Genomic DNA, 67,033 nt, shown 5'->3' with positions numbered 1-67,033 from the left:
TTCATATCCCCGATCTCTCTGTTCCTGCCCTCACCAGCACGAGGTACAGGTAGGAGTCCAGAGACAACCACCTTTGACGTCCTACTTCTCAGTCTTCTTCCTAACTCTCTAAACTCACGTTGCAGTATCTCCTTCCTCTTCCTCCTGACGTCGTTTGTGCCCACATGCACAACTATGTCCGGTTGATCACCTTCCCTCGCTAGGATGTTCTGAAGCCGCTCCGTGATGTCTTGAACCCTGGCACCAGGGAGGTAACAGACCATCCTCGAGTCCCGCCATCCGCCAAAGAATCTACTGCCCGTACTCAGGAAATTGGAAGTAACAGAATTAAATTATAATGAACAACGAATGAGCAGTATTGTCATGGGGATACGAGGGTGTCCTGTGGAGATCTGTGCCATGGGCCCTGCCTAACCTGTGAGTGACTATCGTTGACTCTGGTTGACTCAGGTCTGCCCCCTGTTGGACCCTGGAGCCGCACAGACTTTCTCAAACCCCATACTGATGCATTGTAAGAACGAGACCGGATAGATCTCGGCCCAAGATCTAGTTTCGGTAAACATTTAACTCCTCAACTGCCCCGCCAATCTAGCCCCCATTTTCACCACCATAAACAAAAGCACTCAATATCACGCCCGCACACCCATCCGCCCACCATTTCTCCTATCTCCTCTCTCCCAATTCCATCTGCTTGCCCACGACATATCAGCATGGAGGCAACCAATGGAGGCAACTTCCCGGTGAATCTCCTTTGCACTCTCTCCAGCACAGTCACATCTTTCCCCCTGTATTACCAAAATATAACGACCTCATTTTTAATTACCTCGAGTAGACATTTAACTCCTCAACTGTCCCGCCAATCAAGCCTCCATTTTCACTCAATATCACGCCCGCACACCCATCCGCCCACCATTTCTCCTACCTCCTCTCTCCCAATTGCATCTGCTTGCCCACGACATACCACAACTCTCGCCTCTACCTCGGGAGAAAATACCCGGGAAGGATTTCTGTTGTCCATCTTACGTGGTAGGGGGAGGGGAAAGAAAACTCCGGGCAAGGTTTCAGTTGTCCGCCCGCCTGTCCCCCGGTCCCGGGGCCGCGCTGCCCGAGTCTCCCCCCGACCCCCGGGGACTCTCTGATTCTCTGCTTCTCCCCCCAGTCTCCGTCACCCTGGATGTGGAAACAGCGGATGCGCAGCTCGAGGTGTCTGAGGATCGGAAGAGGGTGATACGGATCCGGACCCGGAGGCGTCCCCCTAACACCAGGAATAAGTTTCTATTCTCCGAAGACTGGAGTCTGCAGGATTAGGCGGTGGGATGACGAGTTTGATGCAGTCACCTCCCCTTCATCCCCTCTCCCCGCCCGTCCCATCCCCGGGAGGGTGGGAGTTTATCTCAGTTACGAGTCCGGGACAGTTTCATTTTACGACGCGGACACCAAGTCCCATCTCCACACCTTCACCGGGAATAAATTCACGGAGAAACTTTATCCTTTCTTCAGGATCTGGGTTGCAGATCAGTGGCTGAGAATCTGCTCGGTTCCGCTCCGTGTCAGTAATTAAGAAATTCTACCAATCCTTCACCAGCACCGGGAATATAGTTAAATCACCTCGGTTCTTTTAGATGTTAAACAAGTCTGTTCCGGGAATCAATGACCATAAAATTCCTAGACTGCCGCCTGTGATGATAATAATAATAATAATAATGATAATCAATAAATTCATTTAATTGTCCCACACCGTGGAAATTTACAGTGTTGCAGCAGCAAAGTGGATAACAGGAGACATTCATTATCAATAAAAATAAAGACGTATAAATTGTGATCAGTTTACTGTGTATTCCTTAACTGTTACTGTTGACTGGTCTGTTGGGAGCAGTGCTGGTTGTGCAGTCTCACAGCAGCGGGAAGGAAGGACCTCCGATATCTCTCCTTCACTTAAATATACCTGGACTATCTCCGACATCTCCCTCCTGTTTCTGGACCTCACCATCTCCATCACAGGAGACAGACTAGTGACTGACATTTACTATATACCCACCGACTCGCACAGCTATCTGGACTACATTTCTTCCCACCCGGTCCCCTGCAAAAAGTCTATCCCCTACTCCCAATTCCTCCGTCTACGCCGCATCTACGCCCGGGATGAGGTGTTTCACACTAGGGCATCAGAGATGTCCTCGTTCTTCAGGAAACGGGGCTTCCCCTCCTCCACTATCGATGAGGCTTTCACTAGGGTCTCTTCTACATCCCGCAGCTCCGCTCTTGCTCCCCCTCCCCCCACTCGCAACAAGGACAGAATCCCCCTCGTTCTCACCTTCCACCCCACCAGCCAGCGGATCCAACATATCATCCACCAACATTTCCGTCACCTACAATGGGACCCCACCACTGGCCATATCTTCCCATCCCCTCCCCTTTCTGCGTTCCGCAGAGACCGTTCCCTCCGTAACTCCCTGGTCCACTCGTCCCTTCCTACCCAAACCACCCCAAACCCAGGCACTTTCCCCTGCAACCGCACGAGATGCAACACCTGTCCCTTTACCTCCCCCCTCAACTCCATCCTAGGACCCAAACAGTCTTTCCAGGTGAGACAAAGGTTCACCTGCACCTCCTCCAACCTCATCTATTGCATCCGCTGCTCTAGATGTCAACTTATTTACATCGGCGAAACCAAGCGCAGGCTCGGCGATCGCTTCGCTGAACACCTGCGCTTGGTCTGCATTAACAAAACTGATCTCCCGGTGGCCGAGCACTTCAACTCCCCCTCCCATTCCCAGTCTGACCTTTCTGTCATGGGCCTCCTCCAGTGCCATAGTGGGGCCCACCGGAAATTGGACGAACAGCACCTCATATTTCGCCTGGGCAGTTTGCAGCCCAGTGGTATGAACGTCGACTTATAACCATATAACCATAATAACAACTACAGCAAGGAAACAGGCCCGTTCGGACTTACCAGTCCACGCCGACCACTCTCTCTGACCTAGTCTCATCTACCTGCTCTCAGACTATAACCCTCTAATCCCCTCTTATCCATATACCTATCCAATTTACTCTTAAATAATAAAATCGAGCCTGCCTCCACCACTTCCACCGGAAGCCCATTCCATACAGCCACCACCCTCTGAGTAAAGAAGTTACCCCTCATGTTACCCCTAAACTTTTGTCCCTCAATTCTGAAGCTATGTCCCCTTGTTGGAATCTTCCCCACTCTCAAAGGGAAAAGCCTACCCACGTCAACTCTGTCCGTCCCTCTTAAAATTTTTAAAACCTCTATCAAGTCCCCCCTCAACCTTCTACGCTCCAAAGAATAAAGACCCAACCTGTTCAACCTCTCTCTGCAGCTTAAGTGCTGAAACCCAGGCAACATTCTAGTAAATCTCCTCTGTACCCTCTCCATTTTGTCGACATCCTTCCTATAATTTGGCGACCAGAACTGCACACCATACCCCATATTCGGCCTCACCAATGCCCTGTACAATTTTAACATTACATCTCCAACTTTAGATAGTCCCTCTGTCCCTCACTTCCCCTCCCCTTTCCCAGATCTCCCTCTATCTTCCTGTCTCCACCTATATCCTTCATTTGTCCCGCCCCCCTGACATCAGTCTGAAGAAGGGTCTCGACCCGAAACGTCACCCATTCCTTCTCTCCCGAGATGCTGCCTGACCTGCTGAGTTACTCCAGCATTTTGTGAAAAAATCGATTTGTACCAGCATCTGCAGTTTTTTTCTTATATTATCTTGCAATACAATACAATATATCTTTGCAGTCATCGTACAGGGGTACAACGAGATTGGGAATGCGCCTCTCATACGATGAAATAATTTAATTAATTTAAACAACAACCGCCCAACGAGACAAATTGTAACAGTTTTAAAACAGAATAAAGTGCAAGTAGATCTGTGCCGGTTCACTGTGCGATGTGACCATCCGGCTCAGCAGGGCCGGTTCATAGCAGCTATGGCCCTGGGGATGAAGCTGTTCCTGAGTCTGGAGGTGCGGGCGTAGAAGGCCTTGTATCGTCTGCCCGATGGTAGAAGTTCGAACAGACTGTTGCAGGGGAGTGAAGAGCCTTTGTGGATGCTGGTGGCTTTTCTGAGGCATCGTATGTTGTAGATGCCCTCCAAGGCTGGTAGCTGTGTTCCGGTGGTCCTCTGAGCACAATGGACTACTCGCTGAAGAGCTTTCCTTTCTGCCTCCGTGCAGCTGAGGTACCACACAGGGATGCCTTGTGTTAGGATGCTCTCTATAGTGCAGCAGTGGAATGTCGTCAGCAGCTGTTGGGGTAGACCAGACGTCCTCAGTGTTCTTGGGTAAAGACTGCACATGATTACAATCGAGCAATTCACTGTGCACACGTAAACGATAAAGAGAATAACGTTTAGTGCAAGATAAAGTCCAGTAAAGTCCGATTAAAGATAGTCCGAGGGTCTCCAAAGAGGCAAATGGTCGTTCAGGGCCGCTTTCCATTTGGTGAGAGGCTGGTTCAGTTGCAGATGAACATGATAAGGGAATAACCATTTAGTCCAAGTTAAAGCCAACAAAGTCCGATCAAGTGTAGGAAATAAAAACTGCAGATGCTGGTTTAAATCGAATGTAAACACAAAATGCTGGAGTAACTCAGCGGGTCAGTCAGCATCTCGGGAGAGAAGGAATGGGTGATGTTTCAGGTCGAGACCCTTCTTCAGACTGGATCAAGTCCGATCAAGGATCGTCCGAGCGTCACCAATGAGATAGGGCAGTAGTTCAGCGCGGCTTTCAATCTGAAAGGATAATTAACGCTAATATCAAAAGCATTTATTATCCCAAGTTAAAGAGGAAATCGGAGCTTGCTGTCTCTGTAGTCACAAGAGACTGCAGATGCTGGAATCTTCAACAAAAGACAAAGTGCTGGAGTAACTCAGTGAGTCGGACAGCGTCTGTGGGGGGAACTGGAGAGAAGAGGTTTCAGATTGGGACCCTTCTTCAGCTTGTCCGCCCCCTTGTTCTCCGCCTTTTCCTCGTCCTCCTAGATTGCGTTCTTGTCACCGGCGCTGCTCTCTGGACGGTGTCCAAATCTGCTCGTTCTCTCGACCTAAGCCCCCGACCACGACCCCTCCCCCTCACCCCGCTATGCCCCGGTAATTGTCCAACAACCAATAAGAAAGGCAATGGGATGTTGCCTTCATTACGAGAGGATTTGAGTTGAGCAAGGAGGTCCTGCTGCAGTTGTACAGGGCCCTGGCGAGACCACACCTGGAGGAGTATTGTGTGCAAGTTTGGTCTCCTAATTTGAGGAAGGACATTATTGCTATTGCCAGAGTGCTGCGTAGGTTCACCAGGTTAATTTCCGGGATGGCGGGACAGACGTATGATGAAAGACTGGGACTTATGATGAAAGACTGGGACTTCCGGTTGAACGAGCCACGAGATGGCAGATTAGGGTAAGAGCTCCCGACATTTTGAGTTAATATTTACCCACTACAACTCGAATATTTCCAAAACTTTTGTGGCAGTTTCGTAAATATTGTGGGTCAGGATTATGTCTAGAGGAAAGAGTAAAAAGTCGACGCAGATGGAGTTTTTCGACGGTGAGGGGGAAGGGTCTAGCCGAGCCTCCTCAGGTAGCAGTGCAAGGGAGGACGATGAGAAGCAAATGCATCCAGATAAGGAACGAGAGAGAGCGGACCTCAGCCTCATATTGAAAGAGTTGAGAGAGTTTAGAAAGGACAATAGTGAGCAGCTGAACGGAATTCGGGAAGAAATTACTAAGACGAACACCAGAATCGGGGAGGCGGAAGAGAGGATTGACGCGGCTGAAAACAGGCTACAGGTGGCAGAGGACGTGGTGACGGAGCTGCTGCAACTCCAAATATACCTAGATGCCAAATTAACGGATATAGAGAGCCGCTCCAGACGTGAAAATATCCGAATTCATGGAGTTAAAGAGGGAGCAGAGGAGAACTCCCCGTCAATGGTGGATTTTGTGGAAAGTTTGTTGAGGGAAGGACTGGGGCTTCCGGCCGCCTTTAAACTACGGGTAGAGAGAGCGCACCGAGCTCTGATGTCAAAGCCGCCCGGGGATGCCCGACCGAGGTCCATGGTGGCCAAGTTGTCAAGTTACAGGATGAAAGAGGAGCTGCTTAGACTGGCCTGGCAGAATAGAGGATTTCAATACCTCGAGAAGAGAGTTAACCTGGATCACGATTATGCGCCAGATGTGTTAAAAAAACGGAGGGAATACACCGAAGCGAAAAGAATCCTGAAGGAGAAGAAAATCAGATTTCAAACTCCATTTCCGGCCAAGTTAAGGGTTTTCTACCAGGAGGGAACAGTGGTATATGGATCGGCGGAGGAGGCGACGGAGGATATGGCGAAGAGGGGACTCCCAGTGTCGGTCATCAAACACCCGGAGTCCCTTTTGGAGCGGATCCAGCATCTCACGTGGCGTAGTGCCGGGAGACCGGGGAACCGGGAGAGAACGGTCAGGAAAGTGGATTTCAAGGAAAAGTTACAGGCTTTTAGACGCCAGGACTCGGGATAATGACTGAACCGAAAGGTTCGAACGGCAGAGGTGACCAAAGGAAGCGGGTGAGTCGAGTTTTGATGTTGGGGAGGTTCAGGCCCCGTCTCCCATCGGAGGACAGACTTTAAGGCCTTGTTTTTACTCGTTACATTAAACGAGCATGGTATAGGCTATGAAAACGGATATTACGTATATGTCGGGTGGACACTTCTAACCGGGTAGCCGGATAGATGGACAGCTTTGGAACGGAAGAGCCACCGTTAGAAGACGGCCCTCTCCCACCTGTCAGGGGGAGAGGCAACACCTCAAAGCCCTCTCACCATCAGGGCTTTAATAGGGTCAAAATCAGGACCCCACAGTTGGAAGTCCGTTTATTTACTTTAGTGTTATTATTGTGTTTTTGAAACAGAGCATGCTAATCTAAAACGACTGGGCTTTAAACATCAGTACTCCTCATCATATAGTGCTGGTCATAGGAGGGGGGTGGCAATATTAATCTCTAGCAATATAAGTTTTGATCCCACCTTTGAAAAGAGAGATCCAGAGGGGAGATATATCTTCATGAGAGGTAATTTAGGCAGCTCATTGGTTACTCTGTTAAATATTTACGCCCCTCCCAACTCGGATTGGAAATTTTTTAAACAAGTGTTTGATTTGATAATATCTGAAACCCAGGGAGTATTAATCTGTGGGGGGGATCTTAATGTGAGATTAAATCCTAAACTGGACTCTTCGAATGTTCATATAGCTCAGCCGAAATTGATAAATAAAAAAATTAATTTGGCAATGAAGGATATTGGATTAATTGATGTATGGAGAGAACTAAATTTGTCAAAACGAGACTACACATATTTTTCTAATCCACATTTGGCATATTCTCGGATTGATTATTTTCTTACCTTTGGAAAAGACCTTCATAGGGTTGTAAGCTGCGAGGTGGGGAGCATGGACCTTTCAGATCATAGTCCTGTGTATTTAAAACTACTTCTTGATCGGTATCAAAGAGACACTTTATGGAGATTAAATACATATGTACTGACTCATATGAAAGAACAGATTAAGAACGATATTACAGAGTATCTGGAACTAAATGACAATGACGAAGTTTCACCTCTGATACTGTGGGATGCATGTAAAGCGGTGCTTCGGGGCAAGATAATAGGATACAGTGCTCACATAAAGAAAGCTAGACATGAAAAGTTAGATCGGCTGCAAGTGGAACTGAAACAACTGGAACAAAACCATAGGGATACAAATGATCAAAAAATCCGAGAACTACTTATGAAGAAGAAGAATGAAATAAATGATATTTATACAAAAGATATAGAAAAAAAGTTGATTTTTGTAAAACAGAAATATTATGATGGGAGAGGAAAAGCCAGTAAATTATTAGCCAATAAACTAAAAAAACAACAGGCAGAGAACGCAATTCATAAAATAAAACACCCTGTAACTAATTTTACACACTATAAATTGAAGGAAATACAAAATTGTTTTGATATATATTTCAAAAGATTATATTTACAACCTCAAATCAGTGGGGAGAAAATGGAGGATTTCTTTAATGAGATTCATTTGCCAAAATTGACCAGTGAACAGAGTAAGTCCCTTGTAGCTGAAATAACAGAGAAAGAAGTTAGGTCTGCTGTAGTACATCTTGAACCAAATAAGGCTCCGGGCCCAGACGGGTTCCCTTCAGAATGGTACCGGGTAATGGTGGACTCATTGGTCCCTACGTTACAACGCACTTTCAATTGGGTTCTCAAAGAGAACGTAATACCCCCCTCCTGGAAGGAGGCAGTAATCTCATTGATTCCGAAAGAGGGAAAAGATAAATCTGTATGCAGTAATTTTAGGCCAGTGAGCGTACTCAATCAGGATTACAAAATTTTTACTCACATACTAGCCAAACGATTAGAGTGTTTGCTACCACAAATTATTAGCCTGGATCAGACAGGGTTTGTTCGAGGGAGACAAACCCAAGACAACATTAGAAGGACATTGCACATAATTGACCACATAACAAAATTTAACTTAGAAGCAGTCCTAGTGGGGTTAGATGCTGAAAAAGCTTTTGATTGTGTAAATTGGTCTTTTTTGCTTAGAGTTTTAGATAGATTTGGATTTCACAATACTTTTATTAAAACAATACAGGCTCTTTATGATAGCCTAAGTGCAAGAATTAAAATTAACGGAGTAGTTTCAAAACCATTTTTGCTAGAAAGAGGAACAAGACAGGGATGTCCAATCAGCCCCCTTTTATTTGCGGTTTTTATCGAACCTTTGAGTCAGTGGATTATCCAGAATAATAATATCAAAGGAATAGTAATGAAAGGAGGGGAACGAAAGATGTTCTGGACCGCCCGGCCTCCGGTCTGGTTTCAGCAGGCGGAGGCTTAATTTCAGCTGCGGGGCATCACGGTGGACGACACCCGCTATTTCTACCGCCGGCACCTGCATTCTGTGCCAGACGGCAAAAATCCGGCGCCGCGTTCAGGAGTTCGGTCTACCCCGCCGGCGGTTCCACCTCCTGCACGTGGACATTGTAGGGCCTCTCCCGCCGTCCCGGGGCATCACCCACCTCCTCACGGTGGTGGACAGCTCCACACGGTGGCCGGAGGCCATACCGCTGGCCGACACATCCACAGCTACATGCGCTCGTGTGTTATCCGCGCACTGGATTGCTCGTTTTGAGGTGCCGGTGGTCATCTCGTCAGACCGGGGGAGGGGGGGGCACAGTTCACCGCTGAGCTGTGGGCGGCCATGGCTCACCTGTTGGGCCTATCACCTGCAGGCAAACGGCCTTGTGGAGAGGTTCCTCCGGCAGCTGAAGGCAGCGCTGAAGGCGCGACTCTCCGGCCCGGACTGGATGGACGCACTGCCGTGGGTCTGGCTGGGCATCCAGAGGACCTGGCCTCATCTTCGGCGGAGCTCGTGTACGGGTCGCCGCTCACGGTGCCCGGGGAGTTCGTGCCCTCAGCGCCGGGGCAGCAGGGACCGCCCTCGTCCGCCCTACAGCGCCTTCGCGAGTTGGCAAGCTCGTACCCGTGCCGACATCCCGCCACGGGGCATTCCGCCCGCACGGGCTATCGGCCCTCCAGGTTTGCCCCTATGCTTTCCAGCGCCGTGACGCCCACAGGGCGCCACTCCAGAGGCCGTATCGGGGCCCGTACCATCTCCCTAAGATGGCGGCGCGCTCAGATGCAGCTGCTTTAAGCTCTCCAGCTCGGTGCTATTTGTTTTGTTTGTTTTGTCTACTTGTTAATGTTGAGTTCTGTTGGGCGAATAACAGTTACAGCTGTAATTACAGCTACAGCTATAGTCGACCAGATATTTTAAATATTTTAAATAAAGGACAACGAAGCAACCAAGGAATTACAAGCGAATTTCTGCAATCACGCAACATACCGGAGGAGATTGCCAGAACACCGGGCTCTCCGTGGATTGTTTTCGACCTTGGCGAACGTCGAAGGAGGAGGAGGAGGAGGAGGAGATACAGGAAACAAAAGCGGGGATGCCGGTCGGGTCTACTTGCTAAACTAAAGAAACAACCGCATATACCATCTCTTCCCAGCGTATTTCTTACTAACGCCAGATCCATCATCAACAAAATGGACGAATTACATCTACAGATTTCCACGAACAACCTCATAAAAGACTGCTGTATCCTACTAATAACAGAGACGTGGTTAAACGAGCTCACACCCGATGCCGCCATGGAGCTAGCAGACCGTACAGCGTTCCGTTGGGACAGAAGCAAAGACTCCGGTAAGACCAAGGGCGGTGGGGTTTGCATCTACGTACACAACGACTGGTGTACTAATACCAACATCGTAGACAGCCATTGTTCTCCTGATCTGGAATACCTAACGGTCAAATGCAGGCCCTTTTACCTTCCTCGGGACTTTACCGCTATAACTGTTACAGCTGTTTACATTCCACCGGACGCTAATGCTAGCACAGCTCAAGGCTACCTACTAAACGCCATAAACTCTCAACAGACTTATCCCGAGGCTGTCCATATTATAGCCGGTGATTTCAACCACGCAGACTTAAAAGCAGTTCTCCCGAAATTTCATCAACACATTAAATGTGCAACCAGGGGGAAAAATACTTTGGACAAAGCCTATTCAAACATCAAGAGTGGCTACAGGACAACATCGCTACCTCACTTGGGACAATCAGACAACCTATCCATACTTCTAACCCCAGCATACACCCCCTTAAGAAGGAAAGCCCCCCTGCCATCAAAATGGTTAAAATGTGGCCTGAAGGAGCATCCTCGCAGCTTCAGGATTGCTTTGAAAGGACTAATTGGGACATTTTTGAGGACCAGGATTTGGAGAAGTACACATCAACAGTACTCTGTTACATTAAGAACTGTGTTGACATTGTCACTGTCGACAAATGCATCCGGGTGCACTCAAACCAGAAACCCTGGATGACAAAGGAGGTCAGAACTATCTTAAAGGATCGTAATGCTGCCTTTAGGTCCAAGGACAAAGCCCTCTACAGCGTGGCTAGAGCCAACCTTAAGAGAGCCATCAAAAGAGCAAAAGGAAATCACAAAAAGGAGATTGAGGACCACTTCACCCACAAGGACCCACGACGACTTTGGCAGGGAATCCAGCACCTCACAAATTACAAAACCAGCAACTACAAGATCGCTGATGCAAACGCCTCGATGGCAGAGGAACTTAATGGCTTCTTTGCCCGGTTTGAGGTGAGAGCGGCAAAGTTAGTTACACCATCTACACCTGCCTTCAACAGCCACACGCTCACGGTACAGGAGCATGAGGTGAGGCGTGTGCTCAGGGCTGTCAACACAAGGAAGGCTGCAGGCCCGGATGGAGTGACGGGAAGGGTGTTGAAAGAATGTGCAGACCAGCTCTCAGTGGTCTTCACGAAGATCTTCAACCTGTCCCTGTCCAAAGCCATCATCCCATCCTGCCTGAAATCCGCAACAATAATCCCACTGCCAAAGAAACCAGTCATCCGTGATCTCAACGACTACCGTCCTGTTGCACTAACCCCAGTCATTATGAAGTGCTTTGAGAAGCTGGTCCAGCAGCACATCAAAGCCAGCCTCTCAGCCACTATCGACCCACACCAATTCGCTTACAGATCAAACAGGTCTACAGAGGACGCCATTACTACTGCCCTACACACCGCACTGACCCATCTTGAGCGGCAGGGCAGTTACGTGAGGATGCTCTTCATAGATTATAGTTCAGCATTTAACACGGTCATCGCGGACAGACTGGTTTCTAAACTAACTGATTTAGGACTCTCCCAATCTATCTGTAACTGGATTAAGGACTTCCTGACCAATCGGCCCCAGATGGTCAGATTAGGCCCTCACACATCCTCCACTCTCACAATCAGCACCGGCTGCCCACAAGGATGCGTGTTGAGCCCTCTTCTCTACGCCCTTTACACCCATGACTGCACCCCCACTCATCCTACCAACGCCATCATCAAGTTTGCGGATGACACGACTGTGGTTGGACTCGTCTCAGGAGATGACGAGACAGCCTACAGAGATGAAGTCCAAAAACTGATAGGATGGTGTGCGGAAAACAATCTGGCTCTGAATCCTTCCAAGACAAAAGAACTCATAATAGACTTTCGAAGACACAATACGGGCTACACACCACTGCATATCAGCGGGGTTTGTGTGGAAAGGGTCCCTGCCTTCAAGTTCCTGGGCACGCATATTGCTGAGGATCTCTCCTGGACCACAAACACCATTGCGGCAGTCAAAAAGGCACAGCAGCGGCTCTACTTTCTGAGGATCCTCAGGAAGAACAACCTGCAAGAGCAGCTGCTAGTGACTTTCTACCGTTGCACCATCGAGAGTGTGCTGACGTACTGTATTTCTATGTGGTACACCAGCAGCTCAGAGGCAAACAAGAAAGCCCTTCAGAGGGTCATCAACTCTGCAAAGAAAATCATTGGTTGCCCACTGCCCTCTCTAGAGGAACTTTACTCCCTCCGCTGCCTCAGCAGAGCAGCCAACATCCTGAGGGATCCTTCCCACCCTGGTCATCAGCTGCTCCAACTGCTGCCCTCTGGTAGACGGTTCAGGTCCATTACATCACGGACTAATAGACTCAAGAACAGTTTCTACCCCAGTGTCATACGTGAGCTGAACACTGCCAGACACTCACATAAAACTGAAGGGAAGGAACGGAACTGATCGGAACACTGTCAGTTACTTGTCAGAAAACATAGGCCTCAATTTAATACAAGTTTGCATTCTACTGCACTTATGTTGTTAGCATTTGCTGAACTTATTGCATGTTACAGCCGACCGCACCTTATATTTGATTACATTATTTCTTTTATTATTTTAAAACGGCACTTGCAATATGTTAGCTCTCATTGCTGTGCAATAACTTGCTGTCTTGATTGCACTGTACACTGCCTCGACCGTGTTGTAGTTGTTTTGTCTATATTGTATTGGAGGTCAGTTTGTTTGATTCAGTGGATTAGGTTTGGCTTGTTATGGATAGAGGTTTGTCCTTTGTACTGTCTGCTGTGTGTGATTGCATCATCTGGACTGCTTTAATTTCGCTGTACTTTGTGTAGTGACAATAAAGGTTTTTTACAATTTTTTTACAATTTAGCTGGAGCACGGGCAGACAACCTTTGTGCTGGACATGGGGGGGGTGTCGTGTCGACTGACCGCGTAAAACGGGCACATTTGGACATTGACCAGCCTGGGCTGGTTGCCCAGTGTCGGCTGCGAGGTCGCCCCCCTTTGCGCCTCCCTCAACCTGTGCCTCCGCCGGCCGACATCCGTACGCGGTCCGGTCGGGTTGTGCGCCCACCGGTGCGTTTCGTGCCTCCTGTTCTGGGGGGGGGCTCCCAAGGGTCGGGCCATATCACTATTGAACACCTCGGTACGGGAATGGACCAGTCCGGGGGCGGCCCTTAGCGACAGGGATAAAGGCCAGGGGGTTTAGGGCGCGATCGTTCCCTTGCAGACCCGACTGGACAAAAGAACAACAGCTAATAAAGTCCCTCCCGAAACACCTGGCTCCTCGCCTTCATTTCGGGCTTATCGACGTGCCACAACGTCCAATATTTTCTGTACCTTCCCATTGCCAACGTTCATCTTTATTCTTCTCACTCCATGTAATTTCTAGCTCCGTTCGTCCTTCCTATCTACACCTCGAAGGTATCACAAAATGCTGGAGTAACTCAGCAGGTCAGGCAGCATCTCAGGAGAGAAGGAATGGGTGACGTTTCGGGTCGAGACCCCACTACAGACTGAAGAAGGGTCTCAACCTGAAAGGTCACCCATTCCTTCTCTCCTGAGATGCTGCCTGACCTGCTGAGTTACTCCAGCATTTTGTGATACCTTCGATTTGTACCAGCATCTGCAGTTATTTTCCTATTTACACCTGGTCAGTCGGACCTATACCGACCTCACCCGGATAAAATCAGCGCCACTTCATTATACCACAGACGGGCACTAGAATCAGGGGGAGCCCGGAGCTCAGGTCCCGCCGCCCGCGGCCGCTGCCGAACCCGCGGGAAGGGCGATTGTTTCAATCTTTATATTTTCACAAAAGTAATTTCTGTTCCGTTGCCGGACGCGGTGAACGCGTTAAAATGAACGGATCGACAGCTCTGATTTCAGGAGCACTTTATTTCTCTCTTCCCACATTTACATTCCCCCTGGTTTTATTTCCGCGCTCACGGGGGGTTTTTACGACGCGGAATTTGGGGTTTAAATGAGAGCCGTTCAGCGCCGACCTGTTGTCCACCGGGTTTCTGCCCCACAGCCCCTGAGCCCCGCTCCTGACGCCGGTCACGGGACCCGACCCCCTTCACACACCCGGAGCGGAACCGGAGCAGATTCTCAGGCACTGGTTTCCAACCCACGTCCAGAAGAAAGGATAAAGTTTCTCCGTGAATTTATTCCCAGTGAAGGTGTGGAGATGGGACTTGGTGTCCGCGTCGTAAAATGAAACTCTCCCGGACTCGTAACTGAGATAAACTCCCACCCTCCCAGGGATGGGACCGGCGGGGAGACGGGATGGAGGAGAGGTGCCTACGTTAACATCGTTACCATCTCGCCTGATGCTCCAGACTCCAGTCTCTGGGGTCAGGACGCCCGCACCCTTCCTGTCTACAGACTCTGCGGCGACTCCTAGACTCCAGCCCTGATTTGACCCGATCCCCACCTCCCAGTAATATCTCCCCGATGTGAATCCTTCCGATCCCAGGACGCACGTATTTTGAATAAACCTCTTCCCGGTGTCAGGGAGATTTCGCCAGCCACCGACAAAGTGCATGCTCTTGCGATCATCAGACACGTGGAGCTGCCCATGCGCAGTTTCCACATCCAGGGCGACGGAGACTGGTGGGAGAAGCAGAGAATCAGAGAGTCCCCGGGGGTCGGGGGGAGACTCGGCCTCGGGCACAAACGGTCGGGCAACTGAAAGATTGCGCGGTGTTCTAACGTCGAGTGGAGAAGAAAGCCCTTTTCCGACGTGGTGGAGTTGTATTTGTGCAGAGGTGAGAGAAGACGATGGAGACAGCGAGATGTGGTGACGCCCTCAGAGCAACAGAGCCCGGTTCTTGGTTCTTTGTTCCTCCAAAATATTCCAAAGGGAATTTAAACTGGAGGTGGCGGGGTATGGACTTAAGCAAGAAGGGCTTCTTGGAGAAGAAGAGCTGCCTTAAATTTAGTTGCGTCTGGTTGAGTAACTACAGTAGGGTGAAGACTATTCCATGCTTTAATTGTGCGAGGGAAGAATGAATTGGTATACTCATCTGTCTTGGTAGCTGGTATCTCAAATTGAAGAAAGCCAATGGAATGTTGGCCTTCATAACAAGGGGAGTTAAGTATAGGAGCAAAGAGGTCCTCCTGCAGTTGTACAGGGCCATCATGAGACTGCACCTGGAATACTGTGTGCAGTTTTGGTCTCCAAATTTGAGGAAGGATATTCTTGCTATTGAGGGCGTGCAGCGTAGGTTTACTAGGTTAATTCCCGGAATGGCGAGACTGTCCAATGTTGAAAGACTGGAGCGGCTAGGCTTGTATACACTGGACTTTAAAGGATGAGAGGGGATCGTATCGAAACATAAAAGATTATTAAGGGGTTGGACACGTTAGAGGCAGGAAACATGTTCCCAATGTTGGGGGGGGGGGGGTCCAGAAACAGGGGCCACAGTTTCAGAATAAAGGGTAGGCCATTTAGAACGGAGATGAGGAAAAACTTTTTCAGTCATAGAGTTGTAAATCTGTGGAATTCTCTGCCTCAGAAGGCAGTGGAGGCCAATTCTCAGAATGCATTCAAGAGAGAGCTAGATAGAGCTCTTAAGGATAGCGGAGTCAGGGGTTATGGGGAGAAGGCAGGAACGGGGTACTGATTGAGAATGATCAGTCATGATCACATTGAATGATGGTGCTGGCTCAAAGGGCCGAAAGGCCTACTCCTGCACCTATTGTCTATTGAATCGAATGCCCTCGTCTACTCCAGACAGGTTTGGGTTTGGTGTAGATGTGGTAATCTATGTCGAGCCGACCATAAAACATTTTGTAAAAACAGGTCAAACAATGGGCTTTACGTCTGTCTTGGAGAGTGTTCCACCCCAATTAATTTAGAAGTTCGGTAACACTCGCTTCTCTCTCATAGTTATTTGTAACAAAACGAGCTGCCTCTACCTTTGGACACGTTCGATGGAAGAAATGTTTTTATTTGTGTTTGGGTCCCATGCTATTCACGTTGTTCCCTTTATCATGCATCTGTTCACCAGTGCTGCTCGATTGTAATCGTGTATTGTCTTTCTGCCGACTGGTTGGCACGCAACATCGGCTTTTCATTGTACCTCGGTGAGCCCGGTGATGGGGGACAATGAGCCGTGTTCGGATGAAGGGGAGGGAACTGAGTGGGATAGAAAGACGAGGAGGAGCAGTTTCGGGATTGCGGGAAGGAGAATCGGGGATGGGAATGATGGACTGCGTTGACTACAAATTGGCATCAAGAACTCCACCAACATCAAACCAGCATTCAGATAGAGCGGACGTGGAGTGGATGTTTACCTAGCAGGACAGTCTGGGATTAGAGCCGAAAACTTCGGAATAAAAGGACAAACTTTTCTAATGTCTTCAGTCACAGGGTGGCGAATCTGTGGAATTCATGGAAGCAAAAAGCTGTGGAGGCCAAATCGATGGATATTTTTAAGACATCTACCTGTCTAACTTTCTTGAACGTTGGGATAGTCCCTGCCCCAACTACTTCCTCTGGCAACCCATTCCATACACCCACCAATCTTTGTTAGGACTCAATAGACAATAGACAATAGGTGCAGGAGTAGGCCATTCTGTCCTTCAAGCCAGCCATTGAATGTGATCATGGCTGATCATTCTCAATCAGTACCCCGTTCCTGCCTTCTCCCCATACCCCCTGACTCTGCTATCCTTAAGAGCTCTATCTAGCTCTCTATTGAATGCATTCAGAGAATTGGCCTCCACTGCCAATGAGGCAGAGAATTCCACAGATTTACAACTGTACGACTGAAAATGTTTTTCCTCATCTCCGTTCTAAATGGCCCACCCCTTATTCTTAAACTGTGGCCCCTGGTTCTGGACTCCCCCAACATTGGGAACATGTTTCCTGCCGCTAATGTGTCCAACCCCTTAATAATCTTAAACGTTTCGATAAGATTCCCTCTCATCGTTCTAAATTCTAGTGTATACAAGCCTAGCCGCTCCAGTCTTTAAACATAGGACAGTCCCGCCATTCCGGGATTTAACCTAGTAAACCTAAGCTGCACGCCCTCAATAGCAAGAATATCCTTCCTCAAATATGGATACTGCACACAGTACTCCAGGTGCGGTCTCACTAGGGTCCTGTACAACTGCAGAAGGACCTTTTGCTCCTATATTCAACTCCCCTTGTTATGAAGGCCAACATTCCATTGGCTTTCTTCACTGCCTGCTGTACCTGCATGCTTCCTTTCAGTGACTGATGCACTAGGACACCCAGATATCATTGTACATCCCCTTTTCCTAACTCAGATTCCTATTAAGTCCTTACTCCCTCATCTTAACCCGATGTCCTCTGGTCGCCGATTCACTCACTTTGTTTGTTGTTAAACAGGTTTCAAAAATTCTGCTGTCAACGCTGCCGCAATCTCTTCGCTTGCCACGCCCAATATCCTGGAATATGTTGCAACAGACATGGCGAAATACCACTTGGGCATCTTACAACTCAGCGGTATGAATATTAATCTCAATAACTTCAAGTAACCCTTGCGTAGGAAGGAACTGCAGATGCTGGTTAATCCGAAGATAGACAGAAAGTGTTGGATTAACTCAACGGGACAGGCGGCCTCTCTGGATAGAAGAAATGGGTGAGTATTCGGGTCTAGACCCTTCTTCAGACTGAAGTCAGGGGAGAGGGAGATACTGATATAAGGTAGTGTAAGGTGTGAAAACGAGACATAGGGGGTGGAGATCAAGGAATATGTGGAATCAAGCAGAGACAAAATGTAATCGGAGACAGTCAGACTGGTTGGAGAACTGCGAAGGGGGAGGGATGGAGAAAGAGGGAAAGCAAGGGTTACTTGAATTTAGCGAAGTCAATATTCATACCGCTGGGGTGAAAGCTGCCCAAGTGAAATAGGAAGTGCTGTTCCTCCAAACCCTCACTCTGACAGTGGAGGAGGCCCAGGACAGAAAGGTCAGAGTGGGAATTGGAGGGGGAGCTAAAGTGTTTAGCAACCGGGAGGTCAGGTAGGCAGAGGCGGACTGAAGAAGGGTCTCGACCCGAAACGTAAGATATTCCTTCTGTCCCGTGATGCTGCCTGTCCCGCTGAGTTACTCCAGCATTGTGTGTATATCTTCAGTTTAAAGCAGCATCTGTAGTTCCTTCCTCCACATCAGTTCAGGTATTGAACCTTTGTTACCACCGTACTCTATCCGTACTCTATTGCCTCGTCAGTCTAGGATAATCTCTCTCAGTGCAGTTGCGACATTTTCTATCATCAGTGGCACAGTTCTTTAACATCCCTCCCTATCACATCGGAAACACCTGGATCCTGATTCTTTGAGCTATCTGTCCTTCGCCTCTTATCAACCACATCTTTGCAATGCCTTCAACATCAGAGATCCCTTTAGTAATCGTGACCATACATTCACCCGCTTCACTGCATTGAAATCAGTAGCTTTTAGCACATCAACCCCATTGTGTTCATGAAACCGGCCTTGCGTGTCCGTACTTTCAAATGCATTTGATCCACTCTCCACATTGTCCTCAATCTCCCCCTTGCTGACCTACAAGGTTCCTTGGCGAGTAGGGCTGAAGACAATTCGAAAGTGTGTTATACATACGTTGAATCAAGAGGGTATCAATGGAGAGAGGGTAACAGCTGTTGGACAAAGGAAGTAATTCGTGTCTGAAGTGCCTCACCAGTCCGGTATTAAAGGTATCACAAAATGCTGGAGTAACTCAGCGGGTCAGGCAGCATCTCTGGAGAGTAGGAATGGGTGACGTTTCGGGTCGAGACCCTTCTTCAGACTAATGATTCCTCCCCCCTGCAACCGCAAGAGATGCAACACCTGTCTCTTTACCTCCCCCCTCAACTCCATCCAAGGACCCAAACAGTTTTTCCAGGTGAGACAGAGGTTCACCTGCACCTCCTCCAATCTCATCTATTGTATCCGCTGCTCTAGATGTCAACTTCTTTAGATCGGCGAAACCAAACGCAGGCTCGGCAATCGTTTTGCTCAACACCTTCGCTCAGTCCGCCATAACCAACCTGATCTCCCGGTGGCTGAGCACTTCAACACCCCCTCCCACTCCCAGTCTGACCTTTCTGTCATGGGCCTCCTCCAGTGCCATAGTGAGGCCCACCGGAAATTGGAGGAACAGCACCTCATATTTCGCATGGGCAGCTTGCAGCCCAGCGGTATGAACATTGACTTCTCCAACTTTAGACAGTTCCTCTGTCCCTCTCTTCCCCTCCCCCTTCCCAGTTCTCCCTCCAACTTCCTGTCTCCACCTTTATCCTTCCTTTGTCCCGCCCCCCCTGACATCAGTCTGAAGAAGGGTCTTGACCCGAAACGTCACCCATTCCTTCTCTCCTGAGATGCTGCCTGATACGCTGAGTTACTCCTGCATTTTGTGAATAAATACCTTCGATTCCGGTAGTAAATAGACCCTTTACATATAACTGATACTTCAATATCTCCAATGGGTTTTTTTTTTAGGTTTTACCTCTTGTAATGCCATCGGGCACTTCCGTGAACACCGTGTTCAACAAAAATGGGTGATCGAACTTTTCAGCGGCCAGGGCACCCTCTGCTACTGACAGCGTCAGGGCTTCATCACTCACACTGCATTAATTAAACAACTAGTTAGAAGACCAACGTCCAATGTTTCCTGAGTTATATTACAAAAACAACACAGCGAGCCTCACCTCCTCTTCCGAAGAGTTTCCTCCTGAAATACATAACAACAGAAAGACCAATTAATTTCCACATCATGACAGCAGGAAGTTCAGCCAAATTGTTACAATTTGCCAACAGATCCCGACTTCCACTGCTGGTGTAGATTCTTGACCCAGAACATCTACCAACCTTTACCCCCACCTCTTTGTATTCACTGGAGTTTAGAAGAATGAGAGGGGATCTTATAGAAACATGTAAAATTATAAAAGGACTGGACAAGCTAGATGCAGGAAAAATGTTCCCAATGTTGGGTGAGTCCAGAACCAGTAAACCACAGTCTCAGAATAAAGGGGAGGCCATTTAATACTGAGGTGAGAAGAACTTTTTCACCCAGAGTTGTGAATTTGTGGAATTCTCTGCTTTTGCAGTTGCAGCTCCTGGACTGTGGAACAGCATCCCTCTCCCCATCAGAACTGTCCCCCTCCATCGACTCCTTTAAGTCCAGGCTCAAAACCTATTTCTACTCCCTAGCGTTTGAGGCCCTCTGGGGGGCGCTGTGAACTGTTTATGTATGTGCTGTTATCTTTGTGTGCCATTGTATGTTCGTTTCTTAGTACCTGAACTGATGTGCGGCACTTTGGTCAATGTGGGTTCTTTTTAAATGTGCTATACAAATAAAATTGAATTGACTTGACTTGACCGAGGGCAGTAGAAGCCAAATCACTGGATGGATTTAAGAGAGAGTTTGATAGAGCTCTGGGGGCTAGTGGAATCAAGGGTTATGGGGAGAAAGTAGGCACGGGTTATTGATTGTGGACAATCAGCCATGATCACAATAAATGGCGGTGCTGGCTCGAAAGGCTGAATGGCCTCCTCCTGCACATATTTTCCATGTTTCTATGGTTGCAAAAGTTATTTCGCCAGCTTGTGAGGAGATATTACGTGAGTCTGCGTGAGAATTAGGCCCAGTTAACATGGAAAAATATTACTAGCTCAGTGTCATAACTGCTGATCCAGAGTAGAGTGCAGCTGTGCCTGTGTAAGGAAAGCAGTAACTATGGCCCTGGAACAAACGCACCATTTATTCAGAGACACAAGACATGGCGGATTCGGGAGCAGGCATGTACCGATGATGCTTCGGTACCGGAGCCTTCTTGTGTCTTGTGGAGTAGAGGGGGTAGAGCTGGAAAAGAGGGGCAAGGGGAAGGACCCAGGGCAAGTATTGGCAATTGACAGGTGGATTCGGCTGAGGAAGGACGTTGGTGAGATGGGCGGAGATATCCACCGCCGATGGAGATGGGGACAAAGATGGCCTCAGGATTGGAATATGTTCAGGATGAAAGATGGTGAATGGAACAAAATGCTTGTCAAAATGTACCGTTGGAATCACTCCCATTCTTGACTGAAATGGCACAGACGCTTAGGGTGGGTAATGACTGTATCAAAGGAACATTGAAAATATGGTCAGAAGTAGGAAAGAAATTAAAACTGTCGAATTCCATTTGTACGGCCCCTAAAATAGCGATAAACCCAGATTTTTTACCATCTACTATGGACTCAGGGTATAACAATTGGTCAAACAAGGGGTTAATATATATCGCACAAGTGTTTAATGGACAGATCATGAAGTCATTCGAACAACTTGCACAGGAATTTAATCTACCAGCTCATGACTTTTTATAAATTCCTACAACTACGATATTACCTTCAGAAACATAAGGAATGGGAGAATATTTGTAAAAAACCATCCAAATTAGAGGAACTGTTAAGTGTAAGAAAATAACTGCAGATGCCGGTACAAATCGAAGGTATTTATTCACAAAATGCTGCAGTAACTCAGCAGGTCAGGCAGCATCTCAGGAGAGAAGGAATGGGTGACGTTTCGGGTCGAGACCCTTCTTCAGACTGATGTCAGGGGGGCGGGACAAAGGAAGGATACAGGTGGAGACAGGAAGATAGAGGGAGAACTGGGAAGGAGGAGGGGAAGGGAGGGACAGAGAAACTATCTAAAGTTGGAGCAGTCGATGTTCATACAACTGGGCTGCAAGCTGCCCAGGTGAAATATGAGGTACTGTTCCTCCAATTTCCGGTGGGCCTTACTATGGCACTGGAGGAGGGACATGACAGAAAGGTCAGACTGGGAATGGGAGGGGGAGTTGAAATGCTCGGCCACCGGGAGATCAGTTTCGTCAATGCGGACCGAGCACAGGTGTTGAGCGAAGCGATCGCCGAGCCTGCGCTTGGTTCCGCCGATGTGAATAAGTTGACATCTAGAACAGCGGAAGCAATAGATAAGGTTGGAGGAGGTGCAGGTGAACCTTTGTCTCACCTGGAAAGACTGTTTGGGGCCTTGGACGGAGTTGAGGGGGGAGGTAAAGGGACAGGTGTTGCATCTCCTGCAGTTGCAGGGGAAAGTGCCCGGGGACGAGGTGGTTTGGTTAGGAAGGGACGAGTGGACCAGGGAGTTATGGAGGGAACGGTCTCTGCGGAACGCAGAGAGGGGAGGGGATGGGAAGATATGGCCAATGGTGGGGTCCCGTTGTAAGTGACGGAAATATTGGCGGATGATTTGTTGGATCCGCTGGCTGGTGGGGTGGAAGGTGAGGACGAGGGGGATTATGTCCTTGTTGCGAGTTGGAGGAGGGGGAGCAAGAGCGGAGCTGCGGGATGTAGAAGAGACCCTAGTGAGAGCCTCATCTATAATGGAAGAGGGGAAGCCCCGTTTCCTGAAGAATGAGGACATCTCTGACGCCCTAGTGTGAAACACCTCATCCCGGGCGCAGATGCGGCGTAGATGGAGGAATTGGGGGTAGGGGATAGACTTTATACAGGGGACCGGGTGTGAAGAGGAACTGTTAATGTCATTTTCAGAGGAAGAGACAAAAAAAGGAGTTATATCAAAAATGTATAAAATAATACAACATGAATCAAATAATAACAATATGGATGACAAAGAAAAATGGGAGCTGGAAACAAATATTATAATAACAGATGAAAAATGGGAGGAATCATTCAAAGGAGGACATAAATTAACCAACAGTCCAACATGGAGGGAATTTGATTGGAAGGTGAAAATGCGGTATTTTAACACTCCATCAATAACATCAAAATATAGTAACACATCTGAGCTATGTTGGAGGGACTGTGGAATGGTGGGGGTCTTCACACATATATTTTGGGATTGCCCAAAGCTCTTGGAGTTCTGGAAGAGTGTTCAAAAGGATATTGAACAGATGTTGGCCATTAATTTCACTTTAGATCCAGCACTGGCTATACTCCCTGACAATATGGCAGATGGAGAGGTAATTTATCCACTGAGAATTCTACTTTTGATAGCAAAAAAAATGATAACAGTTTTCGGGTAGAAGCCACAACCCCCCAGCATAACACAATGGAGAGACAGGGTAAAAAATATCTTTGTCATGGAGAAAATCACAGCAAAAATACAGTTGAAAACAGACAAGTTCGTTAAAAGATGGTCACCATTAATACAGGCGATGCCAGAACTCTAGTCACCTTTCACTTTTATTTTTATTTTTTTTAATTAAAAAAAAACAAACTTATTTGTATTTATTTTTACTTATATTACACCTGTTCATCGTTGGGTTAATACCACAGTCTGAAGAAGGGTCTCGACCCGAAACGTCACCCATTCCTTCTCTCCCGAGATGCTGCCTGACCTGCTAAGTTACTCCAGCATTTTGTGAATAAATTCCTTCGATTTGCACCAGCATCTGCAGTTATTTTCTTATACCGCAGTTACAGTAGTCAATTCATAGGTGGAACGCGAGATAAGGTATATGATGAGTGATACCCTTGTTTAGGTATTTGTGAATTATTATTACCAATGATGAAGTAGTTATTAACCATGTTCATAACAGATATGAACAGAAGAGAATATACGTGAAAACAGGTGTAACCGAATATGCATCTCCTTCATGTTGTATGTATTCTGTACTATGGTGTTGAATAAATGTTAAAATTGAGTTAAAAAAAAGGAAAGATGGTGAATTTAATGGAAGGGGAGGGTTAGATGTCAACAGGATCTCTCCTGTTGCTGGGAGCTAAACAGAAAGGTTTAGGAGATCATCGGATGGAGCAGGGGGTATAAACGTGATGGCGGGGCCTAGGGGTGAAAATAAATATGGAGGGTTGTGGGGAAGAGGGAGACTTGATGGGGATTAGATTGACCTATAATAGGACAATTCAGTGTACACGAGTCTGAAGAAGGATCGCGACCCGAAACGTCATCACTTCCTTCTATCCAGAGATGCTGCCTGTCCCGCTGAGTTACTCCAGCATTTTGTGTCTCTTCAGTGAACAGGCTTTTGGTGTGTTTGCTATTTAGAATATGAGGTATTTTACTTCCCTACAACTATTCTAATTTGTTTCATTGGGTTGTTTAAATTAATACTGACTAGCTAATTAATTTATTCCATCGTAGGGGAGGTGCATTCCCAATCTCGTTGTACCCCTGTACAATGACAATAAAGATATATTGTATTGTATTGTATGTGATTTGTTTAAATCAGTCCCGAATTAATGTACAATGCTGAATTTATTTCAAAAGTCGCCCACTATTTTGTGATGTTGGAAAATAACTGCAGATGCTGGTCCAAATCGAAGGTATCACAAAATGTTGGAGTAACTCAGCAGGTCTGAAGAAGGGTCTCGACCCGAAACTTACTCTAAACCAAACTGAAAATGTAACCCCTTACCTTCAGAAACATCAAACTATCCGTTAGGTTCAGCTGATCCTGTAGCTTCAAGCATTTCTCTGGCATAGAGTTTATCTCCTCTTGAATCGCTCGGAGATTCTTTTCCATTGGATTTAGAACGCTGTTCTCTTCTTCCAGAAGATCCTTGAGAAAGAGGAGCTCTTTCTCATTGAGAATCTGGCGCAGTTCAGCAAATACCGATGTGATGTAGGTCACCAGGTTCTGATACTGTTCCTGTCAAATGAAAGGTGAAGGTCAATATTATCGAGCCTGGAATCTAAGTCAAATAGCACAAGATCAGAGAAGGGAAACTGGAAACCTTACCTGGACTCCAGAAATCTTCTCTTTCTGTTGCTGCTCCATTTCCTCCATCGCTGATTTATTTTTTGTGAGAGTTTCCAAAGATGTTTTAATCTTCTCCTGGGATTGAGGTTCAGATTCAGTGAGTAAAAGAATTAGACCAGACGGAACCAATGGACTGCAGACACGGAACTGTACATGAACGTTTACAAAAAGACACAGACTGCTGGGGAACTTGGCGGGTCAGGAAGCGTATCGGCGGAGAGCTGTAGGCGACATTTTGGGTCAGAATCTTTCTTTGGACTGATTGGAGTAGGTGGGAAAGATGGGCCAGGAATACATCTGCCAGGTGATAGGTGGATACAAGTGAAGGGGGGGAGAGGGGGGGAGGGGTAGGGGTTTGGCAGCAGGTTGGTCAAAGGCCATACATGAAAAGACAAAAATAAGGGAAGTAAGGAGTAAGGAAACAAGAGGTGCGAATTGTAAAGCCAGAGGAAAGAATATAGATGGGGAGGGGTTGGGGATGGGAAGGAGGAAATGGTTGCACTGCCAGGTGTGGCATCTACATACTAAAACCCTCGTTTGTTTGTTTGTTCCTGAACTACAGCCAAAGCGGAACACGATAGCGCGACAAATTTATGGCCACCTTACTCAACATCGTCCCTTTGGTGCTAATGGAAGAAGTTTCATTGAAATCGGTGTTATATTTTTAAAATTATTCACATTTTAAAGTTTAAATCTATCTCCGAGAGAGGGAGGGGAGGGTGGAGGGAGGGAGAAGTATGGAGGATAAGGGGGATGCAGTGGGGGAGGGCAAGGGGAGATGGGGGAAGGGGAAGGGGGAGGGGGGAAGAGAGGAGGGTGTGTGCAGGGGTGGGGGGGATGCGAGGTGGGGGGAGGGAGGGGGAGGGGAGGTGGGATAGGGGAGGATAGGGGAGGGGGGAGAGGAGAGGGGGAAGGGGGCAAGGGATGGAGGAGAGGGTGCTGCGCCAATAGTTGGGAATTAAAGTGTTGTGGGTGGTGTGGGAGTGTTATGTATGTATATAGTTTGGTTACCTACAAACTGTAAATGTTAATGTTTATCTTGAAGGAATTACACGAGAAATTCCAAGCTTCACAATCGGAATTTGAGGAGCATTTCCTTCAATTTGCAATCAAGCAAAACACAAGCCCAGGGCAGAAACGTCAGCGCAGGAATGCAAAGGAGAGTTGAACTGGTTAGCAACCGGTAGATCCATCGGGGCTTGGCAGGGGTACTCGCGGAAACGGTGGCTCAATCTACTCTCTCGCCTCGCCGGTGTAATGGAGGCCTCGCCGGCAACATGGGATGCAGTGGGTGAGGGTCACAGATGGTGCACGAAAACCCCCCTCTCTATCTCTCGCTGTCAGGGGTCCCTTGATGGGTGTAAGACAGACAGAAAGCAAAGAGTGGGGTAAATGGGTCCCTTTCAGAATGGCAGGCAGTGACTAGTGGGGTACCGCAAGGCTCGGTGCTGGGACCACAGCTATTTGCAATATACATTAATGACTTGGATGAAGGGATTAAAAGTACCATTAGCAAATTTGCAGATGATACAAAGCTGGGTGGCAGTGTGAACTGTGAGGAAGATGCAATGAGGTTGCAGGGTGACTTGGACAGGTTGTGTGAGTGGGCGGATGCATGGCAGATGCAGTTTAATGTGAATAAGTGTGAGGTTATCCACTTTGGTGGTAAGAATAGGAAGGCAGAGTATTATCTGAATGGTGTCAAGTTAGGAACAGGGGACGTACAACGGGATCTGGGTGTCCTAGTGCATCAGTCACTGAAAGGAAGCATGCAGGTACAGCAGGCAGTGAAGAAAGTCAATGGAATGTTGGCCTTCATAACAAGAGGAGTTGCGTATAGGAGCAAAGAGGTCCTTCTGCAGTTGTACAGGGCCCCAGTGAGATTGCACCTGGAGTACTGTGTGCAGTTTTGGTCTCCAAATTTGAGGAAGGATATTCTTGCTATTGAGGGCGTGTAGCGTAGGTTTACTAGGTTAATTCCCGGAATGGCGGGACTATCATATGTTGAAAGACTGGAGCGACTAGGCTTGTATACACTGGGATTTAGAAGGATGAGAGGAGACCTTATCGAAACGTATAAGATTATTAAGGGGTTAGACACGTTATAGGCAGGAAACATGTTCCCAATGTTGGGGGAGTCCAGAACAAGGGCCACAGTTTAATAATAAGGGGTAGGCCATTTAGAACTGAAATGAGGAAAAACTTTTTCAGTCAGAGAGTTGTGAATGTGAGGAATTCTCTGCCTCAGAAGGCAGTGGAGGCCAATTCTCTGAATGCATTCAAGAGAGAGCTGGATAGAGCTCTTAAGGATAGCGGAGTCAGGGGGTATGGGGAGTAGGCAGGAACGGGGTACTGATTGAGAATGATCAGCCATGATCACATTGAATGGCAGTGCTGGCTCGAAGGGCCGAATGGCCTCCTCCTGCACCTATTGTCTGTTGTAAGGTAGAAGGTATAGCCACAGGTGTCTCATGTCTTACTGTAGGTGGGGCGGGTACATGGGGAAGGGGTTGTTCGTGTGGGAAACTGAGTGCAAAACAGCAGTCGCCGAGGGTGCGGTCTCTGCGAAAGGCGAAAATGGAAAATCACCAGATGCTCTTTTTTTTTTACCTTGAAGATTTCCACTGCTTCTTTAATCGGCATGAAGAGGTGCTCTCTGTGTTCCCGCGCGTCTCGGCAGATCAGGCAGATTAGTTGTTTGTCTGTTTCGCAAAACAGCTTCAGTTCTTCCTGGTGTTCCTCGCAGTGAAGTTTACTTTTCTTGCTTTCCGTTTTCGGGCTGAGTGTTCGAGCTTTCTCGGTGATACTCACCAGGGCCCGATTCATCCTGAGGCTGCGGTCTGCAAACTCCTCTCTGCACTCCGGGCAGGAGTTTCTCCCCTCCCTGTCCCAACTCTGCGTGATGCAGGAGCGGCAGAAGTTGTGCCCGCACTCCAGTGACACCGGATGGGTGAACAAATCCAGGCAGATGGGACAAACCACGTCCTCGGTCCAACACTCGGACTGAGCCATCGAAGCCATTTTCAATTCCCGGAACTTCCTAATTCACGCCGAGCCCTGGAGTATCGCGAGTGTTCAAATGTGCGCTGGCAGCAAAGGATGAACAATACTAATAAACCACACCAAGCACACCACCGCGTGTGGGCGGGGCCATGGAGCGGTTGGTGCAGCGTGTGGGCGGGGCCCAGGAACGGTTGGAGCAGCGTGTGGGCGGGGCCCAGGAGCGGTTGGTGCAGCGTGTGGGCGGGGCCCAGGAGCGGTTGGTGCAGCGTGTGGGCGGGGCCCAGGAGCGGTGGAGCAGCGTGTGGGCGGGGCCCAGGAGCGGTGGAGCAGCGTGTGGGCGGGGCCCTGGAGCGGTTGGTTCAGCGTTGGTTTAAAAACGTTCCCTCACACTTCAAAAGAAGTGGTCTTTAGGAAGCCGCTGATTGGTGGAAGCGGACTAGAGGAAGCAGCTGATTGGGCGTAACCCCAGGGTTGTATTTCTGCTTTTTGTTCGTACTTTTAGTTAAGGGTTCAGTGAGTTCAGGGTTCAGGGTTCAGTGACTTCAGGGTTCAGTGAGTTCAGGGTTCAGTGCTTTTTAGTAAAGGTACAGTTTAAAGCAAGGGTGTCAAACTCATTTTCACCCCGGGCCACATCAGCATTATGGTTGCCCTCAAAGGGCCGTTTGTAACTGTAAGACTGTATAAATGTAACTAATCCTTAACATATTGTTAAATAACTGTCTGCATTTGATTATTATTTATTGAAATGAACAAATATTGTACATGCATTAACATAAATGTAAAAATATATGTAAGCACATTGACAAATTGGGCCCGTTCTTCGTAGGGTTTCCATTTCGACCTGGGGAAATCGCGTTTTTTCTTTAAAATAAATTGTCTCTTAAAAAAAAAAAAAATCTCAAAGGGGGGGGGTGGGGTGGAGAGGGGAGGGGTGGGTGAGATGGGGAAAGGGGAGAGGGATCCTCTGACACCGTCCTCCCAGCGGCCATCTTCTTTCTCCTTCACTGTGGTGCCGTGCTCCTCCAGGGGAGGGGGAGCGCAATTAAAGGCGGTACAGGGAAGGGGAGAGGGTGTGACCGAGGAGCCTTGGACCCAAGGCCTCACCTGTATTGGTGTAGCATCCTCAACCCCCTACTCAATCCCCCTTATCCCTCCTCTCCCTACCCCCCACTCTCCCATTTTCCCTCCTCTCCCTACCCCCCACTCTCCCATTTTCCCTGACCCCCACTGCCCCCCTTCACCCCCATCCCACTCTCTCATCCCCCCATCAACACCCCCTCCTCCCCCCACCCCTGCTGTCCCCTTCCCCCCACCCCTCCTCCCCACCCCCACTCTTCTCTCCTCCCCACCCCACCTTCCTCCCCAGTAGCACTCTCCCTCCAACCCCCACTCGCACTCTCCTCCACCCCCCCATTCCCCACCACTCTCTCCTCCCCCCACCCCCCACTCTCTCCTCCCCCGCCCCACTCTCTCCTTCCCATCCCCCCTTTCCGACACTCTCCCCTCCTCCATCCCCCCTTTCCCCCACTCTCCCCTCCCCCCACATTCTGTCCTCCCCCAGCCCCACTCTCCCCAGCCCCACTATCTCCTCCACCCCTCCTCACCCACCCCCGCCTCCCCCACTCTCTCCTCCCCTCACCCCCCTCCCACCCACCCACTCGCCCCACCTGCATTCTCACCGTCCCCCTCTCCCCCACCCCCACTGTCCCCCTACCCCCCATTCTCTTCCCCCACCACCACCCCCTACCCCCGCACTCCCTCTCTCCTCCCCCCACCCTCCCCCTCCTTTCACTCTCACTGTCCCCACCTTCTCCCTCTTTGCTTCCCCCACTCTTCCCTGACCCCCACTATCACCCTTCCCCCCACCCCCACTCTCTCTTCCCCCCACCACCACCCCCCTCACCAGTCCCACTCTCCCACCCACCCCCACTCTCTGCTCCTCCCACCCTCCCCCTCCCCCCAACTCTCCCCTCTTCCCTGACCCCCACTGTTCCCCTTCCCCCACCCCTGCTCTCTTTTCCCCAACCACCCCCGCTGTCCCCCTCCCCAGTCCCACTCTCCCCCTACTCTCTCCTCACCCACTCTCCCCCCCTTTCCCCACCACCCCTTTCCGCCACTCTCTCCTCCCCCCATTCTTTCCTCCAACCCCCCCCCTCCTACCCCCACCCACCCCCCACGTCCCCTCCCCTCCGTGGAGCCGTTGGCGGCGAAAGGCACTTACCGAACGTGCAGGGAGGAGGAGGGAGCCCCGGACTACTCGAGTCGGGCGGCGGAGGTGGGACTACTCGAGTCGGGCGGCGGAGGTGGGACTACTCGGGGCGGGCGGCCGCGGGTCTGGGAGCGTGGGGAGGGGAGAGAAGTGAGAGGAGAGAGGAGAGAGGCGCGGCGGGGGATGCGCACAAGATGGCGGAGCATGAGGAGGCCGCCATCTTTCTGAGGTCGCGACGGGGCCGTCGGTGGCAGAGACTGCTGAAGGAGGAGGAGAAGAAGCTGCCCGGTCCCGCTGGGTCCGGGCGGGAGGGGGGACTCCAGGACGCCGTGCCCGTGGATTGAAGGGACGGAAGGGAAGGATGAGGACCATCAGTCCGACCATCTCCCTCCTGCTCGGGAGTGTCCCCCGGATGAGGTAGAGTGAGGAGAGGCCGTGCTGTCAGACGCACAGCATTTTGAAAAATGTGTTTAGAAATGAGAGTTTGAAAGTTAAAAATGTCTGTAACTTAAAAGATATTCGACCAATGACAATTAAGCTCTCGCGGGCCACATAAAATGACGTGGCGGGCCGCATTCGGCCCGCGGGCCTTGTGTTTGACACATGTGCTGTAAGCAAACACAATACAGAAATATATTATGTTAATCTTCAACATTCATTTGACAGGAAGAGTCACACAGCCTTCAGTCCCATGTCACAACCCAGTTTGCTAAACTGCACCAGATTATCACTGAGAAAGAAAAGGACTTCCTCAAAGATATCCGAGAAGATGAGGAGCGGATTTCTAAATCTAATGGAGAAAAATCTTCGGGAGATTCAAGAGAATTTAAATTCTAATCAGGAGGAACTCCTGCGTTTACAGGAACGGATGGAACAAAAAGACAGCGTGAAATTTCTAATTTCGAAGGTGCCCTTCGAGCGAGCACTGCCATTCAATGCGATCATGGCTGATCACTCTCAATCAGTACCACGTTCCTGCCTTCTCCCCATACCCCCTCACTCCGCTATACTTAAGAGCACTATCCAGCTCTCTCTTGAAAGCATCCAACGAACTGACCTCCACTGCCTTCTGAGGCAGAGAATTCCACACCTTCACCACTCTCTGACTGAAAAAGTTCTTCCTCATCTCCGTTCTAAATGGCCTACCCCTTATTCTTAAACTGTGGCCCCTTGTTCTGGACTCCCCCAACATTGGGAACATGTTTCCTGCCTCTAATGTGTCCAATCCCCTAATTATCTTATATGTTTCAATAAGATCCCCCCTCATCCTTCTAAATTCCAGTGTATACAAGCCCAATCGCTCCAGCCTTTCAACATACGACAGCCCCGCCATTCCGGGAATTAATCTAGTGAACCTACGCTGCATGCCCTCCATAGCAAGAATATCCTTCCTCAAATTTGGAGACCAAAACTGCACACAGTATTCCAGGTGCGGTCTCACCAGGGCCCGGTACAACTGTAGAAGGACCTCTTTGCTCCTATACTCAACTACTCTTGTTACGAAGGCCAACATTCCATTGGCTTTCTTCACTGCCTGCTGTACCTGCATGCTTCCTTTCATTGACTGATGCACTAGGACACCCAGATCTCGTTGAACTCCCCCTCCTCCTAACTTGACACCATTCAGATAATAATCTGCCTTTCTATTCTTACTTCCAAAGTGAATAACCTCACACTTATCTACATTAAACTGCATCTGCCATGTATCCGCCCACTCACACAACCTGTCCAAGTCACCCTGCAGCCTTATTGCATCTTCCTCACAATTCACACTACCCCCCAGCTTAGTATCATTTGCAAATTTGCTAATGGTACTTTTAGTCCCTTCGTCTAAGTCATTAATGTATATCGTAAATAGCTGGGGTCCCAGCACCGAACCTTGCGGTATCCCACTGGTCACTGCCTGCCATTCCGAAAGGGACCCATTTATCCCCACTCTTTGCTTTCCGTCTGTCAACCAATTTTCCATCCATGTCAGTACCCTACCCCCAATACCATGTGCCCTAATTTTGCCCACTAATCTATGTGGGACCTTGTCGAAGGCTTTCTGAAAGTCAAGGTACACCACATCCACTGACTCTGTTCTGTCAATTTTCCTAGTTACATCCTCAAAAAATTCCAGTAGATTTGTAAAGCATGATTTGCCCTTCGTAAATCCATGCTGACTCGGAATGATCCTGTTACTGCTATTTAAATGCTCAGCAATTTTGTCTTTTATAATTGATTCCAGCATCTTCCCCACCACTGATGTCAGACTAACTGGTCTATAATTACCCGTTTTCTCTCTCCCTCCTTTCTTAAAAAGTGGGATAACATTTGCTATCCTCCAATCCACAGGAACTGATCCTGTATCTATAGAACATTGAAAAATGATCTCCAATGCTTCCACTATTTCTAGAGCCACCTCCGTAAGTACCCTGGGATGTAGACCATCAGGCCCTGGGGATTTATCAGCCTTCAGTCCCATGAGTCTACCCAAAACCATTTCCTGCCTAATGTGGATACAAGCTAGATAGCTAGATAGATAGAGCTAGATAGAACTCTGAAGGATAGCCAGATCTCGTTGTACGTCCCCTTTTCCCCTTTTAAAATTTTAATTTTAACTTCGTGTTTTTCGTGTACCTTGTTGTTTGTCGTGACCAATTGGCAGACCAATTTTCCTCCGGGGATAAATACAGATTTATCGTATGGTATCACTATTGGTAATTGTGCAGTTACCATCTCCTTCTTCAATTGTTCCCAGGCTCACCATTGCCACCTTCTTCCTGCCAACATAAAACCCCATTCGTTTTATTCACATTCCCATGGGTTGCACCCGTCCGGCGATCCGAAACTTACCGATAAGTGAAAAAGGCTTGGATAGAGTGGACGTGGAGAGGATGTTCCCACTCGTGGGAATCTAAGACCAGAGGTCACAGCCCCAGATTTAAAGGATGTTCCTTTAGGCAATTGAGGAGGAATATCTTGAGTCAGAGGGTGGTGAATCTGTGGATTTCTTTGCCACAGAGTGCTGTGGAGGCCAAATCAATGGCTATTTTTAAGGCAGAGATGGACAGATTCTTAATTCGTACGGGTGTCAAGGGTTACGGGGAGAAGGCAGGAGAATGGGGTTAGGAGGGGGAGATAGATCAGCCATGGTTGAATGGCGGAGTAGACTTGAAGGGCTGAATGGCTTAATCCTGCTCCTATCACCTATGATTCTCTCCACATCTAATAAGATTCATCAGCCTTCAGTCCCATCAGTCTACCCAAAACCATTTCCTGCCTAATGTGGATTTCCTTCAGTTCCTCCATCACCCTAGGTTCTCCGGCCCCTAGAACATTTGGGAGATTGTGTGTATCTTCCTCAGTGAAGACAGATCCAAAGTAACGGTTTAACTCGTCTGCCATTTCTTTGTTCCCCATAATAAATTCCCCTGCTTCTGTCTTCAAGGGACCCACATTTGCCTTGACTATTTTTTTCCTCTTAACGTACCTAAAAAAACTTTTGCTATCCTCCTTTATATTATTGGCTAGTTTACCCTCGTACCTCATCTTTTCTTCCCGTATTGCCTTTTTAGTTAACTTTTGTTGCTGTTTAAAAGAGTCCCAATCCTCTGTCTTCCCACTCTTCTTTGCTATGTTATACTTCCTCTCCTTAATTTTTATGCTGTCCCTGACTTCCCTCGTCAGCCACAGGTGTCTCTTACTCCCCTTAGAGTCTTTCCACCTCTTTGGAATAAATTAATCCTGCAACCTCTGCATTATTCCCAGGAATACCTGCCATTGCTGTTCTACCGTCTTCCCTGCTAGGGCCTCCTTCCAGTCAATTTTGGCCAGCTCCTGCCTCATGCCTCTGTAATCCTCTTTGCTATACTGTAATACCGACACTTCCGATTTTCCCATCTGCCTTTCCATTTGCAGAGTAAAACTTATCATGTTGTGATCACTGCCTCCTAATGGCTCTTTTACCTCTAGTCCCCTTATCAGATCAGGATCATTACACAACACTAAATCCAGAATCGCCTTCTCCCTGGTAGGCTCCAGTACAAGCTGTTCTAAGAATCCATCTCGAAGGCACTCTACAAACTCTCTTTCCTGGGGTCCATTTCCAACCTGATTTTCCCAGTCTACCTGCATGTTGAAATCTCCCATAACCACCGTAGCATTACATTTTTGACACGCCAATTTTATCTCCTGATTCAACTTGCACCCTATGTCGAGGCTACTGTTTGGGGGCCTATAGATAACTCCCATTAGGGTCTTTTTACCCTTACAATTTCTCATTTCTATCCATACTGATTCAACATCTCCTGATTCTATGTCACCCCTTGCAAGGGAATGAATATCATTCCTTACCATCAGAGCAACCCCACCCCCTCTGCCCACCTGTCTGTCTTTTCTATACGTTGTGTACCCCTGAATATTCAGTTCCCAGCCCTGGTCCTCTTGTAGCCATGTCTCAGTGATCCCTACAACATCATACTTGCCCATGACTAACTGAGCCTTAAGCTCATCCACTTTATTTTTTATACTACGCGCATTTAAGTACAACACTTTAACTTCTGTATTTACCTCCCCTCTCACATCGGTCACAATTGGCCCTGCCCTTAATTTCTTTTCCCCTCTAGAACTCCTGTTCCCATTCTTCTGAGAGTCTTTTGCAATATCTCCTGTATTCCCTTTTACCTCATCTTCATATTCACAATTTGTTAACCCCTCCCCCCCCACTACTTAGTTTAAAGCCACAGGTGTCACACTAGCAAACCTGCCTGCCAGAATGTTTGTCCCCCTGCTGTTAAGATGTAACCCGTCCCTTTTGTACAAGTCACCCCTAGCCCAGAAGAGATCCCAGTGGTCCAGAAATCCAAATCCCTGCTCTCTGCACCAGCCCCTCAGCCATAAATTCATACCCTCTATCTCTCTGTTCCTGGCCTCACCAGCACGAGGTACCGGTAGCAGTCCAGAGATGACCACCTTCGACGTCCTACTTCTGTGTTTTTCCCAACTCTCTAAACTCCCGCTGTAGCACCTCCTTCCTCTTCCGCCCGACGTCATTCGTGCCCACGTGCACAACGACTTCAGGTTGATCGCCTTCCCTCACTAGGATTTTCTGAAGCCGGTCCGTGATGTGTTGAACCCTGGCACCAGGGAGGCAACAGACCATCCTCAAATCCGAGAAGATGAGGAGCGGATTCTGAATCTAATGGAGAAAAATCTTCGGGAGATTCAAGAGAATTTAAATTCTAGTCAGGAGGAACTCCTACGTTTACAGGAACGGATGGAACAAAAAGACAGCGTGAAATTTCTAATTTCGAAGGTGCCCTTCCAGCGAGCACCGCCATTCAATGTGATCATGGCTGATCATTCTCTATCAGTACCCCGTTCCTGCCTTCTCCACATACCACCTGACTCCGCTATCCTTAAGAGCTCTATCTAGCTCTCTCTTGAATGCATTCAGAGAATTGGCCTCCACTGTCTTCTGAGGCTGAGAATTCCACAGATTCACAACTCTCTGAATGAAAAAGTTTTTCCTCATCTCTGTTCTAAATGGCCTACACCTTATTCTTAAACTGTGGCCCCTTGTTCTGGAATCCCCCAACATTGGGAACATGTTTCCTGCCCCTAACGTTTCCAACCCCTTAATAACCTTATACGTTTCGATAAGATCTCCTTTCATCCTTCTAAATTCCAATGTATACAATCCGAGTCGCTCCAGTCTTTCAACATATGACGGTCCCACCATTCCGGGAATTAACCTAGTAAACCTACGCTGCACGTCCTCAATAGCAAGAATATCATTCCTCAAATTTGGAGACCAAAACTGCACACAGTACTCCAGTTGCGGTCTCACTAGAGCCCTGTACAACTGCAGAAGGGCCTCTTTTCTCCTATACTCAACTCCTCTTGTTATGAAGGCCAACATTCCATTGGCTTTCTTCACTGCCTGCTCTTCCTGCATGCTTCCTTTCAGTGACTGATGCACTAGGACACACAGATCTCGTTGTACGTCCCCTGTTCCTAACTTGACACCATTCAGATAATACTCTGCCTTCCTATTCTTTCCACGAAAGTGGATAACCTCACACTTATCCACATTAAACTGCATCTGCCATGCATCCGCCCACTCACGCAACCTGTCCAAGGCAACCTGCAACCTCATAGCATCTCCCTCACAGTTCACACTGCCACCCATCTCCCGGTGACTCAGCACTTCAACTCCCCCTCCCATTCCCAATCTGTCCTTTCTGTCCTGGGCCTCCTCCATGGTCAGAGTGAAGGAACACAAAATTGGAGGAAGAGCACCTCATATTTCGCGTGGGTAGTTTACACCCCAGCGGTATCAACATTGACTTCTCTAACATCAAATAGCCCTTGCTTTCCCTCCCTATCCCCTCCTCCTCCACAGTTCTCCCACCAGTCTTTCTGTCTCCGACTACATTCCATCTCTGTCCCACCCACTCCCCTGGCATCAGTCTGAAGAAGGGTCTCGACTCGAAACGTCACCCATTCCTTCTCTCCAGAGATGCTGCCTGGCCCGCTGAGTTACTCCAGCAGTTTGTATCGACCAGTGAATTTATTCATTCGACGAGTCCACAGACATACAGCACACACTCTCACCAACACACACCTTACATGTGGGGACACACCATGACTTACACAACCATCCATGAACACACTCACCAACGCAGGATACATGCACCCACTGATATTTCATACGGCCATTACATTAACTCAGTCTGTCGCACACATGTACCCAGCCGTAACTTCGCCATCCTCGTCTCCCATTTCCCTCTCCCCGTCCGCGACAACCAAATCATTTCACTTCCACTTCCCGGAAGAAAAGTAGCGGAAATGCATTTCTCTTTTCCATCTCGCGCAATTGTGGAAAATCCCCCACGGGAAACTTTCAGTTGTCCGCCCGCCTGTGCCCGAGGCCGAACGACCTCTCCCCCGGTCCCGGGTCCGCGCTGCCCGAGTCTCCCCCCGACCCCCCAGGGACTCTGACTCTCTGCTTCTCCCCCCAGTCTCCGTCACCCTGGATGCGGAAACAGCGCAGCATCTTCTCGAGGTGTCTGAGGATCGGAAGAGGGTGGGACAGACCGTGTCCCGGAGGAGTCTCCCGAAATCCCGGAAGAGGTTCACAAACATTCTGTGTGCGCTGGGATCGGAGGGATTCACATCGGGGAGACATTACTGGGAGGTGGAGGTGGCGGCGAGTGCGTACTGGAGTCTGGGAGTTGCCACAGAGTCTGTGGAGAGGAAGAGACAGGCCGAACTGAACCCGGAGACTGGAGTCTGGAGCATCGAGCAGGATGGTAATGAGCTTAATGCAGTCACTTCCCCTCCATCCCGTCTCCCCGCCCGTCCCGAAATAAAACCAGGGGGAATGTCAATGTGGGAAGAGAGAAATAAACAGCAACTGCGTTTAGAAGTGTTGATCCGCCTCTTTTTTAAACGTGTTATCGGATCCCGTCATCTGAACTTTTATAAAAATCTAAGGATTGATACACTCGGCCTCCCCGCTCATACTTGACCCATGGCATCCCGAACTCATCAGGATCATAAATGTTCGGAAATCTTCATCGGGACACGGAAAAGTTGGGCATTGAACAAATTTGACATTGCAGTTGAACTTATTAGAAGTGGACAGAATGATGGGTGATAGGAGCAGGATTAAGCCATTCGGCCCTTCAAGTCTACTCCACCATTCAATCATGGCTTATCTATCTCTCCCACCGAACCCCATTCTCCTGCCTTCTCTCCATAACCCCCGACACCCGTACGAATCAAGAATCTGTCTATCTCTGCCATAAAAGTATCCATTGATTTGGCCTCCACAGCACTCTGTGGTAAAGAAATCCGCAGATTCACGACCCTCTGACTCAAGATATTCCTCCTCAATTGCCGAAAGGAACATCCATTGAATCTGAGGCTGTGACCTTTGGTCCTAGATTCCCACGAGTGGAAACATCCTCTCCACATCCATTCTATCCAAGCCTTTTTCACTTATCGGTAAGGTTCAGATCACCAGACAGGCCACGGGTGCAACCCACGGGAATGTGAATAACATGAATGGGGTTTTTATGTGGGCAGGAAGAAGGTGGCAATGGTGAGCCTCGGAACAATTTAAGAAGGAGATGGTAACTGCACAATTACCAATAGCGATACGATACGATAAATCTGTATTTGCCAATTGGTCACGACAAACAACAACGTACACGCAAAAGGGGAAAAGGGGACGTACAACGAGATCTGGGTGTCCTAGTGCATCAGTCACTGAAAGGAAGCATGCAGGTACAGCAGGCAGTGAAGAAAGCCAATGGAATGTTGGACTTCATAGCAAGAGGAGTTGAGTATAGGAGCAAAGAAGTCCGTCTGCAGTTGTACAGGGCACAAGTGAGACCACACCTGGAGTACTCTGTGCAGTTTTGGTCTCCAAATTTGAGGAAGGATACTCTTGCTATTGAGGACGTGCAGCGTAGGTTTACTAGGTTAATTCCCGGAATGGTCGGACTGTCGTATGTTGAATGACTGGAGCGACTAGGCTTGTATACACTGGAATTTAGAAAGTTGAGAGGGGATCTTATTGAAACACATAAGATTATTTACGGGGTGGACACGTTAGAGGCAGGAAACATGTTCCCAATGTTGGGGGAGTCCAGATCCAGAGGCCACAGTTTACGAATAAAGGGTAGGCCATTTAGAACGGAGATGAGGAAAAACTTTTTCAGTCAGAGAGTTGTACATCTGTGGAATTCTCTGCCTCAGAAGGCAGTGGAGGCAAATTCTCTGAATTCTTTCAAGAGAGAGCTAGATAGAGTTGTTAAGGATATCGGAGTCAGGGGGTATGGGGAGAAGGCAGGAACGGGGTACTGATTGAGAACGATCAGCCAAGATCACATTGATTGGTGGTGCTGGCTCGAAGGACCGAATGGTCTCCTCATGCACCTATTGTCTATTGTCTAAAATTGAGGGGAAAAAGTAGACTATTCCCCTGGGCTGAGGATTCTAAAACTAGAGTCCCGCGGTACCCCGCTCCCCTTCCCAACACCGGGTCTCCCACCGTCCCTCACGCCGCTCCCCCCACGCTGAGTCCACCATAGTCTTCCCCTTCCCGTCTCACGCTCCGACCGCCGATCGCGGGTCGATCGCGATCCCCCTTCCTTCCGCAGCGGAGGCTCAGGTTTCTAACGCGCCTACTCTATAGACAATGGACAATAGACAATAGGTGCAGGAGGAGGCCATTCGTCCTTCGACCCAGCACCACCATTCAGTGTGATCATGGCTGATCATTCTCAATCATTACCCCGTTCCTGCCTTCTCCCCATCCCCTCTGAATCCGCTATTATAACGAGCTCTATCTCGTTCTCTCTTGAATGCATTCAGAGAATTGGCCTCCACTGCCTTCTGAGGCAGAGAATTCCACAGATGTACAACTCTCACACTGAAAAAGTTTTCCCTCATCGCCGTTCTAAATGGCCTACCCCTTATTCTGAAATTGTAGCCCTTAGTTCTAGACTCTCCCAACATTGGGAACAAGTTTCCTGCCTCTAACGTGTCCAACCACTTAATAATCTTATATGTTTCAATAAGATCCCCTACCGTTCTTCTAAATTCCAGTGTATGCAAGCCTAGTCGCTCCAGTCTTTCAACATACGACAGTCCCAACATTCCGAGAATTAACCTAGTAAATCTACGCTGCACCCCCTCAACAACAAGAATATCCTTCCTCAATTTTGGAGACCAAAACTGCACACAATACTCCAGGTGCGGTCTCACTAGGGTTCTGTACAACTGCAGAAGGACCTTTTTGCTCCTATACTCTTGAGGCGGAGTGCTGTTCCTCGAGAACGCATGGAAACGATCATTGTCCGTGGGATTCGGAGAGTTCTCGGAGTTTAACTTCACGAAGTAGAAACAAGGAACCGCAACATGCTGGAGAACTCGGCGGCCAGGTAGCACCCCTGAAGAACATGGATTTTCGAGGTTTCCGGACGGGATGTTTCTTGGGATAAAACATGGGTAGATGACGTTTCGGGTGCGGGTCCATCTCCAGACCGAAGATGGGTCCCAGCCCGAAACATCACCGATACGTTTTCCAGAGATGGTGCCTGACCCGCCGAGTTACTCCAGCACGTTGTGTAATTCTGTGAATCTGTGTGGCTTCTCGTCAAGCTCTCAAACACCCGTTTAAACTAATCCCAGTTTAGCTCGCCCCGTGTTCCGCTAAATCCCTTCAATCGTTACCAAAGAACAGAAACAACTCTATTTTTTAGTGCGACAAAACCGGAGTATCGAGGAGAGGTCCGCGAGGTTAGAGCGATAACGTCCAAACTCCACACAGCGAGCACCAGTTGTATCTGTGCGACGGCAGGTCATTTTAGCTGTACCACAATAGTGCCCGCATGCGATGGAAAACTAAAGGGCAGACAACGGGAATGTCACAATCACCCCGGTGATGCTGCCTGACCTGCTGAGTTACTCCAGAATTTTGTGAATAAATACCCAGCTAACAATGGCCTATTTCCGTTAACACCCTAACTTTTTTTTGCATATTTTTCATTCATGTGTTCTATATCTCTCTGCATCCTCGTCTATATCTATCGTTTCTCTTTCCCCTAACGCTCACTCTGAAGAAGGGTCTCGACCCGAAACGTCGCCCATTCCTTTTCTCCAGAGGTGCTGTCAGACCCGTTGAGTTACTCCAGCTTTTAGTGTCTATCTTCGGTTTAAACCAGTATCTGCAGTTCCTTCCTACACATGTAGATTACACAGAGAGACTGTGGAACGCCACATTTCACCGGTGTTCGCACGTTACCATTTAACAGTCGCTCTAAATTTATATTTCACCATCGTTTCCCATCCACGTATGGCACCATTTTGGCCTTGACGCCTATGTTCTGCTTTACACTGTCCCAGGTCCATATCTCTTGTATATTCACTTTCAAGAACGAACGGCCCCTCCCTCCTGTGAGATTAGTTGCAGGTTTGCACGGACAACTTCACAATGAACCCTTGCAGTTTAATGTGGATAAATGTGAGCTTATCCACTTTGGTGGTAAGAATAGGAAGGCAGAGTATTATCTGAATGGTGTCAAGTTTGGAAAAGGGGACGTACAACGAAATCTGGGTGTCCTAGTGCATCAGTCACTGAAAGGAAGCATGCAGGTACAACAGGCAGTGAAGAAAGCCAATGGAATGTTGGCCTTCATAACAAGAGGAGTTGAGTATAGGAGCAAAGAGGTCTTTCTGCAGTCGTACGGGGCCCTAGTGAGACCGCACCTGGAGTACTATGTGCAATTTTGGTCTCCAAATTTGAGGAAATATATTCTTGCTATTGAGGGCGTGCAGCATAGGTTCACCAGGTTAATTCCCGGAATGGCGAGACTGTCGTATGTTAAAAGACTGGAGCGATTAGGCTTGTATACACTGGAATTTAGAAGGACGAGAGGGGATCTTATTAAGGGATTGGTCACGTTAGAGGCAGGAAACATGTTCCCAATGTAGTGGGAGTCCAGAACCAGGGGCCACAGTTAAGAATAAAGGGGAGGCTATATAGAACGGAGTTGAGGAAAAACTTTTTCACTCAGAGAGTTGTAAATCTGTGGAATTCTCTGGCTCAGAAGGCAGAGGAGGCCAAATCTCTGAATGATTTCAAGAGAGAGCTAGATAGAGATCTTTAGGATATCGGAGTCAGGGGGGTATGGGGAGAAAGCAGGAACGGGGTACTGATTGAGAATGATCAGCCATGATCACATTGAATGGTGGCACTGGCTCGAAGGGCTGAATGGCCTCCTCCTGCGTCTATTGCCTATTGTCTATTACAGTCAATTAAGATTCATTATACGAAGTGGGAGGGTGCGGAGTGGATAACGCGATACTTCAAGAATTAAGCCGCTCCCTAAAGCAAATAGACTTCGAACCCGGAAATGCTCGGAATAAAAATGGCTTTGAAAGACCAGGTCGAGAGTTGGTCCGAGGAGGTAGTTTGTCCCATCTGCCTGGATTTCTTCACCGACCCAGTCATACTGGAGTGCGGGCACAACTTCTGCCGCTCCTGTATCACACAGAATTGGGGCAGGGAGGGGACAAACTCCTGCCCGGAATGTAGAGAGGAGATTGCAGACCGCAGCCTCAGGGGAAATCGGGCCTTGGCGAGACTGTCTGAGAAAGCTCGAGCACTGAGCCTGAATCGGACAGAGAAGGGAAGTAAACTTTTCTGCGAGGAACATCAGGAAGAAAAGAAGCTGTTTTGTGAAAATGACAAGAAACTGATCTGTCTGGTTTGTCGAGATGCGCTGGAACACAGAAACCACAGCTTCCTTCCGATTATAGAAGCTGTAGACATCTACAAGGTTAATGCAAACAGATTTGTATCTTTATTTACCTTGTTGATTATTTGTTGTCTAACGCCTTTATTCTTTGATCCCAGGCTCGGGTAAAATCGGCCATAGAATCTGTCACAAAAAATAAATCTGATATCGAAGAAATAGAACAACAACAATTACGAAAGATTTCCAAAGTTCGGGTGAGGCCTTTCTATCTGGAATTTGTATGCAGCGTTGCTCATTTTAATGTGTAGTGGACATGCTGGATCAATTGACTGCTGAAATTAGGTGCGTTGGAAGGAACTGCAGATGCTGGTTTAAACCGAAGATAGACACAAAAAGCTGGAGTAACTCCGCGGGACTGGCAGCATCTCTGGAGAGAATGAATGGGTGATGTTTCGGGACGAGACCCTTAGAAACATAGAAACATAGAAAATAGGTGCAGGAATAGGCCATTCGGCCCTTTGAGCCTGCACCGCCATTCAATATGATCATGGCTGATCATCCAGCTCAGTAACCTGTACCTGCCTTCTCTCCATAACCCCTGATCCCTTTAGCCATCAAGGCCACATCTAACTCACTCTTAAATATAGCCAATGAAATAGCCTCAACTACCTTCTGTGGCAGAGAATTCCACAGACTCACCACTCTCTGTGTGAAGAAATGTTTTCTCATCTCGGTCCTAAAAGACTTCCCCCTTATCCTTAAGCTGTGACCCCTGGTTCTGGACTTCCCCAACATCGGGAACAATCTTCCCGCATCTAGCCTCTCCAACCCCTTAAGAATTTTGTATGTTTCAATAAGATCCCCCCTCAGTCTTCTAAATTCCAGCGAGTATAAGCCTAGTCTATCCAGTCTTTCTTCATATGAAAGTCCTGCCATCCCAGGGATCAATCTGGTGAACCTTCTCTGTATTCCCTCTAAGGCTAGAATGTCTTTCCTCAGATTAGGAGACCAAAACTGTACACAATACTCCAGGTGCGGTCTCACCAAGGCCCTGTACAACTGCAGCAGAACCTCCCTGCTCCTATACTCAAATCCTCTTGCTATAAATGCTAACATACCATTCGCTTTCTTCACTGCCTGCTGCACCTGCACGCTTGCTTTCAATGACTGGTGCACCATGACACCCAGGACACGTTGCATCTCCCCTTTTCCTAATTGGCCACCATTCAGGTAATACTCTGCTTTCCTGTTCTTGCCACCAAAGTGGATAACCTCACATTTATCCACATTATATTGCATCTGCCATGCATTTGCCCACTCTCCTAATCTATCCAAGTCACTCTGCAGCCTCCTAGCATCCTCCTCGCAGCTAACACTTCCACCCAGCTTCGTGTCATCCGCAAACTTAGAGATGTTGCATTCAATTCCCTCGTCCAAATCATTAATATATATTGTAAATAACTGGGGTCCCAGCACTGAGCCTTGCGGTACCCCACTAGTCACTGCCTGCCATTCCGAAAAGGACCCGTTTATTCCTACTCTTTGCTTCCTGTCCGCCAACCAATTTTCTATCCACCTCAACACTGAACCCCCAATACCGTGTGCTTCAAGTTTGTACCCCAATCTGCTATGTGGGACCTTGTCGAAGTCCTTCTGAAAGTCCAGATATAACACATCGACTGGTTCTCCCTTATCCACTCTACTAGTTACATCCTCGAAAAATTCTATAAGATTCGTCAGGCATGATTTGCCTTTCATAAATCCATGCTGACTTTGTCCGATGATTTCACCACTTTCCAAATGCGATGCGATCACATCTTTAATAACTGACTCTAGCATTTTCCCCACTACCGATGTTAGGCTAACTGGTCTATAATTCCCCGTTTTCTCTCTCCCTCCCTTTTTAAAAAGTGGGGTTACATTAGCTACCCTCCAATCCTCTGGAACTACTACAGAATCTAAAGAGTTTTGAAAAATTATCACTAATGCATCCACTATTTCTGAGGCTAATTCCTTAAGCACTCTGGGATGCAGCCTATCTGGCCATGGGGATTTATCGGCCTTTAATCCATTTAATTTACCTAACACCACTTCTCGACTAACCTGGATTACCCTCAGTTCCTCCATCTCATTAGACCCCCGGTCCCCTGCTATTTCCGGCAGATTGTTTATGTCTTCCCTAGTGAAGACAGAACCAAAGTAGTTGTTCAATTGGTCTACCATTTCCTTGTTCCCTATGATCAATTCAACTGTTTCCGACTGCAAGGGACCTACAATTGTCTTAACTAGTCTTTTTCTCTTCACATATCTATAAAAGCTTTTGCAGTCAGTTTTTATGTTCCCTGCCAGTTTTCTCTCATGATATATTTTCCCTTTCCTAATTAAGTCCTCCTCTGCTGGACTCTGAATTTCTCCCAGTCCTCTGGTATGATACTTTCTCTGGCTAATTTATATGCTTCATCTTTTGTTTTAATACTATCCTTGATTTCCCTTGTTAGCCACGGATGCACTACCTTTCTTGGTTTGTTCTTTTGCCAAACTGGGATGAACAATTGTTGTAGTTCATCCATGCAATCTCTAAATGCCTTCCATTGCATGTCCACCGTCAACCCTTTATGTATAAATTGCCAGTCTATCTTGGACAATTCACGCCTCATCCCCTCAAAGTTACCTTTCTTTAAGTTCAGAACACTTGTTTCTGAATTGACTTTGTCACTCTCCATCCTAATGAAGAACTCCACCATATTATGGTCACTTTTGCCCAAGGTGCCTCGCACAACAAGACTGCTAACTAACCCTTCCTCATTACTCAATACCCAGTCTAGAATGGCCTGCTCTCTCGTTGGTTCCTCGACATGTTGGTTTAGAAAACCATCTCGCAAACATTCCAAGAAATCCTCTTCCTCAGCACCCCAGCCAATTTGGTTCACCCAATCTATATGTAGATTGAAGTCACCCATTCTAACTGCTGCACCTTTAGTGCACGCATTTCTAATTTCCTGTTTGATGCCATCCCCAACCTCACTACTGCTGTTAGGTGGCCTGTACACAACTCCCACTAGCGTTTTCTGCCCCTGAGTGTTTCGCAGCTCTACCCATATCGATTCCACATCCTCCGAGCTAATGTCCTTCCTTTCCACTGCGTTAATCTCCTCTCTAACCAGCAACGCTACCCCACCTCCTTTTCCTTTCTGTCTATCCCGCCTGAATATAGAATATCCCTGGATGTTGAGCTCCCAGCCTTGGTCAACCTGGAGCCATGTGTCCGTAATCCCAACTACATCATAATCATTAACAACTATCTCCACATTTAATTCATCCACCTTATTACGTATACTCCTTGCATTGAGACACAAAGCCTTCAGGCTTGTTTTTATAACACTCTTGCCCCTTATATAATTATGTTGCAGAGTGGTCCTTTTTGATTTTTGCCCTGGATTTGTCTGCCTGCCACTTTTACTTTTCACCTTGTTACCTATTGTTTCTACCCTCATTTTATACCCCTCTGTCTCTCTGCTCTTGTTCCCATTCCCCTGCCACATTAGTTTAAATCCTCCCAGACAGCGCTAGCAAACACTCCCCCAAGGACATTGGTTCCATTCCAGCTCAGGTGCAGACCGTCCTATTTGTACAGGTCCCACCTCCCCCAGAACTGGTTAGACTGGTTAGAGATAACGGAAACGAGGGACATAGAGTAGAGGATTTATTCACAAAATGCTGGAGTAACTCAGCAGGTCAGGCAGCATCTCGGGAGAGAAGGAAAGGGTGACGTTTTGGGTCGAGACCCTTCTTCTAGAGTAGAGGATAACGCAGAGAAATAAAGAACAATGAATAAAAGATATGCAAACAAGTAACGACGATAAAGGAAACAGGCCATTGTTAGCTGTTTATGGGGTGAAAGCGAGAAGTTAGTGCGACTTGGGTGGGGGAGGGATAGAGAGAGAGGGAATGCTGGGGCTACCTGAAGTGAGAGAAGTCAATATTACTGGGCTGAAAGCTGCCCAAGCGAAATATGAGATGCTGTTTCTCCAATTTTGCAATTAGCCTCCCTCTGACAATGGAGGAGACCTAGGACAGAAAGGTCAGTGTAGGAATGGGAAGGAGAATTAAAGGAGAATTAAACTTTGTTTCAGGAAAATGTGAGAGAATTTGATTGATTAGATCATTCTGAGAACCGGACGCTGATGGGTTATATGGTGCTGCACTGTAAGGAGTTTGAACGTTCTCCCCGTGACCTGCGTGGGTTTTCTCCGAGATCTTCGGTTTCCTCCCACACTCCAAAGACGTACAGGTATGTAGGTTAATTGGCTGGGTAAATGTAAAAATTGTCCCTAGTGGGTGTAGGATAGTGTTGATGTACGGGGATCGCTGGGCGGCACGGACTTGGAGGGCCGAAAAGGCCAGTTTCCGGCTGTATATATATGATATGATATGATATGGTCACTAATTCTGTAAGCAAACACAATACAAAAATATATTATGTTAATCTTCAGCATTCATTTGACAGGAAGAGTCACACAGCCTTCAGTTCCATGTCATATCCCAGTTTGCTGAACTGCACCAGATTATCACTGTGAAGGAAAAGTACTTCCTCAAAGATATCCGCGAAGATGAGGAGCGGATTCTAAATCCAATGGAGAAAAATCTTCGGGAGATTCAAGAGAATTTAAATTCTATTCAGGAGGAACTCCTGCGTTTACAGGAACGGATGGAACAAAAAGACAGCGTGAAATTTCTAGAGGTAAGGAAGTCTATTTAAATTTGCTTCTATAAATGTGCACTATCACAAAATGGCGTCTAATATATTTGAAACAAATTCAACTATGTTGTCCATTGTCTATGCATCTGCAGTTCCTTCCTACACATCACTAACATCATATTCAATAGACAAGAGACAACAAGTGCAGAAGTAGACCATGCAGCCCTTTGAGCCAGCAACTCCATTCAATGTGATCATGGCTGATCATTCTCAATCAGTACCCCGTTCCTGCCTTCTCCCCATACCCCCTGACTCTGCTATCCTTAAGAGCTCTATCTTGCTCTCTCTTGAAAGCATCCAGAGAAATGGCCTCCACTGCCTTCTGAGGCAGAGAATTCCACAGATTCACAACTCTCTGGCTGAAAAAGTTTCTCCTCATCTCCGTTCTAAATGGTCTACCCCTTATTCGGCTGAAACGCACACCCTGTCCAGACTATCCTGTCAGCATCGTGTAATATTTAGAATAATTTTTATACTTCCTTCATCGGTTCTATGTCTGCAATATCATTATTCTTCTCTGTGTGTCAGTGGGGGTGAGAGTGGAGAAATGGGAATTTTTAACAGCTCGTAATAATCTGGGTGAAATTCGTGCTCTCAGTAGTTCTGCCTCGGTCAATTCAGTCTTGTGTTTTATTTATTTCAGGAGGAAGCTGTTTGCAAGCGAAGGTAGGGCATGTTCTTCACTGAAACTCTGCATGTAACATATTTCCTCATAAACATCAATGCACAATTTGTAATCAGCTATTTATTATTTGCAGGATTAGTGATGAGGTGAAATCATTGTCAGTGACAAATGGTGCCATAACGGCTGAAAAATTCAACCACCTCTTTTTGTTGAAGGCAGAGTTGATAGAAACGTTTGACTCCTTTAAACAAGGTAAAACATATGGACTTATTTCACTTGGTTTGTGGGACACATTGATGTTTTTATGTGATGCAAAGATTGGCCAGGATAAGCACTGAATGGTAATTGGAGTTTCATTCCTGCACCAACCCACTGACTGAGAAGCCTCACGCACACATGGTCAGCTGGAGATGTTAGATCCTGGAACACATGCAACACAGGAGCACGATAGACAATAGTTGCAGGAGGAGGCCATTCGGCCCTTCGAGCGAGCACGGCCATTCAATTACCCCATCAAGTACCCCGTCCCTGCCTTCTCCCCTGACTCCGCTATCCTTAAGAGCTCTATCTAGCCAACTCTTGAATCCATTCAGAGAATTGGCCTCCACTGCCTTCTGAGGCAGAGAATCCCACAGATTCACAACTCTCTGACTGAAAAGGTTTTTCCTCATCTCAGTTCTAAATGGCCTACCCCTTATTCTTAAACTGTGGCCCCTTGTTCTGGACTCCCCCAACATTGGGAACATGTTTCCTGCCTCTAACGTGTCCAACCCCTTAATAATCTTATACGTTTCGATAGGATCCCCTCTCATCCTTCTAAATTCCAGTGTATACAAGCCTAGTCGCTCCAGTCTTTCAACATATGACAGTCCCACCATTCCGGGAATTAACCTAGTAAACCTACGCTGCACGCCCTCAATGGCAAGAATATCCTTCCTCAAATTTGGAGACCAAAACTGCACACAGTACTCCAGGTGCGGTCTCACTAGGGCCCTGTACAACTGGAGAAGGACCTCTTTGCTCCTATACTCAACTCCCCTTGTTATGAAGGCCAGCATTCCATTGGCGTTCTTCACTGCCTGCTGTACCTGCATGCTTCCTTTCAGTGACTGATGCACTAGGACACCCGTTGTACGTCCCCTTTTTCTAACTTGACACCATTCAGATAATACTCTGCCGTCCTATTCTTACCACCAAAGTGGATAACCTCACACTTATCCACATTAAACTGCATCTGCCATGCATCCGCCCACTCACACAACCTGTCCAAGTCACCCTGCAACCTCATAGCATCTTCCTCACAGTTCACACTACCACCGAGCTTTGTATCATCTGCAAATTTGCTAATGGTACGTTTAATCCCTTCATCCAAGTCATTAATGTATATTGTAAGTAGCTGCGGTACCTGCATGCTTCCTTTCAGTGACCTTTGCGGTACCACACTAGTTACTGCCTGCCATTCTGAAAGAGACCCATTTATCCCCACTCTTTGCTTTCTTCCTGTCAACCAATTTTCTATCCATGTCAGTACCCTACCTCCAATACCTTGTGCTCTAATTTTGCCCACTAATCTCCTATGTGGAACCTTGTCGAAGGCTTTCTGAAAGTCAAGGTACACCACATCCACCGGCTCTCCCCTGTCTACTTTCCTAGTTACATCCTCAAAGAATTCCAGCAGATTAGTCAAACATGATTTCCCCTTCGTAAATCCATGGTGACTCGGAATGATCCTGTTACTGCCATCCAAATGCTCTGCAATTTTGTCTTTTATAATTTACTCCAGCATCTTCCCCACCACTGATGTAAGGCGAACTGGTCTATAATTTCCCGTTTTCTCTCTCCCTCCTTTCTTAATAAGTGGGACAACATTAGCTACCCTTCAATCCACAGGAACTGATACTGAATCTATAGAACATTGGTAAATGTTCACCAATGCATCTACAATTTCTAGCGCCACCTCCTTAAATACTCTGGGATGCAGACCATCAGGCCCTGGGGATTTATCAGCCTTCAGTCCCATCAGTCCACCCAACACCATTTCCTGCCTAATGTGGATTTCCTTCTTTTCCTCCTTCACCCTAGGATCTCTGGCCACTAGAACATCTGGGAGATTGCTTGTATCTTCCTTAGTGAAGACAGATCCAAAGTACCGGTTCAACTCGTCTGCCATTTCCTTGTTCCCCATAATAAATTTCCCCGCTTCTGTCTTCAAGGGACCCACATTTGCCTTGACTATTTTCTTCCTCTTTACATACCTAAAAAAGCTTTTACTATCCTCCTTTATATTATTGGCTAGTTTACCCTCGTACCTCATCTTTTCTCCCCGTATTGCCTTCTTAGTCATCTTCTGTTGCTCTTTAAAAGAGTCCCAATCCTCTGGCTTCCCACTCTTCTTTGCATGGTTGTACTACTTCTCTTTTATTTTTATGCTGTCCTTGACTTCCCTTGTCAGCCACGGGTGCCTCTTACTCCCCTTAGAATCTTACCTCCTCTTTGGGATAAATTGATCCTGCAACTTCTGAATTATTCCCAGGAATACCTGCCATTGCTGTTCCACCGTCTTCCCTGCTAGGGCCTCCTTCCAGTCAATTCTGGCCAGCTCCTGCCTCATGCCTCTGTAATCCCCTTTGCTATACTGTAATACTCACACTTCCGATTTTCCCTTCTCCCTCTCAATTTGTAGAGTAAAACCTATCATATTGTGATCACTGCCTCCTAATGGCTCTTTTACCTCGAGTCCCCTTATCAGATCAGGTTCATTACACAACACTAAATCCAGAATTGCCTTCTCCCGAGTAGGCTCCAGTACAAGCTGTTCTAAGAATCCATCTTGGAGACACTCCACAAACTCTCTTTCCTGGGGTCCATTACCAACCTGATTTTCCCAGTCTACCTGCATGTTGAAATCTCCCATAACCACCGTAGCATTACATTTGCGACATGCCAATTTTAGCTACTGATTCAACTTGCACCCTATGTCGAGGCTACTGTTTGGGGGCCTGTAGATGACTCCCATTAGGGTCTTTTTACCCTTACAATTCCTAATTTCTATCCATACTGATTCTACATCTCCTGATTCTATGTCACCCCTTGCAAGGGAGTGAATATCATTCCTCACCAACAGAGCGACCCCACCCCCTCTGCCCACCTGACTGTCTTTTCTATATGTTGCGTACCCCTGAATATTCAGTTCCTAGCCCTGGCCCTCTTGTAGCCATGTCTCAGTGATTCCCACATAGAAACATAGAAACATAGAAAATAGGTGCAGGAGTAGGCCTTTCGGCCCTTCGAGCCTGCACCGCCATTCAATATGATCATGGCTGATCATCCAGCTCAGTAGCCTGTACCTGCCTTCTCTCCATACCCCCTGATCCCTTTAGCAAAAAGGGCCACATCTAACTCCCTCTTAAATATAGCCAATGAACTGGCCTCAACTACCTTCTGTGGCAGAGTATTCCACAGACTCACCACTCTCTGTGTGAAGAAATGTTTTCTCATCTCGGTCCTAAAAGACTTCCCCCTTATCCTTAAGCTGTGACCCCTGGTTCTGGACTCCCCCAACATTGGGAACAATCTTCCCGCATCTAGCCTCTCCAACCCCTTAAGAATTTTATATGTTTCTATAAGATCCCCCCTCAGTATTCTAAATTCCAGTGAGTACAAGCCCAGTCTATCCAGTCTTTCCTCATATGTAAGTCCCGCCATCCCAGGGATCAATCTGGTGAACCTTCTCTGTACTCCCTCTAAGACAAGAACGTCTTTCCTCAGGTTAGGAGACCAAAACTGCACACAATACTCCAGGTGCGGTCTCACCAAGGCCCTGTACAACTGCAGCAGAACCTCCCTGCTCCTAAACTCAAATCCTCTTGCTATGAATGGCAACATACCATTCGCTTTCTTCACTGCCTGCTGCACCTGAATGCTTGCTTTCAATGACTGGTGCACCATGACACCCAGGTCACATTGCATCTCCCCTTCTCCCAATCGGTCACCATTCAGGTAATACTCTGCTTTCCTGTTCTTGCCGCCAAAGTGGATAACCTCACATTTATCCACATTATATTGCACCTGCCATGCATTTGCCCACTCGCCTAATGTATCCAAGTCACTCTGCAGCCTCCTAGCATCCTCCTCGCAGCTAACACTGCCACCCAGCTTCGTGTCATCCGCAAACTTAGAGATGTTGCATTCAATTCCCTCGTCCAAATCATTAATATACACTGTAAATAACTGGGGTCCCAGCACTGAGCCTTGCGGTACCCCACTAGTCACTGCCTGCCATTCCGAAAAGGACCCGTTTATTCCTACTCTTTGCTTCCTGTCCGCCAACCAATTTTCTATCCACCTCAACACTGAACCCTCAATACCGTGTGCTTTAAGTTTGTACACCAATCTCCTATGTGGGACCTTGTCGAAGGCCTTCTGAAAGTCCAGATATAACACATCGACTGGTTCTCCCTTATCCACTCTACTAGTTACATCCTCGAAAAATTCTATAAGATTTGTCAGACATGATTTGCCTTTGGTAAATCCATGCTGACTTTGTCCGATGATTTCACCACTTTCCAAATGTAATGCTATCACATCTTTAATAACTGACTCTAGCATTTCCCCCACTACCGATGTTAGGCTAACTGGTCTATAATTCCCCGTTTTCTCTCTCCCGCCCTTTTTAAAAAGTGTGGTTACATTAGCTACCCTCCAGTCCTCAGGAACTACTCCAGAATCTAAAGAGTTTTGAAAAATTATCACTAATGCATCCACTATTTCTGAGGCTACTTCCTTAAGCACTCTGGGATGCAGCCTATCTGGCCCTGGGGATTTATCTGACTTTAATCCATTTAATTTACCTAACACCACTTCGCCACTAACCTGGATTTCCCTCAGTTCCTCCATCTCATTAGACCCCCGGTCCCCCGCTATTTCCGGCAGACGGTTTATGTCTTCCTTAGTGAAGACAGAACCAAAGTATTTGTTCAATTGGTCTGCCATCTCCTTGTTCCCTATGATCAATTCATCTGTTTCCGACTGCAAGGGACCTACATTTGCCTTAACTAATCTTTTTCTCTTGACATATCTATAAAAGCTTTTGCAGTCTGTTTTTATGTTCCTTGCCAGTTTTCCCTCATAATCTATTTTCCCTTTCCTAATTAAGCCCTTTGTCCTCCTCTGCTGGACTCTGAATTTCTCCCAGTCCTCTGGTATGCTACTTTTTCTGGCTAATCTGTATGCTTCATCTTTTGTTTTAATACTATCCTTGATTTCCCTTGTTAGCCACGGATGCACTACCTTTCCTGGTTTGTTCTTTTGCCAAACTGGGATGAACACTTGTTGTAGTTCATCCATGCGACCTTTAAATGCCTTCCATTGCATGTCCACCGTCAACCCTTTCAGCATCAATCGCCAGTCTATCTTGGACAATTCAGGCCTCATACCCTCAAAGTTACATTTCTTGAAGTTCAGAACACTTGTTTCTGTATCGACTTTGTCACTCTCCATCCTAATGAAGAACTCTACCATATTATGATCACTCTTGCCCAAGGGGCCTCGCACAACAAGACTGCTAACTAACCCTTCCTCATTACTCAATACCCAGTCTAGAATGGCCTGTTCTCTCGTTCGTTCCTCGACATGTTGGTTTAGAAAACCATCTCTCAAACATTCCAAGATATCCTCTTCCTCAGCACCCCTGCCAGTTTGGTTCACCCAATCTATATGTAGATTGAAGTCACCCATTATAACTGCTGCGCCTTTAGTGCATGCATTTCTAATTTCCTGCTTGATGCCATCCCCAACCTCCCTACTGCAGTTAGGTGGCCTGTACACAACTCCCACTAGCGTTTTCTGCCCCTTAGTGTTTCGTAGCTCTACCCATATCGATTCCACTTCCTCCAAGCTAATGTCCTTCCTTTCCACTGCTTTAATCTCCTTTCTAACCAGTAACACTACCCCACCTCCTTTTCCTTTCTGTCTATCCCGCCTGAATATAGAATATCCCTAGATGTTGAGCTCCCAGCCTTGGTCACCCTGGAGCCATGTCTCCGTAAACCCAACTATATCATAATCATTAATAACTATCTCCACATTTAATTCATCCACCTTATTACGTATACTCCTTGCATTGAGACACAAAGCCTTCAGGCTTGTTTTTACAACTCTGTTACCCCTTGTACGATTATGTTGAAAAGTGGCCCTTTTTGATTTTTGCCCTGGATTTGTCTGCCTGCCACTTTTACTTTTCACCTTGCTACCTGTTGCTTCTACGCTCATTTTACACCCCTCTGTCTCTCTGCTCCAGCTCCCATCCCCCTGCCACATTAGTTTAAATCCTCCACGACAGCACTAGCAAACACTCCCCCTAGGACATTGGTTCCATTCCAGCTCAGGTGCAGACCATCCTGTTTGTACTGGTCCCACCTCTCCCAGAACTTGTTCCAATGTCCTAAAAATTTGAATCCCTCCCCCTTGCACCATTTTTCAAGCCACGTATTCATCTGAAATATCCTCCTATTCCTACTCTGGCTAGCACGTGGCACTGGTAGTAATCCAGAGATTATTACCTTTGAGGTCCTACTTGTTAGTTTATCTCCTAGCTCTCTAAATTCACCTTGTAGGACCTCATCCCGTTTTTTACCTAAATCGTTGGTGCCAACGTGCACCACGACAACTGGCTGCTCACCCTCCCCCTTCAGCCACTCAAGGGGTCCTGCAGCCACTCAGAGATATCCCTGACCCTTGCACCAGGGAGGCAACATACCATCCTGGAGTCTCGTTTGCGGCCGCAGAAACGCCTATCTATTCCCCTTACAATTGAATCCCCTATCACTATAGCCCTTCCACTCTTTTTCCTCCCCTCTTTTGCCGCAGAGCCACCCACGGTGCCATGAACTTGGCTGCTGCTGCCTTCCCCTGATGAACCATCTCCCCCAACAGTATCCAAAATGGCATATCTGTTTAGGAGGGAGATGACCGCAGGGGACTCCTGCACTACCTGCCTACTGCTACGCTGGCTAGTGGCCACCCATTTCCTTTCTGTCCGCTTATCTTTTACTTGTGGTGTGGCCAACTCACTATACGTGCTATTCACGACCTTCTCAGCCTCGTGGATGCTCCAGTATGAGTCCAACCGCAGCTCCAACCGTTCAATGCGGTTTGCCAGGAGCTGCAGCTGGACACACTTCCTGCACACGTAGTCATCAGGGACACCGACAATATCCCTGATCTCCCACATGTTGCAGGATGAGCATTCCACGGGGCCGATCTCATCTGACATGTCTTACCCCCAAATTAAATCAAATCCCTCTTAATCCTTTAAACTGTACCTTTACTAAAAAGCACTGAACCCTTAACTCACTGAACCCTTAACTCACTGAACCCTTAACTCACTGAACCCTTAACTCACTGAACCCTTAACTCACTGAACCCTGAACTCACTGAACCCTGAACTCACTGAACCCTGAACTCACCGAACCCTTAACGAAAAGTACGAACAAAAAGCAGAATTACAACCCCGGGGTTACGCCAAATCAGCTGCTTCCTCTAATCCGCTTCCACCAATCAGCGGCTTCCTCCAGAACACTTCTTTTAAATTGTGTGGGAACGTTTTTATCTCCAACCACCTCCAACCGCTTCTGGGCCTCTGGGTGAACAAAGCCCCGCGCTGGGTTTTTAAACCTACCGCCCGGACCGCTTCTGGGCCTCTGATACTTGCCAATGTCTAAATAAGCCTCGGGCTCATCCACTTCATTTTTTGTACTTCGTGCATTTAAATACAACACTTTAATTTCGGTATTCACCTCCCCTCTCACACCGGTCACAATTGGCCCTGACCTTACTCTCTTATCCCTTCTTGAACTTCCCTTCCCATTCATTCGAGTGTCCTTTGCAATTTCTCCTCTATTCGCTTCCCCGTTAACTCCATCTTCATATTCCCAGTTTGTCAACCCCTCCCCCCCCCCACTACTTAGTTTAAAGCCACACTTGTAGCACTAGCAAAACTACCTGCCAGAATGTTGGTCCCCTGTTGTTAAGGGGTAACCCGTCCCTTTTGTACAGGTCACCCCTACCCCAGAAGAGATCCCAGTGGTCTAGAAATCTAAATCCCTGCTCCTTGCACCAGCCCCTCAGCCATACATTCATATCCCCGATCTCTCTGTTCCTGCCCTCACCAGCACGAGGTACAGGTAGCAGTCCAGAGACAACCACCTTTGACGTCCTACTTCTCAGTCTTCTTCCTAACTCTCTAAACTCACGTTGCAGTATCTCCTTCCTCTTCCTCCTGACGTCGTTCGTGCCCACGTGCACAACTATGTCCGGTTGATCACCTTCCCTCGCTAGGATGTTCTGAAGCTGCTCCGTGATGTCTTGAAACCTGGCACCAGGGAGGCAACAGACCATCCTCGAGTCCCGCCATCCGCCAAAGAATCTACTGCCCGTACCTCGGTAGTCAGGAAATTGGAAGTAACGGAATTAAATGATAATGAACAACGAATGAGCAGTATTGTCATGGGGATACGAGGGCGTCCTGTGGAAATCTGTGCCATGGGCTCTGCCTAACCCGTAAGTGACTATCGTTGACTCTGGTTGACTCAGGTCTGCCCCCTGTTGGACCCTTGAGCCGCACAGACTTTCTCAAACCCCATACTGATGCATTGTAAGAACGAGACCGGATAGATCTCGGCCCAAGATCTAGTCTCGGAAAAGCACGCAGTTTCATCGGCCTGACATAGATACCCTTAAACACATTCACAAGGAAAAACTCCTGTTCGTGGGCACAACCTCCTCAATATACGTTCCCACTGTAAACTGGAATTGATAATCTTTAGACACCGTGAATATATTTACCTGAGTAACCCACAGACTCTGTAGTAACATACGCTAAGAGTCAGGAAATTATATTTCGGCTTTGCAGGACTTAGGCATAATTTGGAGTATTTTGTGCAGTTCTGGACGTCCCTTTGCAGGAAGAATGTGGATGCCTTGGGAAATGTGCAGAAGAGGTTTACCAGAATGCTGCCTGGATTAGAGGGCATTAGCTATTGGGAGAGGTCGGATACATTTGCTTGTTTTATGTGGACTGTCAAAGGCTGAAGGGAAACTGATAGAATTATTTTAAATTATGAGAAGGTGTAAATCGTAGAGGGCATATGTTCAAGGAAACAGAATGAAAATTTAACGGAGGATTGTAAGGCTTTTTAAAAGTACACCTAACTTCTAAGAATATGCTTCCAGGGGCACTGCAGTAGCAGCGATCACACCGATGTTTGAGAGGTATTTACACAGCCAATACAGGGTACGTGGGATAGGCACGGGCAAGGAAAAGAGGAAAACGGGCCATGTGCAACCAAATGGGATTAATTTATGTTCATAGGCATCATGGATGGCGCTGATATGCTGGGCCAAAGGGCATGTACCTGTTCTGTATGTTTCTATTGGGGGAAGGATATTCATGCTATTGAGGGCGTGCAGCGTAGGTTCACTAGGTTGATTCCCGGAATGGCGGGACTGTCGTGTGTTGAAAGGCTGGAGCAATCAGGCTTGTATACACTGGAATTTAGAAGGATGAGGGGGGTTCTTATTGAAACATATAAGATAATTAGGGGATTGGACACATTAGAGGCAGGAAACATGTTCCCAATGTTAGGGGAGTCCAGAACAAGGGGCCACAGTTTAAGAATAAGGGGTAGGCCATTTAGAACGGAGATGAGGGAAAACATTTTCAGTCAGAGAGTTGTAAATCTGTGGAATTTTCTGCCTCAGAAGTCAGTGGAGGCCAATTCTCTGAGTGTATTCAAGAGAGAGCTAGATAGAGCTCTTGAGGATAGCGGAGTCAGGTGGTATGGGGAGAAGGCAGGAACGGGGTACTGATTGAGAACGATCAGCCATGATCATATTGAATGGTGGTGGTGGCTCGAAGGGCCGAATGGCCTACTCGTGTGTCAATTGTCTATGTTCTATATTTAAGAGAAAGTGAGGAGATCTCAGTGAAACACAAAGTTCTACTCGACTTAACAGGCAGCATGATGGGAGGACCTTTCCCTTTCCTGAGGTGTCCAGAACAGAGGTTATCATCTCAGAATAGGGAGTATGTTTTATAGGACAGAGATAAGGAGATATTTCTGCACTCAGAGGAAGGTAGACCTTTGGGATTCTCCGCATCGGATGGCAGTGAAGGCTCAGTGATTCACTTCATTCAGTCCCAATCTACTGCAGGGAAATGGACCCTTCGACCCACTATCTCTATTCCGATCATTTTGCACACCGACATCAATCCCATTGGTTCACAACACGTCAACGCCCTTATATACCTCGCGTGTACAACTGTCTGTCTAAATGACACTTGAAGTTAGTGATTCCACCTCCTCCAATGGGAGCATGTTCCAGGTATCAACTATTCTCTGTGCAAGAGATTCATCCCTCACATCTATATACTAAAACTCTCGCCTGTTTGTTTGTTCCTGAACTACAGCCAAAACGGTTCACGATAGCACAACAATTTTAGGCCCAGCTTATTCACCGTCGTCCCTTTGGTGCTAATGGAAGGAGTTTCATTGAAATCAGTGTTATATTTTTTAAGTTATTCACATTTTAAAGTTTAAATCTATCTCCTAGGGAGGGAAGGAGGTTGGAGGAGGGAGGATCAGGGGGGTTCAAGGGGATGGAGTAGGATTGAGGGGAAGCTGGAAGGGGAGGTTGTGTGGAAGGAGTGGGGTGTGGGGATGGAGGATTAGAGGAGGGGAGCGGGTAGGGTGAGGGGGAGGGGGGAGGGTGGAAGGAGAGGGTGCTGCACCAATGCAGTAGAGGTTTGGGCCCACTTGGTCTAGTCTTCTTTAAAACTCCATCCTCTCACTTTAAACCAATAACTTTGTTTTTGGTACCATTAAGATGGGGAACTGAATCTGACGAACTACCCCCTCTCTGTGTCTCGTAAACTTGTAAACTTCTCCTAGGTCTCCAAATCAGCATTATTCAAGTCCTTCAATGGAGGCAACTTCCCGGTGAATCTCCTTTGCACTCTCTCGAGCACAGTCACATCTTTCCTCATTTTTAATTACCTCCAGTAAACATTTAACTCCTCAACTGCCCCGCCAATCTAGCCCCCATTTTCACCACCATAAGCAAAATCACTCAATATCACGCCCGCACACCCATCCGCCCACCATTTCTCCTATCTCCTCTCTCCCAATTCCATCTGCTTGCCCACGACATATCAGCATGGAGGCAACCAATGGAGGCAACTTCCCGGTGAATCTCCTTTGCACTCTCTCCAGCACAGTCACATCTTTCCCCCTGTATCACCAAAATATAACGACCTCATTTTTAATTACCTCCAGTAGACATTTAACTCCTCAACTGACCCGCCAATCAAGCCCCCTTTTCACTCAATATCACGCCCGCACACCCATCCGCCCACCATTTCTCCTAACTCCTCTCTCCCAATTGCATCTGCTTGCCCACGACATACCACAACTCTCGCCTCAACCTCGGGAGAAAAGTTCCGGGAAGGATTTCTGTTGTCCATCTTACGTGGTAGGGGGAGGGGGAAAGAAAACTCCGGGCAGTGTTTCAGTTGTCCGCCTGCCTGTCCCCGTGGCCGAGCGGCCTCTCCCCCGGTCCCGGGGCCGCGCTGCCCGAGTCTTCCCCCGACCCCCGGGGACTCTCTGATTCTCTGCTTCTCCCCCCAGTCTCCGTCACCCTGGATGTGGAAACAGCGCATCCGGGGCTCGAGGTGTCTGAGGATCGGAAGAGGGTGAGATGGACCGAGACCGAGAGGAGTCTCCCTGACACCGGGAAGAGGTTTACAGACAGTCTGTGTGTGCTGGGATCGGAGGGATTCACATCGGGGAGACATTACTGGGAGGTGGAGGTGGCGGGGAGTGAGGACTGGAGTCTGGGAGTCGCCGCAGAGTCTGTGGAGAGGAAGAGAGAGGACGACCTGACCCCGGAGACTGGAGTCTGGAGCATCAGTTGGTGCGGTGACGAGTTTGATGCAGCCACCTCCCCTCCATCCCGTCTCCCCGCCCGTCCCATCCCCGGGAGGGTGGGAGTTTATCTCAGTTACGAGTCCGGGACAGTTTCATTTTACGACGCGGACACCAAGTCCCATCTCCACACCTTCACCGGGAATAAATTCACGGAGAAACTTTATCCTTTCTTCGGGATCTGGGATTTAAACCAGTGGCTGAGAATCTGCTCCGGTTCCGCTCCGTGTCAGTAATTAACAAATTCTATCAATCCTTCACCAGCACCTGGAATATAGTTAAATCACCTCGGTTCTTTTAGATGTTAAACAAGTCTGTTCCGGGAATCAATGACCATAAAACTCCTAGACTGCCGCCTGTGATGATAACAATAATAATAATAATAAATAAATTCATTTAATTGTCCCACACCGTGGAAATTTACAGTGTTGCAGCAGCAAAGTGGATAACAGGAGACATTCATTATAAATAAAAATAAAGACGTATAAATTGTGATCAGTTTACTGTGTATTCCTTAACTGTTACTGTTGACTGGTCTGTTGGGAGCAGTGCTGTTTGTGCAGTCTCACAGCAGCGGGAAGGAAGGACCTCCGATATCTCTCCTTCACTTAAATATACCTGGACTATCTCCGAAATCTCCTTCCTGTTTCTGGACCTCACCATCTCCATCACAGGAGACAGACTAGTGACTGACATTTACTATATACCCACCGACTCGCACAGCTATCTGGACTACATTTCTTCCCACCCGGTCCCCTGCAAAAAGTCTATCCCCTACTCCCAATTCCTCCGTCTACGCTGCATCTACGCCCGGGATGAGGTGTTTCACACTAGGGCATCAGAGATGTCCTCGTTCTTCAGGAAACGGGGCTTCCCCTCCTCCACAATCGATGAGGCTTTCACTAGGGTCTCTTCAACATCCCGCAGCTCCGCTCTTGCTCCCCCTCCCCCCACTCGCAACAAGGACAGAATCCCCCTCGTTCTCACCTTCCACCCCACCAGCCTGCGGATCCAACATATCATCCACCAACATTTCCGTCACCTACAATGGGACCCCACCACTGGCCATATATTCCCATCCCCTCCCCTCTCTGCGTTCCGCAGAGACCGTTCCCTCCGTAACTCCCTGGTCCACTCGTTCCTTCCTACCCAAACCACCCCAACCCCAGGCACTTTCCCCTGCAACCGCACGAGATGCAACACCTGTCCCTTTACCTCCCCCCTCAACTCCATCCTAGGACCCAAACAGTCTTTCCAGGTGAGACAAAGGTTCACCTGCACCTCCTCCAACCTCATCTATTGCATCCGCTGCTCTAGATGTCAACTTATTTACATCGGCGAAACCAAGCGCAGGCTCGGCGATCGCTTCGCTGAACACCTGCGCTTGGTCCGCATTAACAAAACTGATCTCCCGGTGGCCGAGCACTTCAACTCCCCCTCCCATTCCCAGTCTGACCTTTCTGTCATGGGCCTCCTCCAGTGCCATAGTGGGGCCCACCGGAAATTGGACGAACAGCACCTCATATTTCGCCTGGGCAGTTTGCAGCCCAGTGGTATGAACGTCGACTTATAACCATATAACCATAATAACAACTACAGCACGGAAACAGGCCCGTTCGGCCCTACCAGTCCACGCCGACGACTCTCTCTGACCTAGTCTCATCTACCTGCTCTCAGACTATAACCCTCTAATCCCCTCTTATCCATATACCTATCCAATTTACTCTTAAATAATAAAATCGAGCCTGCCTCCACCACTTCCACCGGAAGCCCATTCCATACAGCCACCACCCTCTGAGTAAAGAAGTTACCCCTCATGTTACCCCTAAACTTTTGTCCCTAAATTCTGAAGCTATGTCCCCTTGTTGGAACCTTCCCCACTCTCAAAGGGAAAAGCCTACCCACGTCAACTCTGTCCGTCCCTCTTAAAATTTTAAAAACCTCTATCAAGTCCCCCCTCAACCTTCTACGCTCCAAAGAATAAAGACCCAACCTGTTCAACCTCTCTCTGTAGCTTAAGTGCTGAAACCCAGGCAACATTCTAGTAATTCTCCATTTTGTCGACATCCTTCCTATAATTTGGCCACCAGAACTGCACACCATACTCCAGATTCGGCCTCACCAATGCCCTGTACAATTTTAACATTACATCTCCAACTTTAGATAGTCCCTCTGTCCCTCACTTCCCCTCCCCCTTACCAGATCTCCCTCTATCTTCCTGTCTCCACCTATATCCTTCATTTGTCCCGCCCCCCTGACATCAGTCTGAAGAAGGGTCTCGACCCGAAACGTCACCCATTCCTTCTCTCCCGAGATGCTGCCTGACCTGCTGAGTTACTCCAGCATTTTGTGAAAAAATCGATTTGTACCAGCATCTGCAGTTATTTTCTTATATTATCTTGCAATACAATACAATATATCTTTGCAGTCATTGTACAGGGGTACAACGAGATTGGTAATGCGCCTCTCATACGATGAAATAATTTAATTAATTTAAACAACAACCGCCCAACGAGACAAATTGTAACAGTTTTAAAACAGAATAAAGTGCAAGTAGATCTGTGCCGGTTCACTGTGCGATGTGACCATCCGGCTCAGCAGGGCCGGTTCATAGCAGCTATGGCCCTGGGGATGAAGCTGTTCCTGAGTCTGGAGGTGCGGGCGTAGAAGGCCTTGTATCGTCTGCCCGATGGTAGAAGTTCGAACAGACTGTTGCAGGGGAGTGAAGAGCCTTTGTGGATGCTGGTGGCTTTTCTGAGGCATCGTATGTTGTAGATGCCCTCCAAGGCTGGTAGCTGTGTTCCGGTGGTCCTCTGAGCACTATGGACTACTCGCTGAAGAGCTTTCCTTTCTGCCTCCGTGCAGCTGAGGTACCACACAGGGATGCCTTGTGTTAGGATGCTCTCTATGGTGCAGCAGTAGAATGTCGTCAGCAGCTGTTGGGGTAGACCAGACGTCCTCAGTGTTCTTAGGTAAAGACTGCACATGATTACAATCGAGCCGTTCACAGTGCACACGTAAACGATAAAGAGAATAACGTTTAGTGCAAGATAAAGTCCAGTAAAGTTCGATTAAAGATAGTCCGAGGGTCTCCAAAGAGGCAAATGGTCGTTCAGGGCCGCTTTCCATTTGGTGAGAGGCTGGTTCAGTTGCAGATGAACATGATAAGGGAATAACCATTTAGTCCAAGTGAAAGCCAACAAAGTCCGATCAAGTGTAGGAAATAAAAACTGCAGATGCTGGTTTAAATCGAATGTAAACACAAAATGCTGGAGTAACTCAGCGGGTCAGGCAGCATCTCGGGAGAGAAGGAATGGGTGATGTTTCAGGTCGAGACCCTTCTTCAGACTGGATCAAGTCCGATCAAGGATCGTCCGAGCGTCACCAATGAGATAGGGCAGTAGTTCAGCGCGGCTTTCGATCTGAAAGGATAATTAACGCTAATATCAAAAGCATTTATTATCCCAAGTTAAAGAGGAAATCGGAGCTTGCTGTCTCTGTAGTCACAAGAGACTGCAGATGCTGGAATCTTCAACAAAAGACAAAGTGCTGGAGTAACTCAGTGAGTCGGACAGCGTATGTGGGGGGAACTGGAGAGACGAGGTTTCAGATTGGGACCCTTCTTCAGCTTGTCCGCCCCCTTGTTCTCCGCCTTTTCCTCGTCCTCCTAGATTGCGTTATTGTCACCGGCGCTGCTCTCTGGACGGTGTCCAAATCTGCTCGTTCTCTCGACCTAAGCCCCCGACCACGACCCCTCCCCCTCACCCCGCTACGCCCCGGTAACTGTCCAACAACCAATAAGAAAGGCAATGGGATGTTGCCTTCATTACGAGAGGATTTGAGTTGAGCAAGGAGGTCCTGCTGCAGTTGTACAGGACCCTGGCGAGACCACACCTGGAGGAGTATTGTGTGCAAGTTTGTTCTCCTAATTTGAGGAAGGACATTATTGCTATTGCCAGAGTGCAGCGTAGGTTCACCAGGTTAATTTCCGGGATGGCGGGACAGACGTATGATGAAAGACTGGGACTTATGATGAAAGACTGGGACTTCCGGTTGAACGAGCCACGAGATGGCAGATTAGGGTAAGAGCTCCCGACATTTTGAGTTAATATTTACCCACTACAACTCGAATATTTCCAAAACTTTTGTGGCAGTTTCGTAAAAATATTGTGTGTCAGGATTATGCCTAGAGGAAAGAGTAAAAAGTCGACGCAGATGGAGTTTTTCGACGGTGAGGGGGAGGGGGCTAGCCGAGCCTCCTCAGCTAGCAGTGCAAGGGAGGACGATGATAAGCAAATGCACCCAGATAAGGAACGAGAGAGAGTGGACCTCAGCCTCATATTGAAAGAGTTGAGAGAGTTTAGAAAGGACAATAGTGAGCAGCTGAACGGAATTCGGGAAGAAATTACTAAGATGAACACCAGAATCGGGGAGGCGGAAGAGAGGATTGACGCGGCTGAAAACAGGCTACAGGTGGCAGAGGACGTGGTGACGGAGCTGCTGCAACTCCAAATATACCTAGATGCCAAATTGACGGATATAGAGAGCCGCTCCAGACGTGAAAATATCCGAATTCATGGAGTTAAAGAGGGAGCAGAGGAGAACTCCCCGTCAATGGTGGATTTTGTGGAAAGTTTGTTGAGGGAAGGACTGGGGCTTCCGGCCGCCTTTAAACTACGGGTAGAGAGAGAGCACCGAGCTCTGATGTCGAAGCCACCCGGGGATGCCCGACCGAGGTCCATGGTGGCCAAGTTGTCAAGTTACAGGATGAAAGAGGAGCTGCTTAGACTGGCCTGGCAGAATAAGAGGATTTCAATACCTCGAGAAGAGAGTTAACCTGGATCACGATTATGCGCCAGATGTGTTAAAAAAATGGAGGGAATACACCGAAGCGAAAAGAATCCTGAAGGAGAAGAAAATCAGATTTCAAACTCCATTTCCGGCCAAGTTAAGAGTTTTCTACCAGGAGGGAACAGTGGTATATGGATCGGCGGAGGAGGCGACGGAGGATATGGCGAAGAGGGGACTCCCAGTGTCGGTCATCAAACACCCGGAGTCCCTTTTGGAGCGGATCCAGCATCTCACTTGGCGTAGTGCCGGGAGACCGGGGAACCGGGAGAGAACGGTCAGGAAAGTGGATTTCAAGGAAAAGTTACAGGCTTTTAGACGCCAGGACTCGGGATAATGACTGAACCGAAAGGTTCGAACGGCAGAGGTGACCAAAGGAAGCGGGTGAGTCGAGTTTTGATGTTGGGGAGTTTCAGGACCCGTCTCCCATCGGAGGACAGACTTTAAGGCCTTGTTTTTACTCGTTACATTAAACGAGCATGGTATAGACTATGAACACGGATATTACGTATGTGTCGGGTGGACTCTTCTAACCGGGTAGCCGGATAGATGGACAGCTTTGGAACGGAAGAGCCACCGTTAGAAGACGGCCCTCTCCCACCTGTCAGGGGGAGAGGCAACATCTCAAAGCCCTCTCACCATCAGGGCTTTAATAGGGTCAAAATCAGGACCCCACAGTTGGAAGTCCGTTTATTTACTTTAGTGTTATTATTGTGTTTTTGTCCTGTAGTTGTTTTTTGGGGGCTGTTTCGTGCATGGATACTGGAGCTGGTATGGTTTATATACTTTTATTTCTTCTACTTATTGGACACTAAATGCAAGCAGTTAAAATAGTAACTTATAATGTGAATGGCCTTATCAATCCTATTAAGAGAAGCAAGATATTAACCAAAATAAAGAGAGATAGAGTCGAGGTGGCCTTCCTACAAGAAACACACCTGTCTGAAACAGAGCATGCTAAACCAAAACGACTGTGCTTTAAACATCAGTACTCCTCATCATATAGTGCTGGTCATTGGAGGGGGTGGCAATATTAATCTCTAGCAATATAAGTTTTGATCCCACCTTTGAAAAGAGAAATCCAGAGGGGAGATATATCTTCATGAGAGGTAATTTAGGCGGCTCATTGGTTACTCTGTTAAATATTTACGCTCCTCCCAACTCGGATTGGAATTTTTTTAAACAAGTGTTTGGTTTGATAATATCTGAAACCCAGGGAGTATTAATCTGTGGGGGGGATCTTAATGTTAGATTAAATCCTAAACTGGACTCTTCAAATGTTCATATAGCTCAGTCGAAATTGATAAATTAAAAAATTAATTTGGCAATGAATGATATTGGATTAATTGATGTATGGAGAGAACTAAATTTGTCAAAACGAGACTACACATATTTTTCTAATCCACATTTGGCATATTCTCGGATTGATTATTTTCTTACCTTTGGAAAAGACATTCATAGGGTTGTAAGCTGCGAGGTGGGGAGCATGGACCTTTCAGATCATAGTCCTGTGTATTTAAAACTACTTCTTGATCGGTATCAAAGAGACACTTTATGGAGATTAAATACATATGTACTGACTCATATGAAAGAACAGACTAAGAACGATATTACAGAGTATCTGGAACTAAATGACAATGACGAAGTTTCACCTCTGATACTGTGGGATGCATGTAAAGCGGTGCTTCGGGGCAAGATAATAGGATACAGTGCTCACATAAAGAAAGCTAGACATGAAAAGTTAGATCGGCTGCAAGTGGAACTGAAACAACTGGAACAAAACCATAAGGATACAAATGATCAAAAAATCCGAGAACTACTTGTGAAGAAGAAGAATGAAATAAATGATATTTATACAAAAGATATAGAAAAAAAGTTGATTTTTGTAAAACAGAAATATTATGATGGGGGAGGAAAAGCCAGTAAATTATTAGCCAATAAACTAAAAAAACAACAGGCAGAGAACACAATTCATAAAATAAAACACCCTGTAACTAATTTTACACACTATAAATTGAAGGAAATACAAAATTGTTTTGATCTATATTTCAAAAGATTATATTTACAACCTCAAATCAGTGGGGAGAAAATGGAGGATTTCTTTAATGAGATTCATTTACCAAAATTGACCAGTGAACAGAGTAAGTCCCTTGTAGCTGAAATAACAGAGAAATAAGTTAGGTCTGCTATAGTACATCTTAAACCAAATAAGGCCCCGGGCCCAGATGGGTTCCCTTCAGAATGGTACCGGGTAATGGTGGACTCATTGGTCCCTACGTTACAACGTACTTTCAATTGGGTTCTCAAAGAGAACGTAATACCCCCCTCCTGGAAGGAGGCGGTAATCTCATTGATTCCGAAAGAGGGAAAAG

The 67,033-nt window shown here is 47.5% G+C and overlaps 2 protein-coding genes across 2 annotated transcripts; one reads left to right on the top strand and one right to left on the bottom strand.

Annotated features, from left to right (window-relative positions):
* Positions 1-14,177: 14,177 nt before the first annotated feature.
* Positions 14,178-28,006, bottom strand: LOC144603084 (nuclear factor 7, ovary-like). Its single transcript, XM_078416217.1, has 6 exons — positions 27,590-28,006; positions 24,959-25,054; positions 24,635-24,868; positions 19,946-19,968; positions 19,744-19,862; positions 14,178-14,876 (listed from the first exon to the last, which is right to left on the bottom strand). The coding sequence occupies exons 1-6, from the start codon at positions 27,998-28,000 to the stop codon at positions 14,344-14,346; spliced, it is 1,416 nt and encodes a 471-aa protein (XP_078272343.1). The 5' UTR covers positions 28,001-28,006; the 3' UTR covers positions 14,178-14,343.
* Positions 28,007-40,106: 12,100 nt separating this feature from the next.
* Positions 40,107-60,289, top strand: LOC144602805 (nuclear factor 7, ovary-like). The gene is made up of 8 exons (XM_078415929.1): positions 40,107-40,129; positions 42,484-42,529; positions 42,607-42,702; positions 46,956-47,183; positions 47,851-47,873; positions 47,966-48,084; positions 57,051-57,124; positions 59,525-60,289. Exons 1-8 carry the CDS (start codon positions 40,107-40,109, stop codon positions 60,047-60,049), a joined length of 1,134 nt encoding a protein of 377 aa, XP_078272055.1. The 3' UTR covers positions 60,050-60,289.
* The last annotated feature ends 6,744 nt before the right edge of the window (positions 60,290-67,033 follow it).

Source organism: Rhinoraja longicauda, chromosome 19 (assembly GCF_053455715.1).
Source record: "Rhinoraja longicauda isolate Sanriku21f chromosome 19, sRhiLon1.1, whole genome shotgun sequence".
In the NCBI taxonomy this organism is placed as follows: domain Eukaryota; kingdom Metazoa; phylum Chordata; class Chondrichthyes; order Rajiformes; family Arhynchobatidae; genus Rhinoraja; species Rhinoraja longicauda.
This window is presented reverse-complemented; position numbering and strand designations above follow the sequence as displayed.

Excerpts from the sequence above, each read along its gene's own strand:
- LOC144603084 (XM_078416217.1), bottom strand. The coding sequence starts at position 28,000 with ATGGCTTCGATGGCTCAGTCCGAGTGTTGGACCGAGGACGTGGTTTGT. Across the intron at positions 19,969-24,634 it reads ATAGTTTGATGTTTCTGAAG|GAGGAAACTCTTCGGAAGAG; the intron begins GTAAGGGGTTAC and ends TATGTATTTCAG. Across the intron at positions 14,877-19,743 it reads GCCCGATGGCATTACAAGAG|TCTCCGTCGCCCTGGATGTG; the intron begins GTAAAACCTAAA and ends TTCTCCCACCAG.
- LOC144602805 (XM_078415929.1), top strand. The coding sequence starts at position 40,107 with ATGCTGGAGAACTCGGCGGCCAG. Across the intron at positions 40,130-42,483 it reads CTGGAGAACTCGGCGGCCAG|AAACCACAGCTTCCTTCCGA; the intron begins GTAGCACCCCTG and ends GCTGGAACACAG. Across the intron at positions 48,085-57,050 it reads GTTTGACTCCTTTAAACAAG|AATATGCTTCCAGGGGCACT; the intron begins GTAAAACATATG and ends CTAACTTCTAAG.